This window comes from Pelophylax lessonae (genome assembly GCF_965119305.1).
Source record: "Pelophylax lessonae genome assembly, chromosome: 11".
NCBI classification, from domain to species: Eukaryota; Metazoa; Chordata; class Amphibia; order Anura; family Ranidae; genus Pelophylax; species Pelophylax lessonae.
This window is the reverse complement of record NC_138778.1, coordinates 215,515,646-215,576,593: the sequence shown is the minus strand read 5'-3', so window position 1 is coordinate 215,576,593 and position 60,948 is coordinate 215,515,646. Positions and strand designations below refer to the sequence as shown.

General features: G+C 46.5%; 1 protein-coding gene across 1 annotated transcript; it reads left to right on the top strand.

Annotated features, from left to right (window-relative positions):
- The first annotated feature begins 567 nt into the window (after positions 1-567).
- Positions 568-39,651, top strand: RAE1 (ribonucleic acid export 1). The gene is made up of 12 exons (XM_082271354.1): positions 568-652; positions 6,083-6,179; positions 6,263-6,367; positions 23,014-23,106; positions 24,797-24,883; positions 25,047-25,133; positions 27,097-27,168; positions 30,183-30,290; positions 31,252-31,358; positions 35,262-35,337; positions 35,471-35,665; positions 39,262-39,651. The coding sequence occupies exons 2-12, from the start codon at positions 6,090-6,092 to the stop codon at positions 39,346-39,348; spliced, it is 1,107 nt and encodes a 368-aa protein (XP_082127480.1). The 5' UTR covers positions 568-652; positions 6,083-6,089; the 3' UTR covers positions 39,349-39,651.
- The last annotated feature ends 21,297 nt before the right edge of the window (positions 39,652-60,948 follow it).

The window sequence follows — 60,948 nt, the reverse complement described above, 5'->3', positions numbered from 1 at the left end:
CTGCTGTGCCCATTATGAGGGGTTCCCACCATCCCTGTGCTGGGTTCCAGGGTCTGTACACCCGCTGTGCCCATTATGAGGGTCTCCCACCATCCCTGTGCTGAGTTCCCGGGTCTGTACACCTGCTGTGCCCATTATGAGGGCTTCCCACCATCCCTGTGCTGGGTTCCCAGGTCTGTACACCTGCTGTGCCCATTATGAGGGTTTCTCACCATCCCTGTGCTGGGTTCCCAGGTCTGTACACCTGCTGTGCCCATTATGAGGGTCTCCCACCATCCCTGTGCTGAGTTCCTGGGTCTGTACACCTGCTGTGCCCATTATGAGGGTCTCCCACCATCCTTATGCTGAGTTCCCCGGTCTGTTCACCTGCTGTGCCCATTATGAGGAGTATATAAATCCAGGTACATGGCTGTGGAGGCCCAAAGTGATGTAAAAGGTAGCTGGACACTTTTTTTTTCTTTCAGCAGGAGCCCTTTGGCTGTCAGTTAGCGCTCTAACCAGCAGGTGTCGCTGTGTGTCAGTTTCTCGCTGCGGTCAGCAGATGTCGCTGTGTGTGAGTGTCAGAGCGGCGCAGAGGTGACGTCACGTGTCGTGCGTCGGGTGATTGGCGCCGGTGTGGGTTCTCCTGGAGGTTTCGGGCGGGAGGAATCCGGTGAGTTTTGGGGATGGGAGGATAGACAGCCCGGGATCGGTGCAGGGAGCTGGGGGCGGGGTATGAAGACGGGTGTTCCTGGGAGAGGCAGCATGTCTCAGGGGTGAGCACCTGACAGCACCGGGGTCCTGGCCTCACATCCTCCATCCCTCCTCTATGGGACCTCCACCACTCTGTACAGGGCCTAGAGCTGGAGGATCATGAGGGGCCCCAGAGGAATAGGGATCAGTGATGTGGGGGATGGGCCCCAGAGAAATAGGGATCAGTGAGTCCCTATTCCAGAGAAACATGGAGGAGGTGACTCAGAGGGATAAGGGGAGGGGCCCCAGAGGAATAGGGATCAGTGATATGGGAGAGGGGCCCCAGAGGAATAGTGATAAGGGGAGGGGCCCCAGGGGAATGGGGACCAGTGATAAGAGGAAGGGGCCCCAGAGGAATAGGGATCAGTGATATGGGGGAGGGGCCCCAGAAGAATAGGGATCAGTGATAAGAGGAAGGGGCCCCAGAGGAATAGGGATCAGTGATATGGGGGAGGGGCCCCAGAAGAATAGGGATCAGTGATATGGGAGAGGGGCCCCAGAGGAATAGGAATCAGTGATAAGGGGGAGGGGCCCCAGAGGAATAGAGACCAGTGACAGGGGGAGGGGACTCAGAGGAATAGTGATAAGGGGGAGGGGCCCCAGAGGAATAGGGATCAGTGATAGGAGGGAGGGGCAATAGAGGAATAGAGACCAGTGATAGGAGGGAGGGGCCCTAGAGGAATAGAGACCAGTGACAGGGGGAGGGGCCTCAGAGGAATAGGGATCAGCAGTAGGGGCCCCAGAGGAATAGGGATCAGAGATGAGGGGAGGGGCCCCAGAGGAATAGGGATCAGTGATGTGATGGGGGGAAGGTCCACAGGGAAAAGGGGACTAGTAAAATGAGGGAGGAACCAAAGGGGATCAGTAATAGGAGGGAGGGGCCACAGGAGAAAAGGGACTGTTGCTAGGGGGAAGGGGCTGGAGAGGTAAAGGGATTAGAAGGAGAGGCCGGATAGGGATCGGCGATAGGAGGGAGGGGCCGGGAAGGTATGGGGATTGGTTATAGGAGGGAGAGGCTGGAGGAACAAAGGGATCAGTGATAGAGGAGAGGGGTTGGCTAGGTATAGGGATTGGTGATAGGAGGGAGGGGGCGGCGGCGAGGTATAGGGATTGGTGACGGAGGTAGGGGCCATGGAAGTACATGGATCGGTGGTAGGAGGGAGGAGCCAGCGACGCATAGAGATCGGTGATAGGAGGGAGGAGCCAGCGAGGTATAGACATCGGTGGTAGGAGGGAGGAGCCAGCGAGGTATAGAGATCGGTGGTAGGAGGGAGGAGCCAGCGAGGTATAGAGATCGGTGGTAGGAGGGAGGAGCCAGCGAGGTATAGCGATCGGTGGTAGGAGGGAGGAGCCAGCGAGGTATAGCGATCGGTGGTAGGAGGGAGGAGCCAGCGAGGCATAGAGATCGGTGGTAGGAGGGAGGAGCCAGCGAGGCATAGAGATCGGTGATAGGAGGGAGGAGCCAGCGAGGTATAGAGATCGGTGGGAGGAGCCAGCGAGGTATAGAGATCGGTGATAGGAGGGAGGAGCCAGCGACGCATAGAGATCGGTGATAGGAGGGAGGAGCCAGCGAGGTATAGAGATCGGTGGTAGGAGGGAGGAGCCAGCGAGGTAGAGAGATCGGTGGTAGGAGGGAGGAGCCAGCGAGGTATAGAGATCGGTGGTAGGAGGGAGGAGCCAGCGAGGTATAGCGATCGGTGGTAGGAGGGAGGAGCCAGCGAGGCATAGAGATCGGTGGTAGGAGGGAGGAGCCAGCGAGGCATAGAGATCGGTGATAGGAGGGAGGAGCCAGCGAGGTATAGAGATCGGTGGTAGGAGGGAGGAGCCAGCGAGGTATAGAGATCGGTGGTAGGAGGGAGGAGCCAGCGAGGTATAGAGATCGGTGGTAGGAGGGAGGAGCCAGCGAGGTATAGAGATCGGTGGTAGGAGGGAGGAGCCAGCGAGGTATAGAGATCGGTGGTAGGAGGGAGGAGCCAGCGAGGTATAGAGATCGGTGGTAGGAGGGAGGAGCCAGCGAGGTATAGAGATTAGTGGTAGGAGGGAGGAGCCAGCGAGGTATAGAGATCGGTGGTAGGAGGGAGGAGCTAGCGAGGTATAGAGATCGGTGGTAGGAGGGAGGAGCCAGCGAGGTATAGAGATCGGTGGTAGGAGGGAGGAGCCAGCGAGGTATAGAGATCGGTGGTAGGAGGGAGGAGCCAGCGAGGTATAGAGATCGGTGGTAGGAGGCAGGAGCCAGCGAGGTATAGAGATCGGTGGTAGGAGGGAGGAGCCAGCGAGGTATAGAGATCGGAGGGAGGAGCCAGCGAGGTATAGAGATCGGTGGTAGGAGGGAGGAGCCAGCGAGGTATAGAGATCGGTGGTAGGAGGGAGGAGCCAGCGAGGTATAGAGATCGGTGGTAGGAGGGAGGAGCCGGTGACGTATAAGGGATTGGTGATAGAAGAAATGGGCCAGCAAGGTATAGGAATCGGTGATAGGAGAAAGGGGCAAGCAAGGTATAGGGATGGGTGATAGGAGGGAGGGCTGCAAAGGAATAGGAGGGAGGGGCCATGGAGGTATAGGTATTGGTGGTAGGAGGGAGGAGCTGGCGAGGTATAGGGATTGGTGATAGGAGAGTAGGATTGGCAAGGTTTAGGGATAGGTGATAAGAGGGAGGGGCTGGGTAGGTATTGGGATCAGTGATATGAGAGGTATAGGGATCGGCTATAGGAGAGAGGGGCTGGAGAGGTGTAGGGGTCGGTGATAGGAGGGAGAGGTATAGAGATTGTTAATAGGAGGGAGGGGCCGGTAAGGTATAGGGATCGTTGATAGGAGGGAGGGGTGGGAGAGCTATAGGGTTGGTGATAGATGGGAGGGGCTGGTGTGGTATAGGGATCAGTGATAGGAGGGAGGGGATGGAGAGGTATAGGAGAGAGGGATTGCTGAGGTATAAGGATCGGTGATAGGAGGGAGGGGCTGGTGTGGTATAGGGATTGGTGATAGGAGGGAGGGGCTGGTGTGGTATAGGGATCGGTGATAGGAGAAGGGGATTGGCGAGGTATAGGGATCGGTGATAGGAGGGAGGGGCAGGTGTGGTATAGGGATTGGTGATAGGAGGGAGGGGCTGGTGTGGTATAGGGATCGGTGATAGGAGAAGGGGATTGGCGAGGTATAGGGATCGGTGATAGGAGGGAGGGGCAGGTGTGGTATAGGGATTGGTGATAGGAGGGGAGGGGCTGGTGTGGTATAGGGATTAGTGATAGGAGAAGGGGATTGGCGAGGTATAGGGATCGGTGATAGGAGGGAGGGGCAGGTGTGGTATAGGGATTGGTGATAGGAGGGAGGGGCTGGTGTGGTATAGGTATTGGTGATAGGAGGGAGGGGCTGGTGTGGTATAGGGATCGGTGATAGGAGGGAGGGGCAGGTGTGGTATAGGGATTGGTGATAGGAGGGGAGGGGCTGGTGTGGTATAGGGATTAGTGATAGGAGAAGGGGATTGGCGAGGTATAGGGATTGGTGATAGGAGGGAGGGGCTGGTGTGGTATAGGGATCGGTGATAGGAGAAGGGGATTGGCGAGGTATAGGGATCGGTGATAGGAGGGAGGGGCAGGTGTGGTATAGGGATTGGTGATAGGAGGGAGGGGCTGGTGTGGTATAGGGATCGGTGATAGGAGAAGGGGATTGGCGAGGTATAGGGATCGGTGATAGGAGGGAGGGGCAGGTGTGGTATAGGGATTGGTGATAGGAGGGGAGGGGCTGGTGTGGTATAGGGATAAGTGATAGGAGAAGGGGATTGGCGAGGTATAGGGATTGGGGATAGGAGAAAGGGGCCAGCAAACTATAGGGATTGGTTATAGGATGGAGGGGCTGCAAAGGAGTAGGGATCGGTGGTAGGAGGGAGGGGCTGGAGAGGTATCGGGATCAGTGATATGAGAGGTATAGGAATCGGTGATAGGAGAAAGGGGCCAGCAAAGTATAGGGATCTGTAATAGGAGGGAGGGGCCGGTGAGGTGTAGGAATTAGTGATAGGAAGGGGCGGGCAGGGTATAGGGGTCGGTGATAGGTAAGAGAGTTTGGCGAGGTATAGGGATCGGTGATAGGAGGGAGGGGCTGGTGTGGTATAGGGATTGGTGATAGAAAGGAGGTGCTGGTGGAGGTATAGGGATTGGTGATAGGAGAGAGGGATTAGCGAGGTATAGGGATCGGTGATGGGAGGGATGGGCTGGTGAGGTATAGGGATTGGTGAGGTTTAGGGATCGATGATAAAAGGGAGTGGCTGGTGAGGTAGAGGGATTGGTGATATTAGAGAGGGATTAGTGAGGTATAGGGATCGGTGATGGGAGGAATGGGCTGGTAAGGTATAGGGATTGGTGATAGGAGGTAGGGGGTGGCAAGGTATAGGGATTGGTGATAGGAGGTATGGGCCCGGCAAGGTTTAGGGATTGGTAACTGGAGGGAGGGGGTGATAAAGTATAAGAATTGGTGATAGGAGGGAGGTATAGGGATCGGTGATAGGAGGGAGGGGCTGCAGAGGAATAGGGATCAGTGATAGGAGGGAGGGGCTTCAGAGGAATAGGGATCGGTGATAGGAGGGAGGGGCTGCAGAGGAATAGGGATCGATGATAGGAGGAAGGGGCTGCGGAGGTATTGGAATCGGTGATAGGAGAAAGGGGTCAGCAGGGTATAGGGATCTGTAATAGGAGGGAGGGGCCGGCGAGGTGTAAGGATCTGTAAGTGGAGGGAGGGGCCGGCGAGGTATAGGGGTCGGTGATAGGAGGGAGGGGCGGGAGAGGTATAGGGGTCGGTGATAGGAGGGAGGGGCCGGTGAGGTGTAGGGATTGGTGATAGGAGGGAGGGGCTGATGTGGTATAGGGATCAGTAATGGGAGAGAGGGATTGGTGATAGGAGGGAGGGGCTGTAGAGGTTGCTGGCTCCCTCTCCCACTGTAGCATTGACCCTGCAGCAGAAACGGCCGTTAATGAAATCTTTCTGCTTAGAGTAGGGAAAGATTACTACCCCTGTCGCATCTGTATTTGTTAGTGTTTGTGTCCCTAGATTTCCCCATACCCTATTCAGACAGGAGTCACTGTAACAGGTGAACCCATTGGAAGCTTTCCTCTCTGCTTTTTGTTCTGGTGACATCTCCTGTTTGCTCTGCAGCGCGTTGCAGCAATGCTCTTGTACCCGCGGCTTGTGGCAGCAATGCTCTTGTACCCGCAGCACGTTGCAGCAATGCTCTCGTACCCGCAGCACGTTGCAGCAATGCTCTTGTACCCGCAGTTGCAATAGTTTTGCAGAGCATTCCATTGCACTCAGGCAGTAAAACCTTTGCTCCCTCAGCATGGTGTCACCCCGTGTTTCTGACTTTGGCAGGTCCAGGATGAGTTTATTTGGCTCCACAGGTGGTTTTGGCACTGGAGGGACCAGCATGTTCGGTAACACCGCCGCCGATAACCACAACCCTATGAAGGTAAGTTCCCCTGTGATGTTGTCCCTGTTTGTGGTCTGGGATTCCTGGACCCGTCTCCAATCATTATCTGTGTTGTCTCTCAGGATATAGAGGTCAGCTCTCCACCGGACGACAGCATATCATGCCTAGCCTTCAGCCCGCCGCCTATGCCGGGAAACTTCCTCATCGCCGGCTCCTGGGCAAACGACGTAAGTGATGAAGTCCTGTGTGTTTTATATGTAGCACAGTCTGTGCTTGAATAGCTGCAGGGGAGACATTCGGGAGGTGGGGGGGGGTGGAGTCTAATAAACCCCCAGCATTTCCATAAAGATGACCTGTCACCTGCCTAATTTCTCTTTTGTTTATTGATGGACACAGCTCCTGGTCTTCTTAACCATTGGGTTATACTGCCCCCTACAGGAGTAGGACAATAGGCAGAAAAAATTCTGGCTATGCCTATAGGCAGTCCCAGGGAGTATACTTCCCCCCCCCCCCCCCCCCCTCTCTACTATAGGTACTCAGTTTTTTTTTTTCTGGCTAGTCAGGAGTAAGGACCTAGTTCCTTGCTGGGATCTCTGGTCCTGGCAAACATTTTTATTTAGATAGATTTTTTTTCTCCTGGATTTTTCCTGTGAGATCTACAATCAACTGCCAGAATGGGCGATGGGCTGGATAATCTAGATCCAGTGGTCAACCCAGTATGGCCAGCGAGCACGCGCAGACCTCTGCTCTGCGCTTGGTCGGCCGTGACATAGCCCCACCGCAGGGGGGTGGCCTGCGAGTTAAACGCCTCACAAGGTCGCATAAAACCAAGTCTGGGCCTGAGTCGCAGCGTTCCTCCTGGCTGATGGCCCCCCATTTAGATGGCGTGGGGTTCTGTCTGGAGTGGTGCCCGCCTGGTTCCTGGTATGGTGAGTAGCTGGAGGGTTTTGGGTTGGACACGGTCCTCTCCATGAGACAGTTGGACCCCCGGGTTCCTCTCCTTCCTGTTAGGCACCCCCTCACCTTTCCCCCCATCCATTAATGCGGGGGCTGTATGGGTGGTCTGGTACACCTCCCAGGGTCGGTGAAGGGCGCTATGCTAGCAATGGTGGCTGGTGGGGTGCGCTGCTAGCGACTGCACGATCAGCTGTTGGGGGGGGGGGGGGTTGTACCTGGTGGGAGCTCCTGCCAGTTCCCCCCCCCCCTCGTGCCTTTCCGGAGGCCTAGGGATCCCTCCTGGGTCGCTGGGAGCCTTGTGGTGCCGCCATTTTCTTGTAGCCTTTGTGCTGCAATGCATGGCGGTCATGTTTGTGTAGTCCAGGGGCCATTTTGCGGTGGTTTGCCATAGAAAATGGCTGCGGCCATGACAGTGGAACCCTAGGGGCATCGATTTCGGCGGTGGGAGCCCCTCCTCATCCCCTGGTGCTCACTCCTGGATCCATTCCTTTCCAGATCGCCGTATGTGCAGTGCAAATTCTCCTGGTGGCTGTGGTGCCTGGTTTCTCCGGGGTGTGAGTCTGGTGGGGGTCCTCTCCCTCTCTGCTGAAGATTGATTGGGGCTCTGTGACTGGCAACTGGGTGTGCTGCCAGAGCGGTAGGGGGGGGGGGGCCCTCAGTAGTGTGGGGTCCCCCTGGAGTCTTTTGGAGCACATCTCCCCACCTTATCCCCTCTCTGAGGCTTTGGGGCCTCTGGGTCCAATTCATCCATCAACGTGCTGATGGCAGTCCTGGAGTCCTTTGTGTCCGGGGTGGAGTTGGCTTTTGAACGACGGGCTGGCAAAAAAGTGCCCCACGCCTTCCCCTACCTTATCTGTTCCCTCAGTTCCTGAATCTGATTCGGCCGCCGCAGACGTGGGTCACCCTGCATTGGTCTGCAACCAAGCGCCCTGAATCCTCAGATAGTGAGGAGGATTCCTCCAATTTCTTCGACCGCACACGAAAAGGTGCTGGTGTACGCACTGATTGTATCTGTGCGTGAGACCTTAAAGATGGAGGACGCAGCTGCGACAGAGGCGCAGGTCCCCTTTGGCACTCACAAGCCATCCAGAGCAGCAAAGGTCTAACCTTTCCCCTCCTATTTTGACAGAATTGTCACTACAGAGTGGGGACAGCCAAAGCATCCCCTTGGGTCCCTAACCGCTTTACTAGGCAATACCCCTATAAGGAGTCTCTTCTTAAGAAGTTGACTATGGCACTGGTGGTGGACCCTCCGGTTTCCAGATTAAACATGGCAACCATGATTCCGGTTGAAGAGTCCCTGTCCTTTAAGGACCCGGCTGACAGGAAGGCGGAGGCTGTGGCCCGCAATATGTGCGCTATGGCTGGTTTGGAACTGAGGCCTGATATCACCATTGCCCTAGTGTTGCAGACTCTGACTGAGTGGGCTAAGCTTTTAGGTCGTGACCTGGAGGGAGAACAGCTCCCCCCTGCCTTTGCTGAGCTGGCGGACCCAGCTAGTCCAGCAGCTGCAATTTATCTGTGATATATTATACAATAGTGTAGCGCAGTCCATATAGAATATGTACTCAAATGGTAATAAAACACATTAAAACCAAAGGTAATAAACACATTAAAACCAAAAATATGTAAAAGGCATTATAAATAAAGGAGAAAGTTCATATAGGTGATATACAAGATGATGTGAGAGAGACACAGTCCACTGGTGATCCGGTGAAAAAATTAGCAACAAGTGTGACTTCAGTGCTCATATATTTCCCATCACCTGGCACTATCTGCCTCTCACCTCCAACACTCGACCCCACAGGGTCAAACAGCATGAACAATCACCACGATATTCAGCCAGAACTACTCCAAGAGGAAAAACAGGACCGCAAACTCCAGCACTTAGCAGCCTCGAGCTCAAATATGACAGAGGATACAGCTTCCCAGATCGTTCCCAAACATAAGGGTAAAAAAGAACAAATCTAGTGCTCTCTGTTGCAGTTCAAACAATTTATTATGGCTCAAAAGAAGGTATTGCACTTACATTGTTTTGCATAAAAACGGGCACAAATTGCAGAGCATGCAGCGTGCTGGATGGATTCTGATTTCCGGGTTGTTTGGACAGCCTTCGGACCGTGTGACCAATCCCCCGTACGCGTTACGTCATGTGGGCATAGACTTCTTCAGCGGGGATGCTGATAGGTCAATGGTCCGGCTCTTTATACTCTTTGGGCGGTACCTATTGCATCATGTCCGGCGTTTCACCGTCGCCACGGAGATCGTACATCTCTCTGGACAGGAAGCAGATAGGCGGGCCCCGATCGTGTGGTTTTACTTAGCGATGCTTATGGCTGCATTAATCACCTTGGAGACATCATAACATCCCCCGCAGCCAGCACGATCTTTTGAAACAAGTTGAATCCCTTATGTTTTGTAAAATTTATTATATCCAAATTTATTATATCCAATATTGTCTTAGATGTTTAATCCTAAAGGACAATTGTTAATCATTTGCTGATTATAATATGGTCAGACGGTTCCGACGGCTGTACCTACTATCAGACACCAGATGGCAGCATTCTGCTTACTCCATAGAAGACATATGCAAAAATACAATACACTAGATTAAAATGGATAAAAATGGATAAAAACCTATGCACATAATTTACAAATACATCTCTAATACATATGACTTGATTGTATACATAAATATTAAAATAAACAGACAAAAATTATTAAAATTGATTTAAGCAAAAAATGACCATAAAAAACTTATCTATCAGAAATAAAACAATTAAGATCAAAGTCGACATTCAAACCCAGGGGTGTTAAAACTTTAGCCTCATAGATCCAAAAGGATTCGCGACGGCTAAGTTGTCTAATGAAGTTACCTCCCCTCCAATGGTAGCTTACTTTCTCAATCCCCCAAAATTTTAAAGTGCTTGGATTTTTATGATGGCAGTTTTTAAAGTGTCTAGATACACTATGGGTGGTAAGTCCTTTGCGTAGGTTATTAACGTGTTCCCCGACACGTACATGTAGAGCTCTTGACGTACGGCCAATGTATTGTAACCCACAGTCACACTCTAACATGTAAACCACTCCCTGTGTGGCACATGTTATCAAGTTCTTTATTTTGTAGCTTTTTTGTGTGACTGTGGAAATAAAATCCTTACGTTTCTTAGTGTTCTTCCTACAACTTTTACAAGTGGCGCACTTTCCACACGCATAAAAACCTGCCAAGAAGGGAAAAATCCCAGTGTTCTTGACCTGGGGGGGATTAACTACTCCAGGAGCTACCTTGTCTCTAAGGGAGGGAGCTTTCCTGTAAACAAATTTCGGCTGTTCTGATAGGACAGGCCCCAAAACCCTGTCTTCCTTCAGAATAGCCCAATGTTTACGTACTATTCTCTCAACTTTTTTATGTTGGATATTGTAATCCAGAACTAGTCGGAACTGTGTATCTGTTTCTTTGGGCCTAGAGTTTTCCAGAAGACGTTCACGATCAGTATTTTTAACCCATTCAAGTTCTTTAGATATATCTTTTTTATCATATCCCTTCTCTAAGAACCTTCCTGTTAGAGTATTTGACTGTGCGATAAAATCCTCCTCCGTGGTGCAGTTACGCCTTAAGCGTGTAAACTGCCCACGGGGGATATTGCACAGCCACTGTTTATGGTGGCAACTGTCGAGAGGGATAAAAGAATTTCTATCTGTGGGTTTAAAATAGTTACGAGTTTTAAAAACACCATCTGTTTTAAAAATCTCCAAGTCTAAAAATACAATATTTTCGAGTTTTAAATTCCACGTGAGGGCAATATTCTTTTCATTGTTATTTAGTCTGTCCATGAAGGTTTCCAGGCTTGCCATGTCCCCCTGCCATATCATGAACAGATCGTCGATGTAGCGACGGTAGCAAATCAACTGAGGGGGCAAGTTTTCAAAAACCACTTCTTCCTCCCAGTGGGCCATAAATAAATTGGCCACACTGGGAGCAAACTTAGCCCCCATTGCTACTCCCTTGATCTGTAGGTAAAAACTATGATTGTACCAGAAGTAGTTCTTTTTAAGACAAAACTTAAGACTCCTCTGAATAAACCTAATCTGTTTTCTGGGTAACTGTGATTGTCCAAGGCCCCATTTCACTGCACTCAGTGCATCGGAATGGTCAATGATGGTATATAATGAACCAACATCCGCCGTAATCATTATGCATTCTGAAGAGCTTGGTAACGTTTTTAATATTTGAATAATATGTTTTGTGTCTTTCAAAAAAGATTTCGTTTTCTGTACAACCGGCTGGAGAAAAAAATCTATATATTGTCCCAACCTGGCCGTGATGGAATCAATTCCATTAACTATAGGACGGCCAGGTGGGTTCTCCAGTTGTTTATGTATTTTAGGCAGGAAATATATTATAGGCCTCCTACAAAATAAGGGATCCAAATATAAAGCTTCCTTGTGAGTAAGTACCCCGTTGTGTTCACCCCTGGTGATTAGACTGTGTAATTCCTCTTTGAATTCCAACATAGGGTCTTTTGATAAAATTTGATAGGTGGAGCGGTCACTCAGAAGTCTTAGCATCTCATTCTTATAGTAACTACTACTAAGAACCACTAAACCCCCTCCTTTATCCGCTGGTCGTATAACGATATCGCTTCTATTTTCTAGAGAGGCAATACCTTTTTTAATGCATATTGGATCATATGCTTTTTTATATTTTAATTTTTCAAGATCACTGCACACCATGTGCTTAAACACATCTAGGTGCTTAGTGTCCTGACCAGGTGGATTGAAGGTGGATTTATTTCTCAGAGATGAGTGTTGGAATGTAGAGGAGGCTGAATTACGGGTAACAGGGTTGGATAAGAAGTATTTTTTAATATTCAACTGTCTTGTGAATCTCTGTATATTAACATAAGTTTGAAATTTATTTAAGTTCCTGATGGGAGCAAATTTTAATCCCTTATCAAGGACTTTCATTTCGTCATCCGTAAGAGGAACTTCACTCAAGTTATAAATACCTGTACCTATCTGGGCCTCTGCCTTTTTGGTTCGTCTTCCTCCTCTGCATCCTCTCTGCTTTTTCTTTTTCCCATACTCTGATTGTTGTTGTCTGGTTGGTACTGGTTCCCTCTCCAATTCTGGATTGGGGTCTCTGGGGATGGGGACTGAAATTGTGTGTGAGGTCCCCTCCAGGGGGACCTCCCCTCCTCTAAAAAATAATTTTGCTGATCATTCTCTTCAGTATGGCGGAGGGGGGTGAATCTATTTTGAAACACCGCATCTGAATAAGATCTGTACTGGGCATTATTTCCTTGTGGAAATCTTCCTCTGCCTCTGCCTCTCCCCCTCCCTCTACCCTTCCCTCTATTTTTTACAACCTGCCAACCATCTCCTCCATTATTAGTGGGTCTTTGGGGATAATTATAACTAGGGGGAGGGGGGTTGTAAGAATTCTTTCTGCCTCCTCCTCTTCTGTCACGATTTACCCAATTTTTGGGAGTGTGTTGTTCCTGGGAGGTTGTTAAAGGGGCATAATAAGTTTTCTTTTTTGGGATCGCTCCGCTATTAATATTAGTTTGGGGAGGACCACTAGTTTCCATTTCTGGAGATTCTTGGTTAATCTGAAATGATTGTTGCCACTTATATATATCATTTTCATTAAAATCCGCCAAGTCTCGTTGGAATTTGCCTCTCTTTTTTTCTTGTATTTCCTTATCCCATTTTTCCATTTTTAACTTTAGATCATTAGTTAATTTTGTCAAGTCTGGATGGTCCTTGACTAATTCGACTTTGTCTTTGATATCTTTAATTTGAGTTTCTAAAATAGTCATTTTTTTCTTTTTACGATTTAATAAAAATACCAAAAGCTCTAAACCTTTATTGGTAAAGAAATCCTCCCAATCTTTTAAGGACTCACTGTCCAATAAACCGTCGTTAGGGGGGACATCCCACCTTAAACGACGTGGGATTAGTTTGGCAGAGATGTAGTGTTCAAATGACACTATGTCCCACCATACTTTGATTTTCTTCTCAAACAAAAAACCCAATTTCTTAAACAAATATGCAAGATCTACAGGATCTTTTGGTGTTAAGGGTTTGATCTAAATGATCTAAAGTTAAAAATGGAAAAATGGGATAAGGAAATACAAGAAAAAAAGAGAGGCAAATTCCAACGAGACTTGGCGGATTTTAATGAAAATGATATATATAAGTGGCAACAATCATTTCAGATTAACCAAGAATCTCCAGAAATGGAAACTAGTGGTCCTCCCCAAACTAATATTAATAGCGGAGCGATCCCAAAAAAGAAAACTTATTATGCCCCTTTAACAACCTCCCAGGAACAACACACTCCCAAAAATTGGGTAAATCGTGACAGAAGAGGAGGAGGCAGAAAGAATTCTTACAACCCCCCTCCCCCTAGTTATAATTATCCCCAAAGACCCACTAATAATGGAGGAGATGGTTGGCAGGTTGTAAAAAATAGAGGGAAGGGTAGAGGGAGGGGGAGAGGCAGAGGAAGATTTCCACAAGGAAATAATGCCCAGTACAGATCTTATTCAGATGCGGTGTTTCAAAATAGATTCACCCCCCTCCGCCATACTGAAGAGAATGATCAGCAAAATTATTTTTTAGAGGAGGGGAGGTCCCCCTGGAGGGGACCTCACACACAATTTCAGTCCCCATCCCCAGAGACCCCAATCCAGAATTGGAGAGGGAACCAGTACCAACCAGACAACAACAATCAGAGTATGGGAAAAAGAAAAAGCAGAGAGGATGCAGAGGAGGAAGACGAACCAAAAAGGCAGAGGCCCAGATAGGTACAGGTATTTATAACTTGAGTGAAGTTCCTCTTACGGATGACGAAATGAAAGTCCTTGATAAGGGATTAAAATTTGCTCCCATCAGGAACTTAAATAAATTTCAAACTTATGTTAATATACAGAGATTCACAAGACAGTTGAATATTAAAAAATACTTCTTATCCAACCCTGTTACCCGTAATTCAGCCTCCTCTACATTCCAACACTCATCTCTGAGAAATAAATCCACCTTCAATCCACCTGGTCAGGACACTAAGCACCTAGATGTGTTTAAGCACATGGTGTGCAGTGATCTTGAAAAATTAAAATATAAAAAAGCATATGATCCAATATGCATTAAAAAAGGTATTGCCTCTCTAGAAAATAGAAGCGATATCGTTATACGACCAGCGGATAAAGGAGGGGGTTTAGTGGTTCTTAGTAGTAGTTGCTATAAGAATGAGATGCTAAGACTTCTGAGTGACCGCTCCACCTATCAAATTTTATCAAAAGACCCTATGTTGGAATTCAAAGAGGAATTACACAGTCTAATCACCAGGGGTGAACACAACGGGGTACTTACTCACAAGGAAGCTTTATATTTGGATCCCTTATTTTGTAGGAGGCCTATAATATATTTCCTGCCTAAAATACATAAACAACTGGAGAACCCACCTGGCCGTCCTATAGTTAATGGAATTGATTCCATCACGGCCAGGTTGGGACAATATATAGATTTTTTTCTCCAGCCGGTTGTACAGAAAACGAAATCTTTTTTGAAAGACACAAAACATATTATTCAAATATTAAAAACGTTACCAAGCTCTTCAGAATGCATAATGATTACAGCGGATGTTGGTTCATTATATACCATCATTGACCATTCCGATGCACTGAGTGCAGTGAAATGGGGCCTTGGACAATCACAGTTACCCAGAAAACAGATTAGGTTTATTCAGAGGAGTCTTAAGTTTTGTCTTAAAAAGAACTACTTCTGGTACAATCATAGTTTTTACCTACAGATCAAGGGAGTAGCAATGGGGGCTAAGTTTGCTCCCAGTGTGGCCAATTTATTTATGGCCCACTGGGAGGAAGAAGTGGTTTTTGAAAACTTGCCCCCTCAGTTGATTTGCTACCGTCGCTACATCGACGATCTGTTCATGATATGGCAGGGGGACATGGCAAGCCTGGAAACCTTCATGGACAGACTAAATAACAATGAAAAGAATATTGCCCTCACGTGGAATTTAAAACTCGAAAATATTGTATTTTTAGACTTGGAGATTTTTAAAACAGATGGTGTTTTTAAAACTCGTAACTATTTTAAACCCACAGATAGAAATTCTTTTATCCCTCTCGACAGTTGCCACCATAAACAGTGGCTGTGCAATATCCCCCGTGGGCAGTTTACACGCTTAAGGCGTAACTGCACCACGGAGGAGGATTTTATCGCACAGTCAAATACTCTAACAGGAAGGTTCTTAGAGAAGGGATATGATAAAAAAGATATATCTAAAGAACTTGAATGGGTTAAAAATACTGATCGTGAACGTCTTCTGGAAAACTCTAGGCCCAAAGAAACAGATACACAGTTCCGACTAGTTCTGGATTACAATATCCAACATAAAAAAGTTGAGAGAATAGTACGTAAAACATTGGGCTATTCTGAAGGAAGACAGGGTTTTGGGGCCTGTCCTATCAGAACAGCCGAAATTTGTTTACAGGAAAGCTCCCTCCCTTAGAGACAAGGTAGCTCCTGGAGTAGTTAATCCCCCCCAGGTCAAGAACACTGGGATTTTTCCCTTCTTGGCAGGTTTTTATGCGTGTGGAAAGTGCGCCACTTGTAAAAGTTGTAGGAAGAACACTAAGAAACGTAAGGATTTTATTTCCACAGTCACACAAAAAAGCTACAAAATAAAGAACTTGATAACATGTGCCACACAGGGAGTGGTATACATGTTAGAGTGTGACTGTGGGTTACAATACATTGGCCGTACGTCAAGAGCTCTACATGTACGTGTCGGGGAACACGTTAATAACATACGCAAAGGACTTACCACCCATAGTGTATCTAGACACTTTAAAAACTGCCATCATAAAAATCCAAGCACTTTAAAATTTTGGGGGATTGAGAAAGTAAGCTACCATTGGAGGGGAGGTAACTTTATTAGACAACTTAGCCGTCGCGAATCCTTTTGGATCTATGAGGCTAAAGTTTTAACACCCCTGGGTTTAAATGTCGACTTTGATCTTAATTGTTTTATTTCTGATAGATACGTTTTTTATGGTCATTTTTTGCTTAAATCAATTTTAATAATTTTTGTCTGTTTATTTTAATATTTATGTATACAATCAAGTCATATGTATTAGAGATGTATTTGTAAATTATGTGCATAGGTTTTTATCCATTTTTATCCATTTTAATCTAGTGTATTGTATTTTTGCATATGTCTTCTATGGAGTAAGCAGAATGCTGCCATCTGGTGTCTGATAGTAGGTACAGCCGTCGGAACCGTCTGACCATATTATAATCAGCAAATGATTAACAATTGTCCTTTAGGATTAAACATCTAAGACAATATTGGATATAATAAATTTTACAAAACATAAGGGATTCAACTTGTTTCAAAAGATTGTGCTGGCTGCGGGGGATGTTATGATGTCTCCAAGGTGATTAATGCAGCCATAAGCATCGCTAAGTAAAACCACACGATCGGGGCCCGCCTATCTGCTTCCTGTCCAGAGAGATGTACGATCTCCGTGGCGACGGTGAAATGCCGGACATGATGCAATAGGTACCGCCCAAAGAGTATAAAGAGCCGGACCATTGACCTATCAGCATCCCCGCTGAAGAAGTCTACGCCCACATGACGTAACGCGTACGGGGGATTGGTCACACGGTCCGAAGGCTGTCCAAACAACCCGGAAATCAGAATCCATCCAGCACGCTGCATGCTCTGCAATTTGTGCCCGTTTCTATGCAAAACAATGTAAGTGCAATACCTTCTTTTGAGCCATAATAAATTGTTTGAACTGCAACAGAGAGCACTAGATTTGTTCTTTTTTACCCTTATGTTTGGGAACGATCTGGGAAGCTGTATCCTCTGTCATATTTGAGCTCGAGGCTGCTAAGTGCTGGAGTTTGCGGTCCTGTTTTTCCTCTTGGAGTAGTTCTGGCTGAATATCGTGGTGATTGTTCATGCTGTTTGACCCTGTGGGGTCGAGTGTTGGAGGTGAGAGGCAGATAGTGCCAGGTGATGGGAAATATATGAGCACTGAAGTCACACTTGTTGCTAATTTTTTCACCGGATCACCAGTGGACTGTGTCTCTCTCACATCATCTTGTATATCACCTATATGAACTTTCTCCTTTATTTATTATAATGCCTTTTACATATTTTTGGTTTTAAAGTGTTTATTACCTTTGGTTTTAATGTGTTTTATTACCATTTGAGTACATATTCTATATGGACTGCGCTAAACTATTGTATAATATATTTTTGTGAAGGTGTTGGATTACCCTTTTTAGTGTGAGCTGCTGGTCCTGGATATTTATTCAGCGCTGAATCTTTTATAATAACAATTTATCTGTGATGCCTGTTTGGATGTGACTCACCTAGTGGCTCGGCTCTCTGTTTCGACAGTGGTCCTTCGGCGTGTCTTTTGGCTCAAATGCTGGTCTGCGGACCAAACTTCTAAAAAGGCCTTGACTGATTTTCCCCATTTAAGGAGATCGCCTGTTTGGTACTACCCTGGATGTCATGATTAAAGGTCTCCCAGGGGATGGGGGGGGGGGGGTGAAGAGTACCCTTCTTCCACTGGCTACTTGGGGCAAGGTCCCTCATCATAGACGTGGGCCCTCCTCGGCGCATACAGTTTTTTTTTGTCCCTCAGGGTTGATTGACAAGTGATCAAAGCCCTTCAGGAGCTCCTCTGTAGGATCCAAGGAAACTTGTCTGGCAATCAAGAGTGAGCTTCTCCAGACCCAAGGAAAAGGCCCCTCCAGCTTGAAGGTGCGTCCTCACCCGCATCTGGGGTGGGGGGACGTCTTTATTGGTTCCTGGACCCGTGGACTTCCCCGGTACAAGACAAGTGGGTTCACAAAGTCATACGGTCCAGCTACAAGATCGAGTTTCATTCTTACCCTCCGGAATGGTTCTTTCCTTCCAACGTCTGTTCCCGGTCCGCTTACAGGCTCTCTTTGGGGCGTTGCAAGACCTTTTTACTTCAAGGGGTGATTGTCCCGCTTCCGACTTCAGAATGTTTTCACGGGTTTTACTCAAACCTTTTTACAGTCCCCAGAAAGCAGGGCAAGATGCGTCCAATCCTGGGTCTCAAGGTGCTGAACTGCTTGTGCAGGTGCAGAATGGAGTCTGTTCACATGGTGGTGGTCTCCCTGCTTCATGGGGATTTTCTTGTCTCCATCGACATCAAGGACGCTTACCTTCACATTCCAATATGTGTTGGTCACCAGCGCTTCCTCCGCTTTGCCATGGGAGGGGAGCATTATCAGTTTGTGGCATTACTTTTTGGTCTCGCCTCAGCTTCTCTGGTCTTCACAAAAGTGTTGGCCCTGGTGCTAGCATTGTTATGTCAGCAAGGGATCGCGGTCCTGGACTACTTGGATGACCTTCTTCTGCGAGCAGAGTCTCCTACTGCTCTGGTGAAAAACCTGGAGATCTCCAATACGGACCCTGAGGAAGTTCGGCTGGATTCTGATTCTTCAGAAGTCTGCCTTGGTTCCTTCCACGAAACTAGACTATCTGGGTCTGATCCTGGACTCGGCCTTAGCCAGGGTACTCCTTCCTCTGGACAAAACCCAGAAACTACAGGCTGCAACTCGCCTCCTGCTGTTCAGCAGATGGCCATTCCTCCGGACTTGCATGCGAGTGCTGGGCCTGATGGTGTTTACCTTCAAGGCGGTCCCATTTGCACGGTTCCATACAAGGTCCCTGCAAGGAAGATTCCGATCAAATGGGACAAGACTGCAGTCTCTGGACAACCAAATCCAGCTAAACCGGGGTGCAAAAGGGCCCCTGATCTGGTGGCCTCGTTCTCCTGGCGCTCCGGCAGGGCAAATCCTTCCTCCCCTTGTATTGGACGGTGGTCACCACGGATGCCAGCCTGTCGGGGAGGAGAGGCGTTCTTGACAGAAATTCTGCTCAGGGGGTCTGAACCCTGGAGCGATCAGATTCTGCATGGAACATCTCCAAGGATGTCCAGTGCGCATTCAATCAGACAGCGCAATGGCTGTGGCTTATGTCAATTACAAAGGGGGCACAAGAAGTGTCCTGGCAGCTCTTGAGGTAGCTGGCATTCTCATGGGAGCAGAACGTTCGTTCCAGCCTTTTCCGCCGTACATATTTCCGGAGTTGAAAACTGGTGGATTACCTCAGTCGGCAGGCGTTGGACCAATGGAAATGATCTCTTCATCCGGAGGTGTTTTCATCAGTTGTCTCTCTGGTGGGGCACCCCCGAGGTTGATCTGTTGGTGTCTCGGCTCAACAGAGAGGTACAGAGGTTTGTGACACGGTTATGGGATCCTCTGGTAGACGTGACAGATGCGCTGGTGGCCCTGTGGGGTCAGTATCATCTGATTTACACCTTCCCTCCTCAAACTTCTGCCATGACTTCTACGCAGGATCAAGGCTGATAGGATTTCAGTTATCTTAGTGGCCCCGGACTTGCCTCGCTGGGTTGGGGACGCTGATCTGGTGCGGCTGGTTGCCGACGTTCCTTGGAAGCTTCCTCTCAGGGAGGATCTGCTGTCCCAAGGCCCAATCTTCCATCCTGCTTTACATTCGCTTGCTTTGACAGCTTGGCTGTTGAAAGCCAGGTACTGAAGGATAGAGGTTTGTCTGAATCAGTGATTCCAACACTGTTAAAAGCTAGGAAATCCACTTCTAGGAGGAACTACCATTGTACGTGGAAGACATACATGGTGTGAGTCCCTTGGGGTTCATCCTCGCTCCTTCTCGGCTCTGATCTTGACCTTCCTTCATGGGGGTTGAACAGAAATTGGCTTTGAGTACCATCAAAGGCCATGTGTCGGTTTTGGTGGTCTTCTTTCAACGACCCTTGGCCACACACTCCCTGGTGCGTACCTTTTTTTTTTCGGGGTTGCGCCATTTGGTTCCAGCAGTGCGGTCTCCGTTGCCACCTTGGGACCTCCAATTTGGTGCTTTCGGTCCTCCAGAAGTTTACTGTTGAGATTCTTCGGGAGATTCCCTTGTTTACATTGTCTCTGATTCCATTTGAATGAAGACATTGTGTTGCCTTCCCTGTGTCCCAGGCCAAAACATCCGAAGGAAATTGCCTTGCATGCCTTGGATGTGGTTCGGGCAATTAGGGTGTACCTGGCAGCAATGGAATCTTTTAGGAAGTCAGACTCACTATTTGTGCTAATGGATGGGTCTCGGAAAGGGTTGTCTGCTTCCTCTGTGACCATTCCCAGATGAATCAGACAGATGGTGATCCACGCCTGTTCCATCAGGGGTCAGGTTCCCCCTTTCCCTGTCAAGGCGCACTCTACTTGGGCACTCAGTGCCTCCTGGGCCTTCCATCATCAGGCGTCAGTGATGCAGGTTTGCAAGGCGGCCACCTGGTCATTGGTGCACACTTTTACAAAGTTCTATAAAGTGGATGTGTTGGCATCTGCGGATGCCTCTTTTGGCCACAAGGTGTTGCAGGCTGCTGTTGAGAGAACCTGGTCCTCTTTGAGGGTGTATTGTTTTTTTCAGGTGGGCTCCAGTTGTTTTGGTTGACCTCCTGTTGCCTGGTTGGCTACTGTTTTTAGCCTTGGGAATTTTTTGCTGTTCTCGCCCCTCATGTTTAACACTGATTTGGGATGTCCCAATGGTTATGAAGAATCAGGAGCTGTGTCTGTCAATGAACGAAAGAGAAAACGGGATTTTTGACTTACTGTTGTTCATTGACGGACACAGCACCCACACCTCTGTGGAGTTGTAATTCTTCTGACACTGCTTGTAACAAAACTGAGTGGCTATAGCAGAGAGAGGGAGTATACCCCCTGGGACTGCCCATAGGCGTAGCCAGACTTTTTTTTTTTTTCTGCCTAGTGTCCTACTCCTGTAGGGGGCAGTATAACCCAATGGTTAAGAATATCAGGAGTTGTGTCCGTCAATGAACATCAGAGAAATGGATTTTACGATAAGTCAAAAATTCAATTTTTATCACATAGGGGGCTTGTTGGCCCTTTTTGTAATAGTGAAAAATGTAAATAAAAATAGTAACAAAAATTATATAAGATCAATAAAAAATAAAAACTGTTTAACCACTTTACCACCGGAGGATTTTGCTGTCTTACGTCCAGGCCACTTTTTGCGATTCGGCACTGTGCGACTTTAACTGACAATTGCGCGGTCGTGCGACGCTGTACCCAAACAAAATTTACGTCCTTTTTTTCCCACAAACAGAGCTTTCTTTTGGTGGTATTTGATCACCTGTGCGATTTTTACTTTTTGCACTATAAACAAAAAAAGAGCGTTTATTTTGAAAAAATAACAATATTTGTCACATTTTTTTATATGAAATTCCCCCCCCCCCCCCCCCCCCCAAAATTTAAAAATCAATTTTTTTTTTAATTTTTGGCCAATTTGTTTTCTGCTACCTATGTTTGGTAAAAAAAATCACAATAAGCGTATTTTGGTTTGCGCAAAAGTTATTGCGTTTACTAACAAAGGGAAAGATTTCTGTCATTTTTGGTGTTTTTTTTTTTTTTTTTAACGCGTAATGGCGGCGATCTGCGATTTTTATTTTTTTTTTATTTTTTTTTTTTGCGGGACTGCGACATTGCGGCGGACAGATCGGACCCTTGACTGACATTTTTTACACTTTTGGGGGTACCAGTGACATTACTGCAGTAATCAGTGCTATATATATGCACTGTTACTGTAAAAATGACACTGGCAGGGAAGGGGTTAATTTTATTGGAGAGGGAGGGGTTAATGTATGCCTGGTGCTTACTGACGTGTGGGGGGGGGAGGTGACTGAGTGACACAGGGACAGATCCGACCCTGCCTGTCACTTCAGAGATCCGCCCGCTGTGTTTACACAGGGGGCGGAGTCCAGCGACGTAGGTCTACGTCGCTGGACGGGAACGAGCCACTTTGCTGCAGTAGCAGCAAAGTGAGCGGAGGTAAAGTGGTTAAAGCTGCCGTATTCAAACAAGCAGCATAAGCAACTGATAACCTGTAAAGGGTATTAAAGTGTCGCCTATAAACAATTTTGGGAACCATAGGGGGAGATTTACTAAAACTGTTGCAGCTGTGCCTAGTAACCAATCAGCTTCTAACTTCAGCTTGTTCAATTAAGCTTTGATAATAAAACCTGGAAGCTGATTAGATGTAAACCCTATTTCCCTATCGTCCATTGACAGACGCATCCTCATCTTCTTTAGCTGAATGGGTTATGCTCCTCCCATTCAGCTAATGAAGATGATGCTGCGTCTGTCAATGGACTTCAGAGAAAGAGATTTTACGGTAAGATCTTACAAAAATCTTATCAGTCTGGAGAATCGGATCGGATGATAACAGACAGGCGGTCCTTTTTAATCCGATCTCCCGTAGAGGAGAGCGGGGATCTGACAGCTCTGTCTCTGCAAAGTAAGCGGAGATAAACCGGTCATCCGCCTGCTCAGCCGGGTTTCAAAAAGCAGTTGCATTCAAGGCATGCTAGGATTGCAAACTGTCACATTAGCTTGTGTCCTCAACAAAACTGTCAACCATCAAATGACTGGTGTCCTACCTGATCACATGTGCAGCATCATGGCAACTGCAGATCAAACGGAGGCCAAGATGGCGTCTTCTTTGGCAGAAAAGGATAGGAAGGTTTAGTTCCGCTTTGGTTGGAGAGAGTTCCATACATTTCCTATCTGGATAGGAAGGAAGAATAACTAGCCAATGTGGACACAGATGATGACAACAACCATATGGGGGCTTTACCCTTTCCCCACTGTCTTCAGAACAAAACTGTCATCAATAACTGGTCAGGCTCTAACTGTCATTTCTGCAGCACAGGCAGGTTGCCCATGTTGGCTATTTATTTATTTTTTGTTTAAATTTCTTCCTCCTCCTTACACTTGGACATGTTGTCTATCCCAGGTTCGATGTTGGGAGGTGCAGGACAATGGACAGACTATTCCGAAGGCCCAACAGATGCACACAGGACCGGTGCTGGATGTCTGCTGGAGTGACGTACGTATCACCATTAACCACCTGACCTCCGAAGATTTACCCCACTTCATGACCAGGCAGTTTTTTGCGATAACGGCACTGCGTTTACTTTAACCACTTACCCACTGGGCACTTATACCCCATTCCTAAACAGACCAGTTTTCAGCTTTCAGTGCTCTCACATTTTAAATGACAATTACTCAGTCATGCAACACTGTATTAAAAAAACTTGTAGCACTATTTATTTATTTTTTTGTATTTTTATGAACTTTTTCTATAGGTTTGTGTGAGCCGCTTGTTTTTTATTTATTTACATATTTTTTGATTCATCATTTAATTCATTTCAACAGTAATAGCGCAGAATTTTCTTTGTTTATGCAACACTGTACCCATATGAAATATTTGTCCTTTTTTTTCCCCACACAAATAGAGCTTTCTTTTGGTGGTGTTTAATCATCATTGGGTTTTTTTATTAAATTAAAAAAAGACCAAAAACTTTGTAAAAAAAAAATGCATTTTTCTTCATTTCCGTTTTAAAATTTTGCAAATTTAGTAAATTTTCTTCATAAATTTTGGCCAAAAGTTATACTGCTACATATCTTTGGTAAAAAAAAACAAACAAGTATTTATTTGGTAAAAATGACCCAAATAAGTATACATTTTTTGGTCTTTGTGAAGGTTATGGAGTCTACAAGCTATGGTGGCAATCATTGAAAATTGATCACACCTGGTGTACTGACGGCCGATCTCCTTTCTTGAGACACTAACTAGGGATGCACCGATCCGACCTTTTTGGACCCGATACCGATATCTGGTGTCGTGAAATCACCTATACCGATACGGAACCGATCCGGAGCTACACACAAAGCAAGCGGCTGCAGTACAGAGCAAAGCCGCTGCTTCATGTGTACGGCTCCTCCATTCACAGGCAGAGTGCATCTGATATCTGAGAGTCGGGACTATACAGGAAGTAGCGGCTCCCATCCCATACTACTACTACACCACGTAAGGGATGGCTGAGCCATTACTAAGCAAAAACTGGATCGGCCAGTGGATCGGTCAATGTTACCGATCACCCGATCCAGCTATAATGGCCATATCCGCGCCGATATCCAATCCGAATATCGGATTGGTGCATCCCTAACCCTAACATGTCAGGAGAGTACAAAGACCCCCCAAATTACCTTTTACATGCCAAGGTATAATAGTAAGAGGCATGAGGAGTTTTTTTTTTAAGTTGTAATTTTTTCCCACAATTCTTTGAAAAATTAAGATTTTTGTTTTTATTCCACAAAATTGTGATATTATCAAGGTATTTCTCACACATTGCATAGGCATACTTGCAACTACACCCCAAAAACATTCTGCTACTCCTGAGTATGGTGATACGACATGTGTGAGACTTTTCCACAGCCTGACCACATAAGAGGCCCAACATCCAAGTAGCACCTCCAGCAAAAATTACACATATCATTTCCTGACAACCTATCACACTTTTGAAGGCCCTGGAGCACCAGGACAAGGGAAACGCCCACAAAATGACCCCATTTTGGAAAGCAAACGCCCCAAAAAAAGTTGATTTTTACATGTAGGAGTGAAGTGTCAGAATTGGCCCGGATGGCATGTAGCTAAAGGCAAGCATCCTAAAGAGGACCTGTCTAGTTAGGCAATCTTGGCCTTCACTCTCTCTTTCAATTTCTTTTGACTGCAGGACGGCAGCAAAGTATTTACAGCGTCTTGTGACAAAACTGCCAAAATGTGGGACCTGAACAGCAACCAGTCCATACAGATTGCACAGGTAAGTTTGGTTGATGGTTTGCTTCTTCTGTGAGCGTGCATGAGGCCTTTCTCTCACAGCAAGCTGCTATTCACACAGAAAGGGGCCTGTGCAGAAGTAACCATGTAGCTGAAATGTGAACAGATATAATAGATCTGATTTATTTATTTTTTTTCCCCTCCAGCATGAAGCACCAATAAAAACTGTACACTGGATCAAAGCACCAAACTATAGTTGTATAATGACTGGTAGCTGGGACAAAACTCTAAAGGTAAGTACCTCATCTTGGGGCCCAAGGGCCATTTTCAGCCCTTTGGCAGTTTGTGTGTGGCCCTTGGAGCCCCTGAAGGTAATATTCTGAGAGTCTAGGTTCTTGATCAGGCCAATACGCCGCCTTAAAGTGGTTATAAACCCACCTTTGTAACTTGTACCTATAGGTAGGCCTACGATAAGGCTTACATATAGGTACTGTAAATATCTCCTAAACTTGCACCGCTTAGGAGATATTTACATTGCATGCAGCCGATGCCATCATCGGCGCATGCGCTCTAAAGAAACGGCTGCCTGTACCGTTTCTTCAGAGCCCTGTGCCATGATCGGTGGCACCCCCCGCTCATGCTCGAGAGTGATGTCACGCGGCTCCGGCCAGTAATCCGCAGAACCGGAAGGAAGACGGGTGAAGATGGATGCGCTGCCAGCGGGGACAACGCGGGCTTCATTGGCAGGTGAGTGTCACTTAATGTGCTAGTATGCGATGCATACTAGCATATAATGCATTTACTTTGCAGGGAAGAAAAAATGGAAGACTTTACTTCCTCTTTAACTTTGTTAAGCCCCGGAAGATTTTACCCCCTTTCTGACCAGGGCCTATTTTGCGATTCGGCACTGCGTGAATTTAACGGACAATTGCGCGGTCGTGCAAAGCTGTACCCAAATGAAATTGATGTCCTTTTTTTCCCACAAACAGAGCTTTCTTTTGGTGGTATTTGATCACCTGTACGATTTTTTTTTTATGATAATGCGCTATACCAAAAAAAGAGCGACAATTTTGCAAAAATAAAAATATTTTTCACATTTCTTTATATGAAATTCCCCCAAAAACAACATTTTAGGCCAATTTGTTTTCTGCTACCTATGTTTGGTAAAAAAAAATGCAAAAAGCGGGGAGTACCAGTGACATTACTGCAGTAATCAGTGCTATACATATGCACTGTTACTGTAAAAATGACACTGGCAGTGAAGGGGTTAACTTTATTTGAGAGGGAGGGGTTATGTGTGTCCCTAGGGGCGTGTTTCTTACTGTGATTGGCTGTGGCTAGTGGTGTAACAGCACAGATCAACGGTCCAACATAGAAGGACCGAGTGATCTGTGCTGTTACACAGGGGAGACTGACAGGCGGCTTTGTTTACATCAGCCGCCTGCCTTTCTCCCTCTGTAACCGACGATCACGAGTGACCGGCGGACATCGGGTCCGACGGTCGCTCGCGCGGGGGGGTCTGTGACCGAGCGGGAGCGCGCCTCCAGCGGCGCGCGCGCGCTCCCTAGACCCTCACAGGCTAGCGACATAGACCTACGTCGCTTTGCCTGTGAGGGGCCGACTGCCAACGTAAATCGTCGTTAGGCAGTCGGCAAGTGGTTAACTACACAGACCAGACCCCTTTCAAACAGGAAAGGAACCTTGGGGGAGATATACTAAAACAAGAGCACTGTGCATGGTAGCCTATCAGCTTCTAACTTCAGTTTGTTCAAATAGGCTTTGACAATAAAACCTGGAAGCTGATTGGTTTCTGTGCACAGTTGCTCCAGATTTCCAGTTTTAATACATCTCCCCTTTAGTGTTACAATCTTCAAAAAGTTCTTGTCAAAGCTGCCATCACACAGTGTCTCTACATAGGGTGTCATGCTCTGAGCACCCCTAGAGTTGTGGGAGAGACTTGGGGAAGGCAGCTGCCAATGGAGAGTGGTCACAGCGCCCATTCCTAGCTGTCCCGGTGTTTTCTGCAGACATAACAGAATATCCTGGCGGTAATGTAGAGCCTCAGATCATTGAAAACACAAACTAATTTGCCTGCTGGAAATGTTATTGCAGTGATGGGTCAAAACATTTGTGTCTTACTTTTGTGAATTTTCAGTTCCTTTATACGCAGTTGTGCTCCGCCCCAAATTGTTTCGTCACCTTTTTATAGTGAGATTAATGCCGATCTTGCTGCACTTTTTTGCTATTCTTTTTTAGTTTTGGGACACGCGCTCACCAAATCCTTTAATGACGCTTCAGCTTCCGGAACGCTGTTACTGCGCGGATGTGGTAAGTCATGTGTGATAACTGAAGCTCTCATGTCCAACAAAGTGTGTCTATTAGTGGTAACATAAAGCCACATGCCTCTTCTGTTCCTGGGGAGGATCCAAGTCCTGGAATGCATACGGGGCCCCAGCTTCTGTCAGCCCCACACACTGCTAGCTGGTAAATCTGAGAATCCCTTGCTGGTCTCAGAGTCCTAGAGATAAGATGGCTGATAGACCTGGGAACTGAGCAACCAATCAGATACATAGTGCATTTTCCAAAGCTGGTGTGGTGACCTATCTATGATAGTCTGTCTCTCAGATCAATGTACAGCGCTGCACAAAATCCCCGCACTCATCACTGTGCCAGCTAGCACCTCCACCCCTGTACCTGCACGTCCATTCCACCCATGCCACCCACCTCTATCTAACCATGCTTCAAACTCCTATCCTTCCCCCCCCATGCTCCCTTCCACCCCAGCTCTCAACAATAGGCCTTACCCCTTTCTCATCTAAACCCCCCCAAATTTCACCACTGTTCCTGCACACTTTCACCACCAGAACAGTGCGATAGCACCCAGCTTCTACCATGGCACCCGACCCATTGCCCTACACCTATGATGTCTCTCACCTGCATGTCTGCACGCATGCCATCCCAAAACAAATTCCTCTCCCTTCACTCTCACCACTTGCAACTCTTTCGCCAGTTCATCTGCCTCCTGCTCTTTAAGCACTTGCACATGCCTACCCTCACCACAGTGCCTGTTCCATTTGCTCTCACCACTGTTCCTACACTTAACCCCACCCTGGCAAAGCACCCCAACCACTGTGTCTGACCTCGCAACTGTGTCTGGACACTCCTTACTGTCACCACCGCACCTGACCCCCCCACCGCCCCATTCCCCTCTCACTCTCACCGCTGCACCTGATTTTCATTCCCCTCTCACCACTGCACCTGATCCCCCATTCTCCTCTCTCTCTCTCTCACCACCGCACCTGACTTCCATTCTCCTCTCACTCTCACCGCTGCACCTGACCCCCGTTCCAACCTCACTCTCACCGTTGCACCCGATCCCCCATCGCCATCTCACTGTTGCACCTGACCTCCATTCCCCTCTCACTCTCACTGCTCCACCCAGCCCCCCATTCCCATCTCACTCTCACCACTGCTCCTGACCCCCATTCCCGCCCCACCACCACACCTGACCCCCATTCCTGTCCCACCACCTTACCTGACCCCCATTCCCGTCCCACCACCACCACACCTGACCCCCATTCCCCTTTCACCAACGCACCTGACCCCCATTCCCCTTTCACCACCGCACCTGACCCCCATTCCCTTCTCACCACCGCACCTGACCCCCTATTTCCCTCTCACCACCGCACCTGACCCCCTATTTCCCTCTCACCACCGCACCTGACCCCCTATTTCCCTCTCACCACCGCACCTGACCCCCTATTTCCCTCTCACCACCGCACCTGATCCCCCATTCCCCTCTCACCACCGCACCTGATCCCCCATTCCCCTCTCACCACCGCACCTGATCCCCCCATTCCCCTCTCACCACCGCACCTGATCCCCCATTCCCCTCTCACCACCGCACCTGACCTCCCCATTCCCCTGTCACCACCGCACCTGACCTCCCCATTCCCCTGTCACCACCGCACCTGACCTCCCCATTCCCCTGTCACCACCGCACCTGATCCCCCATTCCCCTCTGTCTCACCACTGCACCTGACCCCCATTCCCCTCTGTCTCACCACTGCACCTGACCCCCATTCCCCTCTGTCTCACCACTGCACCTGACCCCCATTCCCCTCTCAGTCTCACCACTGCACCTGACCCCCATTCCCCTCTCAGTCTCACCACTGCACCTGACCCCCATTCCCCTCTCTGTCTGTCACCATCCCACCTACGCCCCCCCCCATTCCCATCTCACTATTACCACTGCATCTGCTCCCCCCTGAACCACATTCCCCTCTCACCACCGCACCTGACCTAACCCCCCCCCCCCATTTCCATCTCACTCTCTATGCCGCAAATGACCCCCCTTCCCCCCTCACCACCGCACCTGACCTCCCCATTCCCCTCTGTCTCACCACTGCACCTGACCCCCATTCCCCTCTGTCTCACCACTGCACCTGACCCCCATTCCCCTCTGTCTCACCACTGCACCTGACCCCCATTCCCCTCTCTGTCTGTCACCATCCCACCTACGCCCCCCCCCCATTCCCATCTCACTATTACCACCGCATCTGCTCCCTCCCTGAACCCCATTCCCCTCTCACCACCGCACCTGACCTAACCCCCCCACCCCCCCCCATTTCCATCTCACTCTCTATGCCGCAAATGACCCCCTTCCCCCCTCACCTCCACACCTGAACCCCATTCCCCTCTCACACTTACCACCGCACCTGACACCCCCCCCCCCCCCTTTTCCCATTATCTCTCTCCCCACTGCACCTAACCCCCCCCCCCCCTGTTCCTCTCTCGATCTCCACTGCCCCTGAACACCATTCCCCTCTTTCTGACCACTGTACCTGAACGCCATTCCCCCCACTCTCACCACCACACCTACACCCCATTCTCCTCTCACTTGAATCCCTTTTCCTTCTCAACACTGTACCTGAACCCCATTCCCCTCTGACTCTCACTACCAAACCTGAACCCCATTCCCCTCTCTCTCACCAGAACCCCATTCCCCTCTCACCAGAACCTCATTCACCTCTCAGCACCTCCCCAGAACCCCTATTCACCTCTCACCACCTCACCAGAACCCCATTCACCTCTCACTCTCACCATGTCACCTGAACCCCACTCCACTCTCACCATGTCACCTGAACCCCATTCCACTCACCGATCACCACTGCCCTTGCTAACATCTAAATTGTTCTGCTTTCACCGTCACTATCCCAACACTCTCTGCTCTCACCGCAGTCCCCGCAACCCTGCCCATTCTGGAACAGGCACACTTTCGCCTGTACTGATTTAAAGAAAATCTGATTTTTTTTAATTTTTTTTTTTTTTTCTCCACACAGGTGTATCCCATGGCCGCGGTAGCGACAGCCGAGAGAGGGTTAATAGTATACCAGTTGGAGAATCAGCCCTCTGAATTTCGAAGGATTGAATCCCCGTTAAAGCACCAGGTAATGTCGCAGTCATTGTATGGATTGGTCTGCTACCTATCAATATTTATTAGTGTTTTATATTGTTTGTGCAGCCTGTGTTTTGGAAATGAAAGAAGTACATCCAAAGCTGGTTTGGCTGTACTTCTCCTGGGGATCACAGAAGTGCAGTTTGTTCTGTACTCCAATGACCCATTTTCAGCTGACAGCAGGCTGAAGCCCACTGTCTTCAAAGTGCCAGTCCAGGCTTGGAAAAGATTGCAACCATATTGTCGGGATGCGCCCACATGGCTGGACCGGCACCTGGCTCGGCCTTTCAGCAAGACGCTGAGAGCCTGAGCTGGCCGCACCCTCCACATCCCAGCGCTCCAGTGAGCGAGAGGGGGGGTTTGCAGAGCAGGCAGTGGGGACTGACAGTCTGCTCACGGAGCTCTGAGAACCGACCAATCGGTGGTGTTTAATCGGTTCTCAGCCTTAGACCCGGCGGGGGACAGATGCAGCATCGGACCGATGCTTCATCCACCTAGGTAAGTATAATTCTACAATAAAAACAAATCCCATACTTCTGTTTTTAATGTGCTTTAGAAGTTATGAACTTCAATTAGATGTAAGCCCAATACAAAAATCTCATCCAAAGTTATATAATTATATTTTACGTCTGTAGCTTTCAATAAAATAGTACCTGGTGATCCTGCCATGATGGTCTCTGTTTAGGCACTTCTTGTTATAGGGTGACAATTTGTCTGCCATTTATGCTCCTGCTTGGTCACCCCCGTCACATGTGCCCCCTGGTAGAGACTACAAGCGTCATTGTGCTGGCACACATTGTGCAGACATGGTCCACCACCAGGAAGCCGGTCCTCAGGCAATGATGTGCCGCTGACACTGCAGGGAGTGCATGCAGACAGGAAGTGGATGAAAGAGGCTGTAGTGCCATGCACAGAACTCTTTAAACCTCTAATATACTTTATTACCATTCCAGCACCGATGTGTCGCCATATTTAAAGATAAACAGAACAAGCCAACCGGTTTTGCCCTGGGAAGCATCGAAGGTCGTGTTGCCATCCATTACATCAACCCCCCGAATCCGTGAGTTATCTCTGCTGTTTATAGTATGTTCTGCATTGTGGATAATTATGTGACGCCATTTATGTCTTCCTACTCTTAGATCTTCCTTTACCCTTCCTTGTAACTGGTTGTAACATCCAAGATTTATTTAACCACTTGCCAACTGCAATATATATATATATATATATATATATATATATATATATATATATATATATATACGTTGTGGTTTCCTGTTTCCTGGGAATATGGCTGAAGATATCAGCCCTAACCCCGGTATCTTTTTTTGCAGGCGGCAGCTGTCTTTCTCATGAAATCACTCTGAGCGGCCCATGAGCCGAACACCGCTTGCCGGTGTTTCTCGGGCTTACCGTTTTTTGCTGGTTCGCCCGAGAAACTATCTGATGGTGTAGCTGGCTGCTGCCATAGGTGATCAAAACGTAGATGCTCTTTGATCCCCTCTATGGCCCTGGAAATCTTTTGCTTTTTAAAGATAGAGATTTGCGGTCTTTTTGACCCCAGATCTTTCTCCATAAAGAGGACCTATCATGCTGGACGGATGGAAAATAGGGTTTCCATCCGTCAAGATTTGAAAGATCGGATGTCAGTGGACATGTCTCCGCTGACATCCAATGCCCCATAGGGATGCATGGGGGGACCGTTCAGATCCGTAAAAAAAAACTGATAGACGGACCTGAACGGTCCGCCTGTATGAAAGAGCCCTAACAGATGACAAAAAAATGGTACAGGTGTGTTAACCCTTTCCTATGCTATCCAAAAAAACGTAAAAAGTATTATTTTGGCTGAAGCTTCACTTAAAGAACGTACCTGTTCCGAATTACAAACAAATTCGACTTAAAGTGGAGTTCCACCCAAAAGTGGAACTTCCGTTTTAGGTAGTAATAACCCCCGACGTGCCACATTTGGCATGTCATTTTTTCGGGGGGGGGGGGGGGGGGGGAGCGGGTACCTAGTTTTGACAGGTACCCGCTCCCACTTCCGCTCGGAGCGCCGCGGTGCCCTGAACGGAAGTTCTCCTCTCCCACTCCCTCCCTGCAATCTTCTGGGACATGTCAGAGGTCCCAGAAGATTGCCGGCCAATCAAGACGCGCAGCTCAACTCGCGCATGCGCAGTGCGTACCCGGCTGTGAAGCCGCAAACTGTCACAGCCGGGTGCCCACACCAGTGATGCCGGCGCCGCCGAGACCAGAGAGAAAAGGATCGAGGCTTTGAGCGGCCGCATCGCTGGACAGTGGGACAGGTGAGTGAAAAGGCTGGAACTCCGCTTTAAGAACAAACCTACAGTCCCTATCTTGTTTGTAACCCGGGGACCGCCTGTAACTGTATTTACTTCAATCTCTTTGCTGAGGCCATGTGGGGCCAAAGTATTTAAAGCGTAGATCCAAAAGGTTTCTTGTTTACGTAAATGTGAGAAACGTTCAGCTGGAGAATATTTATCTGGTATGGACTCAGTAATCCACACCTGTAGTTCAGCAATAGCTTTGTGATGGTGTTCGGCAAAATGGCGTGGAACGCTATGTTTTGGCTTGCCCTCCTGAACCAATCGCCGGTGGATTCCGAACCTCACCCGTAGAGTCCTAATGGTTCTCCCAACATAGAGAATTACCGCATGGACAGGACAGGCAATACACAACCTATGTAGTGGAACAGTTGGAAAATGAATCACTGGTAAAGGTTCTACCATTGGTTGTGAAGGGTTTTTTTTATGGCATGAGGAACGTGTGCACAGGTGAGACATAAAGATTTTTTTTATTTTTTTTTTACAACAACAAAATATACCCACCAAAGGAATGAGGGTGAGTTATACCCACCAAAGGAATGAGGGTGAATTGTTTGGTGGTAGTTACTATGGTACAAGATTTAATTTTGCGGGGCGCAATTTTGCTTTTGACGCTAGGTGCCTTTCTATATGCAAACTTGGGAAGTGTAGAGATAGATGTCATGTGGGGATCCTGAGTCAAGATGGACCAGTTTTTTTTTTTTTTTAAATGTTATCCTTTTTACAATGGCCTGCGTGATACTGGGTGATAAACCTGGTGGTTGGTTCTTGTGCTTTTTTGACTGTCATGTAGAAAGAACATTCCTCATCAATCAAATGTGAAGGATCACCTTTAGCCAAATTTTTTTTCTTTAGGGGTAAGGCTCTGTTCCTTATAGTCCTCTAATCTGGTACAGTTCTGTCTATTACCTGTACGTGATCCTGTACTTCTGGGTCTGGAGGACACACTCGCCACCGGCGACCCGCTCCTGCTGTGATTGGGTACAGCATGGGAGTCAATCAGTGAGTCCGGCAGATGCGATGACCCCTGAGGCGCTGATCGTTCGGGACACAGGCAGATCGCCGTTCTTTGGGAAGGGAAGGTTGTGATTAGTGATCGACCGATATCGTTTTTTTACTACCGATACCGATATTTTGGTCATCGCATATCGGTATCGGCCAATATTTTCGGACATTTAAAATTTTTTTTATTTTTTTTTTACAGGTACTCTTGTGGAGGGATCAGGGGGTCTAAAAGAGCCCAAACCCCTCCTCTGCTCTTAAAAGCATTCAAAACGCCAAGTTTAGCGGTTTTGGATGCTGTCTTTTTTTTTTTTTTTTTAATCTGGCGCCGAGTACCCGGAAGTGATGTCACTTCCATGTTTTTGCATGGAGCCCCGATCAGAGCCGAATGCAGCTTTGATCGGGTCTTCGGTCGCCGGAGACCCGGGTGAGCGACGGGAGGGGGGACGTCTCCTCCCACTTCTTGTAATGACAGCCGAACGGCTACTCAGCTGCATCGGTTGTCATTACAAGACAGCCGACCGTCGGCTATGGACACCGGTACCGGGGTGATGCCTCTAGCTGCAGTCATCACTCCGGTACAGCACTTTCCCGAAATATTGGCAATATCGTTAACCTCAGGGGCCGATTCCGATATATCGGGGAAAGTGCATATCGGCCCCCGATATATTGGCTTTACCGATAATTGGTCGATCCCAAGTTGTGATCCTGTGTTCCTACAAAGCAGGAACACTGATCTCTGCCTTCCCATAGTAAAAGCACCTCCCCAACACAGTTGGCAAACACTCCCTAGGCATACATTTAACCCTTTGATCGCCCTTGATGGTAACACCTTCCCTGCCAATGTCATTAGTACAGTGACAGTGCAATTTTTTTTTGCACTGATCACTGTATTGGTGTCACTTGTCCCCAAAAAGTGTCAGAGTGCGGTTTTTATTTTTTGCCCTATAACCAAAAAAAAAATGCCAATTTTGGAAAAAAACAAAACAATTTTTTACTTTTTGCTATAAAACATATCCAATAAAAAATGTAAAAAAACAAATATCTTCATCAGTTTAGGCCAATTTGTATTCTGCTACTTATTTTTGTAAAAAAAAAAAAATCCCAGTAGGCGTATATTGATTGGTTTTCGCAGGACAATCCGATACTAACTGACACTTTGCGGGAACCAGTGACACTAATACAGTGATCTTTTCTAAAAATATGCACTGTCACTGTACTAATGACGCTGGCTGAGAAGGGGTTAAACATCTAGGGCGATCAAAGGGTTAAATGTGTGCCTAGCCAGTGTTTTGGTGTATACAGTGTTCTGCTTTTACTAGGGGAAGAGAAAGCAATTCCAGTCCCTTGCCCCCTGTCAGAAGGGCGATCTGCCTTGTTTACAGGTCAGTCTTTTAAGGTCAGTCTTCTCATTTGCTACAAGATGGCCTGACACAGACCTCTCCCTGCATTCAAGATGTTATATCCTTGTTGCATCAATAGATTGTAAGCTCAGGTGAACAGACACCTTCTATCTTTTTAATGCATGCTTTGCTTTACATTGTTAATGTGTGGTTACTGTATTGCTTTATGGTGGCGTGTTGCCTAGATAAAAAGAAAATAACCCAGATTTTGTGTTCCAGAGCCAAAGACAACTTTACATTTAAATGTCACCGGTCCAACGGGACAAACACGGCCGCTCCCCAGGACATTTATGCCGTACGTATGCAAAGATTTGTAGTTCTACAGATCCACCTTTGTATCTGATGTCTTCTGTCTCCCCCATCCTGGTGGTGTGAATAGAACTTACACAAGATTTGTTCTTAATGGAATCTCTCTCCCCCCTGCCCAGGTAAATGGCATTGCCTTTCATCCAGTACACGGCACGCTGGCCACCGTTGGCTCCGATGGCCGGTTTAGTTTCTGGGACAAAGACGCTCGAACCAAGCTGAAGACGTCGGAACAGTTGGACCAGCCCATCTCTGCATGCTGCTTCAACCACAACGGGAACATCTTTGCCTATGCAGCGAGCTATGATTGGTCAAAGGTGAGTACATTGATTAATGTGGAACTTTAGTCAGAAAATTAAGTCCTGCTAGATCACAGCAGGCCGGCCCCTTTTGCAGGTATAGCTATGTGAAATATTAAAAATAAGTGTTATACTGTGTAAAATCCAGTAATACGCTGTCTCACCCCACTCTGCGCATGCTCAGTTGCTCTATATTTTTTGCCACTGAGCCTCTGGGGGCCTAAATATTTACTGATGCTCAGGGGCTCTAGGCTATAGGAAAATGGCTGCCTCCGACAAGGAGAAGCAGGAACAATGCTGGAGGCAATTTACAGCACACACTAATGCTGGTAGCAGAATTATTAACCACTTCTGGACCGGAAGGATTTTCCCCCCTAATGACCAGGCCATATTTTGCGATTCGGCACTGCGTTATTTTAACGGACAATTGCGCGGTCGTGCGACGCTGTACCCAAATAAAATTGATGTCCTTTTTTTCCCACATATAGCTTATGTGGGAAATAAATATAAAAGCTATAAAATATAAAAGCTTTCTTTTGGTGTTATTTGATCACCTGTGCGGTTTTTATTTTTTGCGCTATAAACAAAAAAAGAGCGACAATTCTGAAAACAAAACAATATTTTTCACATTCTGCTATATAACATTCCCAAAAAAAATGTAAAATCAAAATTTTTTTAACATTTTAGGCCAATTTTGTTTTCTGCTACATATTTTTGGTAAAAAAAAATCGCAATAAGCGTATTTTGATTGGTTTGCACAATATTTATCGCGTCTACTAACTACGGGAAAGATATTTATGTCATTATTTTTTTTTTTACTAGTAATGGTGGCGATCTGCGATTTTTTAGCGGGACTGCGACATTGCGGCGGACAGATCGGACATTATTGACACTTTTGGGGGGACCAGTGACATTACTACAGTAATCAGTGCTAAAAATATGCACTGTTACTGTAATAATGACACTGGAAGGGAAGGGGTTAACACTGTGGGTGATCAAGGGGTTAAATGTGTACCTAGGGGCGTGTTTCTAACTGTGGGGGGGCGTGGCTTGTGAAATGATCATAGAGACCTGTGATCCTATATAGAAGGATCACAGGAGCTCTATGATCATTCCAGGGAGAAGAACGGTCAGTTGTGTTTACAACAGCTGACCGTTCTTCTCTCTCAGCGGGGAGCGATCGCGGGTGTCAGATGGCAATCAGAGCCGCCTTCCTGCTGCATCGGCTTCCCCGCTGAAGAGCGGGAGCGCGCCGGCGCGTGCTTGCCCCCTAGCTACCTGCGCGCGACCGGCGTATACCTACAGTCGTAAAGTGGGTTATGTGGAATGTGTGTTCCTTGCTAAAGAACAGTATTTTTTTTTATCAAGTTCTTATGGGTAAAGTTTGGCTTTAATGTCCAAACTTGGTGAGTTCTTGGCCTCACCTGTTCCCTCCATATTTCTGTCATATACTGTTAGAAATTTGGACAGCGGATCTAAGACTGAAGAATCTCTAGAAGCGCCGCACCATAGATTGATAGTCCAGATAAAGCTTTATTCTAGTATTGGGTCAGATATAAGTTTATAAGGGTAAACCAATGCTTTTTGGCGGTCCATTAACACCCTTTATCAGCGTCTAAGATGACCTAAGAAGGGGTATCTAATTCAATAAAATCCAATGGATGTTGCCTAAAATCGATCTATAACAAGTGTCACCAAACATTTCAATACAAGGGCCATACTAAATATTTTTTACAAATTTTTGTGGGCCAAAAAAAAAAATATATAGTTGATGAACAAGTCAAATTTAACCACTTGCCGACCGCGTTATAGCCGAATGAAGGCGTCCAGTTCTGGGACGTCTATTGACGTCCTCCCTGAACCACGTGCACCCAGCGCGCTCTATGATCACTGCAGACACAGCTGATTACAGATTGGGGTAAAGGGCCAATCACTTCGGCCCTTTTACACTGTGATCAGCTGTGTCCAATCACAGCTGATCACAATGCAAACACACTTGCCAGTTTATCGACATTCCTTTCCTCACACTGTGACAGCGTGCCACACAGAGCCAGTAACCGGCAAGTGTGAAAGAGGACATCTACCCTGTTGTGTCATCAGTGTCCCGATTATCAGTGCAGCCAATCAGCGCCTCCTCATCAGCGCACATCATTGAAGGAGGAAAATTACTTGTTTGTACAACAGAAACGAAGAAAAACATTTTTTTCCAAAATGTTGGTCTTTTTTCATTTGTTTTGCAAAAAAATAAAATCCCTAGTGGTTATTTAAGAGGAGTTCCAACCATCTATAAGAAAAAAAAAAAGTGTAGCTGCTGACTTTAAAAAAAACAGCTATTTACCTGTCCCACGGTCCAGCGACGAGCTCACCCCAGCCGTCCTCATCCTGCGCCCTCTCTTGGCGGTGCTGGCATCTTCACTATGGGCACCTGGCTGTGACTATTTGTGGCTTCACAACCCGGTGCCCACTGCGCATGCACGAGTTGCGCGGCGCATCCAGGATTGGTGGATGAAGTCTTCTGGGTCCTTCTATGCCTCGTTTCCACTGAGCGGAACGGTTCGGGTTGGTACAGTATGGAAGGGTTATAATGGTCCGGCCTATTCAGGTGAGCGTTTCCACTGCAAGTCTGGACTATTATCTGGACTGAGCTTTACGTTTGACGTGAGCATTGACGTTTCCCTGTCCGCCAATCAGTGGAATGTATCGTGTGACGCCAGTAGCTCTGCACTAACCGTACCGTACCATTTCCTATGGCCCTACATCTGAAGGAGGACCAGGAATGGTGCGGTTTGGTTCGGTTGTATGGGCCACTTTCATAATGGATACACTCAAAATAGCGTTCCGAACCGATCCGCTCAGTGGAAACGATTCATTAGTGTCCCAGAAGACTGCAGGAGGGAGGAGAACTTCCGTTCCCGAACGCCGCGGTGCTCAGAACGGAAGTGGGAGCAGGTACCTGTCAAAATTGGGTACCTGTTTCCACCCCAACCCCGCTCCTCAAAAGTGCCAATTGTGCAAGAGAAGCGGGGGGGGGGGGGTATGGTTGTACAGTGGACAAGTCCTTAAAGCGGAACTTCCCCTTTTGGGTGGAGTTCCACTTTAAATACCATCAAAAGAACGCTCTGTGTGGAAAAAATGCTAAAAATTTCATGTGAGTAAATTATAGCATGACAGACCAAATAAAGAGGTCCACAGAAATAATTCCGGTGTCAACATGTGAATAAAAAAAAAACAAAATCCACAATAGTGTGATAATGTGATGAGCAGATATAATGAAGAGGGGACCAGGTCACACCAGTGATGGAAGTCCTAGAGTAACATCACGTGCATAGCTCCTTCTTCCCCACATGTAGTGCAAACTCACCAGATTAAAATCCAAAAAGGCATATCCAGTATATCATAATCCCCGTCATCATGGTTCCATCTCAGACACTCCACACGTATATTCAATGGAGGAGACACCAGTGTTAACATAAAAGCAAATCCCATTTATTGGTTAAAATAAAAATACAAAAACATGGTAACTCGCATGCGTCGCGCCGCTGCAAACATCACAGCGGCGCAACCAGGAATAGCCACCACACCCTCTAATACCAAACTGTTTCCTTTCCTTCCAGGGTCACGAGTTCTACAACCCGCAGAAGAAGAACTATATCTTCCTGCGGAACGCCGCAGAGGAGCTGAAGCCACGGAGTAAGAAATAATACAAACCCACCATCGCGTTATTTAAAGACCCAGTTCTGAACGCCATCCTTTGGAGATATTAAAACTAAGGGGGAGAGCTATAAGGCTGCCGTATTGCCTTAACACCGCCATGTTGCTTTCTTAGGAAAAAAAAAAAAGGACAATGATGTACGTCACAAAGGTGCTTAGCGCTCTGCTGATTTCTGGAATCCAAAGCCAGCAGAGCGCTATCAAAATGAAATTGAGGATGCCGCTGCCTGCATTCTATAAATAGGCCGCAACGTGAAAGCTACAGAACCCAATGGAGAGTGGATAGCGATATCCTCTCTCTAACCCCTAAATGTTTACTTCTAATTTCTGGGCTCCAAAGCCAGCAGAGCGCTATCAAAATGAAATTGAGGATGCCGCTGCCTGCATTCTATAAATAGGCCGCAACGTGAAAGCAAAAGGAACCCAAATGGAGAGTGGATAGCGATATCCTCTCTCTAACCCCTAAATGTTTACTTTTACTGTATATAAAAAGTAGTCTTTTTTCAAACTGTTTTAAAGTGGTTGTAAACCCTTCCATATACCCAGTGCAGTGACTGGCCTCAGGTGATACACACATGAAACAAATCCTTCTACTAGAGGTGTACCTGTTTTTCTGTTGTACAGAGTTTACACAGCATTCCTTAGTTACAGAGAAGGCAAGGGACCGGGATCTTGATTGTGGGGAGAGCTGAGTGTAATCTGATACCTGAGTGGAGGGAAAGGACAAACTCCCTTGCCCTGCCCCCCCTCGATCTGCATACTCACAGGCAAACACAAAATATCTAATAAAAAATCATATTAAAAAAAAAAACGAATTTACGTACAACTATGCGTAAAAAACAATGCACTCATAACATAGGTTAATTATGAAATGATAACCTCTTATCAGCCATCCATCTCAATTATAATATACATATGGTCAGTGGGGCAGGGTCAACGCATTTCGTGGGAAATCCTGCTTCTTCAGCACCTTATAGACCCCAATCATGTCTGCGTGTGATATTCTATATTTTGATATCACATGCGGATATAATTGGGGTCTAGAAGGTCCTGAAGAAGCAGGATTTCCTGCGAAACACGTTGGCCCTTTCACATTGACCAGATCTATATTACAATTGGGATGTATGGCTAATGGGTTGATAATAAAATGAATGACCTCTTATGTTACAAATGCATTGTTTTTAACACATAGTTGTATGTAAAATCATGTTTTTAATGTGATTTTGTAATAAAAATCTGTTAATATTTTTTAATTTGAGTCTGTATACTTTTGGAGGCATATATAGATATATATATATATATAGATATATATAGATATATAGATATATATATATATATATATATATATATATATATATAGATATAGATATATACAAGTCCCACAAATTCTTTTGTTGTGTTTACAGGATTAGGGATGATAATTAGTTATATAATTTTGGATAAGAAACTGGTCAACTATTGATTTCTAGTGACTGGCCTCAGGGGATACACAGAGATGATCCAAATCCTCCTACATAAGTTGTACATGTTAATCTATAGCCCCCTCTTCTCTACATCCGTTCAAAGTCCAGAATTTAAACAGCATTCCTTAGGTCCAGAAGGCATGGGGTGGAGATCTGATGTCGCAGGGAGCTGAGTGTAATCTGAGACCTGAGTGGAAGGAAAGGTCCCCCCCCCCTACACAGTCTCTGCACGGTTGAGTCTGTCAGACACCTGCTGTGTGCTGAAAAGACGGGTTGGGATTCCTTGGTGTTGGGATAAATGGCTAGCAGAGGGAGGAGAGAGCAGCCAGAAATGAGGTGCTTTGGATTGAATCAAGTACACACTGTATGGAGATATGCTTTTTTCAGTTTTAATTTCAGAGGTTTACAACCACTTTAAGGACAGTAATGTAGTTTGCCTGGGTTATAGACCCCCCCTCGCCAAGACGGGCACTGCTGGAAGACACTGGCATAGTGTCTTTGCCCCACCTTCATCCCTTCACAAACCGCAGCCCGGCGGTGGAAAGCACTCTTAATCTTTCCGAAGGGTGGTGCCCAGAGTTCCTATTGAATGTTCATTATTGTTTATATATTTGTTATATTTTTTTTTATATTTGATGTTCTGTTCTGATGTTCTGCGATTTTATTCCTCTCTCGGAGAGCCTCAAACACTTGCAGACTTAATCTCTTAGCGACCATACACTGGAAAGCCCTGCTTGTCCGGCAGCCTAGAGAGGAGTTGACTTTAATCAATTTTGGCCGCTTTAGGCAGCAGTTGGGGAGGAGATTTTTTTTTCTTGAGGGTAAACGTCATAGATGTGGTTAGAACCCACAGACACGGAAAAAGTGGCAAGAGATCGCTCACATCCGGCTCCGCGTTTCAAAGACACAAATCTGTTGTGCCGTTTTCTGAGAGAGACGCAATCAAATGATTTTTCCTATAATAAAGACACTTGTTTAGTATTTGCCTTTGTTTTATTTTCTTCCACCTTTTCCTCCATTACAGTAAGTATGTAAGCTCTGAGGGGCAGTCAGTCACCTCACAGTAGCTGGTTTGTATTTGGAGAATTACAAGTTTAACCCGAGCCTCTACCGCAGGGGTCTCCAAATTTTCACCCTCCAGTTGTTCAGGAACTACAATTCCCATCATGCCTAGTCATGGCTGTGAATGTCAGTTTCACAATGCCTCATGGGACGTGTAGTTCTGCAACAGCTGGAGGGCCGTAGTTTTTAGATCCCTGTTAGTAGCGCCACCCCCTGGACACCTTGCTTCTGGATTATCTGTATCTTGAAGAGCAGGGGTAGGCAACCTTTAAGAGGTTGAGATCTAGCTGAACAACATGACGGAGATCAAAGGGGTTCAGTTCTTCTTCCTTCTTCTTCTCCTTCTTCTTTCTTCTTCTCCTTCTCCCTTCTTCATTCTTCTTCTTCATTCTTCTTTCTTCTTCCTCCTTCTCATTCTCCTTCTTTCTTCTTTTCTTCTTTTTTCTTCTTCTTCTTTTCCTTCTTTCTTCTCCTTCCTTGTTCTCTATCTTCTTTCTTCTCCTTCTTCTCTATCCTCTTTCTTCTTCTTCTTCTTCTTCTTCTTCTTCTTCTTCTTCTTCTTCTTCTTCTTCTTCTTCTCCTTCTCCTTCTCCTTCTCCTTCTCCTTCTCCTTCTCCTTCTCCTTCTCCTTCTCCTTCTCCTTCTCCTTCTCCTTCTCCTTCTCCTTCTCCTTCTCCTTTTTCTTCTCCTTCTCCTCTTTCTTTTTCTTCTCCTTCTCCTTCTCCTCTTTCTTTTTCTTCTCCTTCTCCTTCTCCTCTTTCTTTTTCTTCTCCTTCTCCTTCTCCTCTTTCTTTTTCTTCTCCTTCTCCTTCTCCTCTTTCTTTTTCTTCTCCTTCTCCTTCTCCTCTTTCTTTTTCTTCTCCTTCTCCTTCTCCTCTTTCTTTTTCTTCTCCTTCTCCTTCTCCTCTTTCTTTTTCTTCTCCTTCTCCTTCTCCTCTTTCTTTTTCTTCTCCTTCTCCTTCTCCTCTTTCTTTTTCTTCTCCTCCTCCTTCTCCTCTTTCTTTTTCTTCTCCTCCTCCTTCTCCTCTTTCTTTTTCTTCTCCTCCTCCTTCTCCTCTTTCTTCTCCTTCTCCATGAGAGACAGCGGGGGTGTGGCATTTACCAGAAACTATCCCCTGTATTTTCCTCTTGCAGCTGCTAAATTCCGGCAGGAGGGAGAGGAAGACGAGCCGGAAGTACTGTGGGGTGAAGGGGCACCCGGAAAGCAAACAAGTGGCCGGGGTAGCAGAGAAGGAATGGAAACCTAGAAAGGAAAAGGAGGGATGGTGTGGCATTTACTGCCAATCCCCTGTACACTAAAACCTTGAATTGAGAGTAACTTGTTTTGGCAGTGTTTTGCAAGATAGGCAAACCTTTTTTATAAATTTTTACTTGATAAAAGAGCGATATCTTGATATACAAGTAGCGTCACGTCACAAGGGAGTATAAAAGAGACGAGAGATGCCTCTGAATGTACCAATATGGTTACATTTAATGAAAGTACAGTGCATCCAGAAAGTATTCACAGCCCTTAGGGTCGTTGTCCTGTTGGAAGATGCACCTTTGTCAAAGTCTGAGGTCCAGAGCGCTCTGGAGCAGATTTTTTATCAAGGATGTCTCTGTACATTGCTGCATTCATCTTTCCCTCGATGCTGACTAGTCTCCCGGTTCCTGCTGCTGAAACCATCCCAACAGCATGATGCTGCCACCACCATGTTTCACTGTAGGGATGGTATTGGCCAGGTGATGAGAGGTGCCTGATTCCCTCCAGACATGACGCTTGCCATTCAGGCCAAAGAGTTCAATCTTTGTTTCATCAGACCAGAGGATTTTGTTTCTCATGGCCTGAAGGTCCTTCAGGTGCCTCCAAACTCCAGATGGGCTGTCATGTGCCTTTTACTGAGGAGTGTCTTCCGTCTGGACGCTCTACCATACAGGCCTGATTGGTGGAGTGCTGCAGAGATGGTTGTTCTTCTGAAAGGTTCTCCTCTCTCTAGTGAGAAACACTGGAGCTCTGTCAGACTGACCACCGGGTTCTTGGTCACCTCCCTCCTCCCTGACTAAGGTCTTTCTCCCCCGATTGCTCAGTTTTGGCCAGGGGGCTGCTCTAGGAAGAGTTTTGGTGGTTCGAAACTTCTTTCATTTATGGATGATGGGGGCCACTGTGCTCATTTAGGCCTTTAATGCTGCAGAAATATTTCTGTACCCTTCCCCAGATCTGTGCCTCAATACAATCCTGTCTCAAAGGTCTACAGACATTTCCTTGGCCTTCATGGCTTGGTTTGTGCTCTGACATGCACTGTTAACTGTGGGAACTTATATAGACAGGTGTGTGCCTTTCCACATTATGTCCAATCAACTGAGATTACCACAGGTGGACTCCAATCAAGTTATAGAAACCTCTCAAAGATGCTCAGTGGAATCAGGATGCACCTGAGCTCAATTTTGAGTGTCTAGGCAAAGGCTGTGATACTTATGTACATGGGATTTTTTGCGTTTTTATTAAATTTGCAAAGATTTCAAATAAACTTTTTTCACGTTGTCATTATGGGGGATTGTTTGTGTAATTTTGAGGAAAATAATGAATTTAATCCATTTTGGATCAAGGCTGTAAAGTAACAAAATGTGGAAAAAGTGAAGCGCTGTGAATACTTTCTGGATGCACTTTACAACATTTAGCAACTCACATGGTTGACGGTGGAACAAATCATCTGAGTTTCCATTATTTCTTATGGGGAAATTTGCTTTGCTATGAGTGCTTTGGATTACAATCAGGTTTCTGGAACAAATTATTCTCGCAATCCAAGGTTTTACTGTATTTTCCTCTTGCAGATGCTGAATGCCAGCAGGAGGGAGAGGAGGAGAAACCAGAAGCACTGTGGGGTGAAAGGGGAGCAGGGGAGCACACAAGTGGCCTCGGCAGCAGAGAAGGAAGGGAAACCTAGAAAGGGAAGGGGGGGGGGGTGGTATTTACTTAAACCGATCCCCTGTATTTTCCTCTTGCAGCTGCTGAATGCAGGCAGGAAAGAGAGGAGGAGGAGAGGCCGGAAGCACTGTGGGGTGAAAGGGGACCAGGGGGGCACACAATTGGCCTAGGTAGCCGAGAAGGAAGGGAAACCTAAACCTAGAAAGGGACGGCGGGGTATGGTATTTACCGGTACCTATCTCCCTGTATTTTCCTCTAGCAGCTGCTGAATGCCGGGAGGAGGAGAAGCCGGTTTTCAGCGTCTGCAGGAGGAAAATACAAGTGTCGGTTCCAGTAAATGCTGCCGCTGCTCCTGTCCAGGGGTTGGCAAGGAAGGGATGCAATCTACCTACCACTTATCTTCAATCCACGGTTGGTAGATCTTGCTAAACAGGGGCACTACAGGGGGAGGGGAGGGCAGTGGATACTGATTGTGTGTTGGGGGGGTGGATGCAGAGGACACTACTATGGGTGGGGGGGGGGGTGGCTGCAGAGGACAATGCTATGCAGGGGGGAAGAGGAAACTGCTGTGGGGGTGGATGCGGAGGACAATGTTATGCATGAGGGAACAGAGAAGACTGGTGGGGGGGGGGGGGGGCAGTGGACACAACTATGTGTGTGTTGGGGGAATGCAGAGGAGACTGCTGTGGGAGGGGGGAATGGCAGAAGACACTACTGTGGGGGGAGGGAGGGATGGTGGCAGAGGACAATGCTGTGGAGGGGAAGGCAGTGGACACTACTGTGTGTAGGGGGATGCAGAGGACCATGCTATGCAGGGGGGGGGGGGGGGTGGCAGAGGACACTACAGGGGGGGCAGTGGACACTACTTTGTGTGTGTGTGTATGGGGGATGCAGAGGACAGTGCTATGGGGGGGGCAGAGGAGACTACTGTGGGGGAGAGGGGGGCTTGGCAGAGGACACTACAAGGGAGGGGGAGACGGTGGACACCCCTGTGCATGTTGGGGGGGGGATGCATGGGACAATGCTATGTAAGGGGGGGGCAGGGGACACTACAGGGGAGGGGAGCAGTGGACGCTACTGTGTGTGTTGGGTGAGAGGGGCAATGCAGAGGACATTTCGGGAGGTAGAAGGGCACAGATGACATTACTGTGGGGGGAGGCAGAGGGGTGAATGGCATGGCAGAGGACTCTACTGTCGGGGGGGGGGTGGATGGCAGACTGCTGTGGGTGGGGAATGGTACACTATTGTGGGGGGATGAATGGCAGAGGACACTCCTGGCAGGGGAGGTAGTGGTGGAAGAGGACACTGCTGTGGAGTGGGGGGGGGGGGGTGGCAGAGGACACCATTGCAGAGGGAGGGGGTGGGTGGCAGAGGACACTATTTGGGTCAGTGGACTCTACTGTGTGTGTTGGGGGGAGGCAGAGGACAATGCTATGCGGGGGGGGGATGGCTGAGGACACTACTGCGGAGGGAGAGGGTGGATGGCAGAGAACACTAGAGGGGGGGAGGGCAGTGGACACTACTGTGTGTGCTGGGATGCAGAGGACAATGCTATGCAGGGGAGGGGGGTAGAGGAAACCGCTGTGGGGGGGGGGGGGCAGAGGACATTGCTGTGGGTGGGGGGGATGGCAGAGGACAGTCCTGTGGGGGGTAGGGGATGTCAGAGGGCACTGCTATGGGGGGGTAGAGGGGCGCAGAGGACATTACCATGGGGGGGGGGGCAGAGATTACACTTTTTTTTTTTTTTTTTTTTAAAAGGCAAGGACTAGGTAAACCCCCCAATGTCAGATAGGTCTCAACATCTGAAAGGTTGCCTACCCCTGCTGTACAGTGTGGACACGGACTGCTAAGTCCCTTTTTCCAGAAAATGTTGGAGGAGTTTGATCCTGAGGCCAGTTTCTCACGGCCTTCAGCTTGTATAACAGAAGTGTGAACAGCAAGCTTTGAACAAAACATTTGCAGAACTTTCAGCAAGCTTTGTTGTAGCAGTTTAAAATACCATTCATGTAAATGTTGAACACAGATCCCAATGGGAGTGCTGATTGCCGCTTTAAGCAAGCTGCTAGAAGGCTTCAGCATGTCTTGAATCTCGTTGAAAGTCAGCTAGCAGCTTGTTTAAAGTGGCAATCAGCACTCCCATTACAATGAAGGGACAGAGGAAGCCTTTCACCTTTTTGGGTTATATTGCCGCCTACAGGAATAATGAACACTGGAATTAAAAATGTAGGCCAGCCCAGAATAGCCCCTCCTACTTCCAGCATGCTTCGATTTTCTAGAAGAAGTACCAAAAGCGTTATCATAAACACAGAGGGGTTGGACCGCGATGATCTCCAAGCAAAAGGTTTGATGGTGAGTACAAAATAAAATCTTAATTTATTACAAGCAGAGAAAATAACAAATATGAATCAGCAAGGGTCCATTCACACCATGTGTGTTGGGCTTGGCCGGGCAGCCTTTCCCAGTGTAGTCCCATTACATAGCCAAGATCGTTTCCAATGAGTCCTATGGGTTCAATTCACACCACTCCGCTGCAAGGCCTTTTATCTAAGATCAAGTGTAGTAGCTGTTCTAATCACTGTCCAGTAGGGGTCGCTGCGCAGAGGATTGGCTGTCTGTATAGTATCCCTGCTGGTATGGTGGGGATCCTGAGGGATCTTCTGGGTGTAAAGTAACCAATTAAGGGCCGACTGAGTAAGGTGGGGTCAGGAGTATTTCCCTGATATGGAGGATTCTAAGGGGCCCATCGCCTCCTGATTTGAGTGGTGCTATCTGGTCTGGCTGGGAGCTGTGGTGTTAAGCGCCCCCCTGGGAATGGCGACCTGGGGGTGCTCTGAGTATCCCTGTGGGTTTGGGACCCCACTATTAGAAAGGGAACTAGGTCACAACATCACCTGCACAAGAAAGGGGGGTCAACCCGGCCTTTTGGTTCGGTGGATAAGCGTGTCCTGTCAGGAACCTTGGCACCCCAGATGTTTTGGAGCATGAGCATCATGGGAAATGTAGTTCCAAGACATCTGGGTTGCCAAGGTTCACCATTACTGCCCTAGTGTGTGTGTGTGTGTGTATTCACATTTTCTTTAAATTCACTTTGGTGGGTTTTTTTTTCTTGGCCCCTTACCTCATGGGCTATGTTTTTTGGCCAAGACCAGGGGAATTTTTGTTACCTGGCCAATGAACATGGGTCCTTCATTTATTTATTTTTTACTCACTGGATGCATAGGGTGTGGTTCTTCTGGTTTACCCTTAAGTCTAATGCCCAGTACACACGATCCGAAAATCGGGCGACGTTCCATCCGTTATTTTTCGTATTCTAGCAGCTCTCAATAATATTCGCTTAAAGGGAGAGGTTACTCATGATACGAATTTTCTCGGACGATAATTCTTAGCTTCCGGTATGCGTAACCACGCTGTAGTGTGTGAGGGGAAAATGATGTCTACTGCTCATGCGCTGTCTACTGCTCACCATTTTTTTCGGACGAACAACATACTGATAATACGATTATCGTACGATGTGTTATAATACGATCAAAATTTTTATGCTTGCACGACCGGATAATATCGGGTGAACTGTCGTGATCGCCTCTCGTAAGCTGTGTACTAACGATCCGATTATCGTCCGATCCTTTCACAAGCGTTAATTTTCGTCCGATTTTCGGATCGTGTGTACGGGCCATAAGGGGAGGCTCTATGTTCCTTAGGTTCCTTCATCCCCTGCCTTGGGGGTCTCTCCTCAGAAGAGGCTCTCACCTGGTACTCGGTGGTCGGCTTCAGCTGATGATTAGGAGGTGAGGTTGGCCAGACCTTTTGGTTAGGTGGACCAGCCAGAGTGTCCTTGCCCCTATCAGGAGCCTTGCACTGCACGGGGCTCAAAGAAGGGCCCTTCCTCTTCGAGAGGGGACCATATGTGTGTGTGTATTCACTTTTGTTTTTTAATTCACTTTGGTGTTTTTTTTCTTGACCTCCCCCCACCTCATGGCTATGTTTTTTGGCCAAGACCAGGGGAATTTTTGTTACCTGGCCAATGAACATGGGCCCTTCATTTATTTATTTTTTACTCCCTGGATGCATAGGGTGTGGTTCTTCTGGTTTACCCTAAAGTCTAAGGGGAGGCTCTATGTTCCTTAGGTTCCTTCATCCCCTGCCTTGGGGGTCTCTCCTCAGAAGAGGCTCTCACCTGGTACTCGGTGGTCGGCTTCAGCTGATGATTAGGAGGTGGGGTGACCAGACCTTTTGGTTAGGTGGACCAGAGTGTCCTTGCCCCTATCAGGAGCCTTGCACTGCACGGGGCTCAAAGAAGGGCCCTTCCTCTTCGAGAGGGGACCATATGTGTGTGTGTATTCACATTTTTTTTTTAATTCACTTTGGTGTTTTTTTTCTTGACCCCCCTACCTCATGGGAAATATTTTTTTGGCCAATGAACATGGGCCCTTCGTTTTATTTTTTACTCCCTGGATGCATAGGGTGTGGTTCTTCTGGTTTACCCTTAAGTCTAAGGGGAGGCTCTATGTTCCTTCATCCCCTGCCTTGGGGGGTCTCTTCTCACAAGAGGCTCTCAACTGGTACTCGGTGGTCGGCTTCAGCTGATGATGAGGAGGTGAGGTTGGCCAGACCTTTTGGTTAGGTGGACCAGAGTGTCCTTGCCCCTATCGGGAGCCTTGCACTGCAGGGGGCTCAGAGAACGGTCCTTCCTCTTCGAAAGGGAACCATATGACCATATATGTGTGTGTATTCACATTTTTTTTTTCTGATTCACTTTCAAGTTTTTGCGCACAGCACCACGGATTCGAGAAAAAAGAAAGAAACGGAGTAGCAAGGGTGCGTGCCAAAAAAAAGTAGGATATGTTGCTGCGTTTTTATACTGCACAGCTTATTGTGGCAGGGTACACCGTAGTACATAAAAATTAAAACATCTAAAAATAAAAGTAAACAATGCAATGAGACATTATAACAAGGGAGCACCGCTTTCTTCAAAGCGCACTAGACGCGCAGAACGCAACCATTAATTTTCGCTTTGTTATTTACATATATCTGTTTAGTTAAATTACTTTAATTCCTTTTTGGGATTTGTTTCTTCTATTCGAGTTCGAATCGATTAGAATTTTCTGAATTTCGGTCAAATTAAACTCAATCTAATTTATTCTATTCAAAATTCGAATTTTGGAAGATGGTTATATTTTTTTCTATTCCATTTTATTCAATTGTTTTTTCTATTCTATTATTTAATTTTCTATTCTATTCAAGCCCCAATTTATTCTATTTGAATTTCAGAAGATTATATTCTCTCTATTTTATTCTATGCTATTGTGTTTTTTTTTTTTTTTTTCAATTCTATTCTTTTTTTTTTTCTTTTCTATTTAAATTCAAATTTATTCAAATCTCAGAAGATGGTTATATTATTTCTATTTTATTCTATTCTTTAATTTTTTATTCAGTTTTTTTTCTATTATTTTAAAGGCCAAATGTATTATTTTTCGAATTTCAGAAGAAGATTATATTCTTTCTATTTTATTCTATTATATTCTATTGTTTTTTCAATTCTATTCTTTTTTTTTCTATTCTATTTGAATTCAAATGAAGATTATATCCTTTCTATATTATTCTATTATATTCTATTGTTTTTTTTTTTAATTTTATTCTATTCTTTTCTTTTTTTCTATTCTATTTGAATTTGAATGTATTCTATTTAAAATTCAAATTTCAGAAGATGGTTATATTCTTTCTATTTTATTCTATTCTATTCTTTAATTTTCTATTCTTTTTAAGCCCGAATTTATTATTTTCGAATTTCAGAACAAGATTATATTCTTTCTATTTTATTCTATTATATTCTATTGTTTTTTTAAATTCTATTCTTTTTTTTTTTCTATTCTATTTGAATTTAAATGTATTCTATTTAAAATTCAAATTTCAGAAGATGGTTATATTCTTTCTATTTTATTCTATTCTATTTATTTTTTTCTATTCTTTTTAAGCCCGAATTTATTCTTTTCGAATTTCAGAAGAAGATTATATTCTTTCTATTTTATTCTATTCTATTCTATTTTTTAAATTCTATTCTTTTTTTTCTATTCTATTTGAATTCAAATATATTCTATTTAAAATTTCAGAAGATGGTTATATTCTTTCTATTTTATTCTATTCTATTCTTTAATTTTCTATTCTATTTTTTTCTATTGTATTTAAGCCCGAATTTATTCTATTCGAATTTCAGAAGAAGATTATATTCTTTCTTTTTTATTCTATTATATTCTATTGTTTTTTTTTTTAATTCTATTATTTTTTTTTCCCCATTCTATTTGAATTTAAATGTGTTCTATTTAAAATTCAAATTTCAGAAGATGGTTGTATTCTATTTTATTCTATTCTTTTATTTTCTGTTCTGTTTTTTTTTTTTTTCTATTCTTTTATTTTGTATTCTGTTCTGTCCTATTCTATTATTTTCTTTTCTGTGATATTCTTTCTATTCTATTCTTTAATTTTCTATTTATTTTATTCTCCTTTTGAATTAGATTCGAAAACTTTTTGAATTTCATCTGAAATTTTAGTTTCGATATTTCGGATTCGTCTAAATTTGATACTATTGTAATTCGGAAATTCAGAAACATCCAAACTTCTAAATAACGAAGATGTGTCAGAATTTTAGCTGCTGTTGTGAAGGAGCCCTGTGAACTCGATCACTACCAGTCACCCTGGCATCCAATCAGTGCAGGGAAAAAGTCATCTGGAGAACAGGGCGAAAATGCCAAACTGTGCCCCCCACCCCACAAGATGTATGAGCATTATATGTCAGAAAAATTCCCCCCACAAAAACCCTGAGTACTAATCTGCATGCTTACCCCCCCTCTCAGCACAAATTTTTGATCCCAGCTAAAATGCCCCCCCTTAAAAAAAAAAATTCACCCCCTCCTAGCACAAATCCTCTACCCCTAAAAGTTTTGCCTCCCCCCCCCACTTGAAACCCCCCTCTCCCAAACACAAATCCCCCTGAATCACTACTCTTAGCACCCCCTCCCCCCAAATTTCCCCTCCCCCACTTAAACCCCCCCCCCTCCAAGCACAGATCCCCCTGAATCACTACTCTTAGCACCCCCCCCCCCAAATTTACCCTTCTAGAGCATTTCCCTCTGGTGCCCCCCAGACTCCCCCTTCCAATACGAATCCCCTCTCCCACAATCTTCTTGTAGCGCCCCTCTCCCCCAAAATTCCCCCCACAAAAACACTGAGCACTAACCTGTATGTTTACCCCCCTCTCAGCACAAATTTTTGATCCCATTTAAAATGCCCCCCCCCTAAAAAAATTCACCCCCCTCCTAGCACAAATCCTCTACCCCTAAAAATGTTGTTCCCCCCCCCCCCCACTTCCAACCCCCCTCTCCCAGCAAAAATCCCCCCTCCAAACACAAATCCCCCTGAATCACTGCTCTTATCACCCCCCCTTCCACCAAATTTCCCCTCCCCCCACTTCAAACCCTCCTCCAAACACAAATCACTTTGAGCCACTACTCTTAGCACTGCCCCCCAAACGTCCCCTTCTAGAGCAATTCCCTCTGGTGCCCCCCAAACTCCCCCTTCCAACACAAATTCCCTCTTCCACAATCTTCTTGTAGTGCCCCCCCACTCACATGATACCAGAGTGCCCAGGGCAGCCGTCCCTCCTGCCCACCCCTTGTCCCTGCCCTGCGTCAGATGGAGACACAAAACACGTTAAGCAGGCCGGATCCACTTCTCACCCAAAACTGGAGTACATATAGACAGGAAGTGTCTGTAAAGAGGCTACAGGAGATCAGCAGTACTGAGAATTAATGAAGGGGGCAGGGAAGGGAAAACATCTACTCTAATAGGGTAGGCATGCCAATATATAAACAGCAATGTCTGGTCCATGGTAAATGGAGGTATTTTAGGCTGTCGTGTGCCTTGGCGTCCTGGACTGCTTCCACAGTCAACACATTTTTTAAATAAAACATGAACGATACTATAAACAATGCGATTTTGCTGTGTGTTGTGTCTTATTACCTTTAAGTACAGAATGGGTACCGCCTTTCCACCACCTTATGGGGTTTATTTTAGATTGTGAGATCCTCTCCTTGTGCCAGGTGCCAAGTCTTGGGGGGTTTCTGGCAGCAGCTCCAAGTCGGCCTGTAATGTCTGGATTTTGCCACTGTGGGGCAGTGCTGTTGCTGCAATATGTTTATCTGCAGTACATGACCCCTGCCCCTAGGTGGCAGTGTTGCTCTTATAATGGAGCAATACTGGGCTTTTTCTTAGTCCAAAAACCATAGCATGCAGTTTCCTTTTCATTAAAAAAAATAGGTTTTTGTTCTTTTTTCTTTTACCAGAAAGTTGGCCATATACTAGTAGAATTTAATTTGAAATTAATGAGTTATAACACAACATTTGTCTTTCTGCACATCTCAATGCATGCGTTATGATGCGTTTCCATGGATTTGAAAGCAAAAAAAAATACAAAATAAATGTTCCCTTAGGGCCCATTTATATGTGTGCGGCAGGTTGTGTGTGTGTTAACATGCATTATATTAGGGCGACCCATTTGAAATTTAATGAGCCTTCAACACCCCAAAATGTCCCAAAAATGTAGCATGTCTCAATATTGTAAAGTACGTTGCAGGAATTAATATGTTCCTGCAACAGATGATATACACCCACCGGCCATTTTATTAGATACACCTGTACGATTGCTTGGTAACATAAATTGCTAATCAGCCAATCACATGGCAGCAACTTAATGCATTTAGGCATCTAGATGTGGTGAAGACGACTTACTGAAGTTCAAACCGAGCACCAGAATAAGGAAGGAAGGGGATTTAAGTGACTTTGAACGCGGCATGGTTGTAATGGTGTGGGGGATATTTCTCTTTCGTTCGTTGAAGGACACAGCTCCTGGTATTCATGACCATTGGGTTATACTGCCCCCTACAGGATTTGGACAGTAGGCAGAAAGACACTAGGCAGAAAAGAATTCTGGCTACACCCATGGGCAGTCCCAGTGGGTACACTCCCTCTCTCTGCTATTGGCACTCAGTTTTTTTCTGCCTAGTCAGGAGTAAGGACTTAGTTCATGCTGGTCCTGGCAAATTTTTTTTTCTTTTTGGATAGAAATTTTTTCTCCTGGATTTTTCCTGTGAGATTTACAATCAACTGCTGGACTGGGCGAGGGGCTGGATAATCTAGATCCATTGGTCACCCCAGTCTGGCCAGCGAGCGCGCGCAGACCTCAGATCCGCGCTAGGTCCGCCACAAAGTATAGCCCCACTGGACGGGGGCTGGCCTGCGAGTTAAACACCTTGCGAGGTCGCATACGATCGGGTCTTGGTCTGAGTCACAGCGTTTCTCCTGGCTGGCAGCCCCCCCATTTAGATGGAGAGGGCTTCTGTCTGGAGCGAGGCCCACCTGGTTCCTGGTATGAGGAGTAGCTGTCCTCGCTCTCCCCCTGGAGGGTTTTGGGGTGGACGTGGGCCCCTTCTTGGGACGGTCAGACCCCCAGGAGGTATACTCCCTCTCTCTGCTATAGTCACTCAGCTTTGTTGCAAGCACTGTCAGGAGAATATTAACTCCAGAGGGGTGGGTGCTGTGTCCGTCAATGAACATCAGAGAAATGGATTTTACGGTAAGTCAAAAATCCCATTTTCTCTTTCGTTCATTGACGGACACAGCTCCTGTCATTCTTGACCATTCGGACGTCCCAAAGCAGTGTTAAACATTAGGGGTGGGAAACCGCAAAATTCTCATGGCTAAACATTAGCAAACCAGGCAACAGGGGCTCAACCAAACAACCGGAGCCCACCTGAAACAAACAACACACCCTCAAAGAGGACCAGGTCCTCTTAAACAGCAGCCTGCAAAACCTTGCGGCCAAAGGAAGCATCCGCAGATGCCAACACATCCACTTTATAAAACTTTGGAAAAGTGTGCACCGACGACCAGGTGGCCACCTTGCAAACCTGTGTCACTGACGCCTGATGACCGAAGGCCCAGGAGGCACTAAGCTCCCTAGTAGAGTGCGCCTTGACAGGGAAAGGAGGAACCTCACCCCTGATGGAATAGGCCTGAATCCCCGTCTGTCTGATCCATCTGGAAATGGTCGCAGAGGAAGCGGACAATAATTTTCGAGGTCCATCCGTGAGCACAAATAGAGTCAGACTTCCTGAAAGACTCCATAGCTGTCAGGTACACCCTAATAGCCCGGACCACATCCAAGGCATGCAAGGCAATTTCCTTCGGATGTTTAGGCCTGGGACACAGGGAAGGCAACACAATGCCTTCATTCAAATGAAAATCAGAGACAACCTTTGGAAGGAAAAACGGACAGGGGCAAAGAACAACCTTATCCCTGTGAATCACCAGATAGAGTGAACAACAGGATAACGCCGCCAGTTTCGACACCCTGCACGCAGGGGTGATAGCCACCAAAAAGACAATCTGTTGAATATTTTCAAAAGGAGGCTTCTGTAGAGCTGAAAGCACCAAATTGAGATCCCAAGGTGGCAACTGAGCCCACACTGGAGGGACCAAATGTCGGACACCTTGAAGAAAGGTACGCACCAGGGAGTGTGTGGCAAAAAGGTCATTGGAAGAAAACCACCAAAGCTGACACCTAGCCCTTGCTGGTACTCAAGGCCAACTTCTGTTCAACCCCCCCCAGTTGAAGAAGGGTTAAGATCCGAGCCACTGAGAAGGAGCGAGGATGAACCCCAAGCGCCTCACACCACGCAATGTACGTCTTCCACGTACGATGGTAGATCTTCCTAGAAATAGATTTTCTAGCTTTCAACAGTGTAGGAATCACGATTCAGATAAGCCCCTATCCTTCAGCACCTGGCGTTCAACAGGCAAGCGGTCCAAGCCAGCGACTGTAAAGCAGGATGGAAGATCGGTCCTTGGGACAGCAGATCCTCCCTGAGACGAAGCTTCCAAGGAACATCCGCGACCAGCCGCACCAGATCGGCGTACCAAGCACGGCGAGGCCAGTCTAGAGCCACTAAGATGACCAGAATCCCTTCTGCCTCGATCTTGCGTAGAAGTCTGGGCAGGAGCTTGAGAGGAGCTTGCAAATTAGCCGATACTGACCCCGTGGGGCCACCAGCACGTCTGTGGCGTCCACCAAGAGGATCCCTTGACCGAGCCACAAACCTCTGCACCTGTCCAGTAATCCAGACACAGTCTGATCGCTCGGAGTTCCAAGGCATTGATCGTAGTCTGGACTCTTCCAGTGTCCAGATGCCCTGAGCAGAATGCTTGCCAAGGATGCCTCCCCAGCCGGACAGGCTGGCATCAGTGGTGACCATTGTCCAATACAAGGGGAGGAATGATTTTCCCTGCCGAAGCACGAAGCCACCAAATCGGGGACTCCCTCGTTCCCCGACTCAGAATCTCCCTTTGCAGGGACCTCGTATGGATCTGTGCAAACAGAATCGCCTCGAAGGTTAGACACCATCATGCCCAGCACCCGCATGCAAGTTCGTAAGGACGACCATCTGTTGGACAGTAGGAGGCTAATTGTAGCCTGCGATTTCTAAGGTTTGTCCAGAGGAAGGAGCACTCTGGCTAAAGCTGAGTCCAGAGTCAGGCCCATATAGTCCAGCTTCATGGACGGAACCAGAGCAGACTTCTGAAAATTCAGAATCCAGCCAAACTCCCGCAGAGTTCGTATTGTGATCTCCAGGTTTTCCACTGGATCTAGATTATCCAGCCCCTCACCCAGTCCGGCAGTTGATTGTAGACCTCACAGGAAAAATCCAGAAGAATTTCTATCCAAAAAGAAAAAAAAATTGCCAGGACCAGAGGTCTCAGCAAGGAACGAGGTCCTTACTCCTGACTAGGCAGAAAAAAAAAACTAAGTGGCTATAGCAGAGAGAGGCAGTATACCCCCAGGACTGTCCATAGGTGTAGCCAGAATCCTTTTCTGCCTAGTGTCCTACTCCTGCAGGGGGCAGTATAACCCAATGGTTATGAATACTTGGAGCTGTGTCCGTCAATGAACATCAGAGAAATTGATTTTACGGTAAGTCATAAATCTAATTTTTCTTGGCACACTTAGGGTCCCTTAGTACCAATTGAGCATCATTTAAACCCCACGTCCTACGTATTGGTTGCTGACCATGTCCATCCCTTTATGACTACAGTGTCCCCATCTTCTGATGGCTCCTTCCAGCAGGATAATGCACCATGTCACAAAGCTCCAATCATCTCACCACTGCTTTCTTCACCATGACAATGAGGTCACTGTCCTCCAATGGCCTCCACACTCACCACATCTCATCCATTAGAGCACCTTTGGGATGTGGTGGCATCATGGATGTGCAGCCGACACATCTGCAGCAACTGCGTGATGCTATCGTGTCACTATGGAGCAAAATCTCTGAGGAACGTTTCCAACACTTTATTGAGTCTATTCCACGAAGAATGAAGGCAAAAGGGGGTCCAACCCGGTACCTAATAAAGTGGCCGGTGAGTGTAAAATTGGCCCGTAAAGTACACTTAAAGCTGTTTTCTCCCATTGATTACAGAAAACCCATTGTATCCAATTGGGGTAGATTTCCCTTCACTTCCTGTCCTACAGACACAACAAGGAAGTGAGAGAAAATCTCCCTAAAGTGAAGGAATCCCTGGTTGTCACCAGAACTAGGGTCCCCATTGGAAGATTTCCCCTCACTTCCTGTTTAGGTGACAACTCATTTTGGATTTCCACCCTGGTGACAATGGAAAGGGTGAATTCCCCTATTGGGGACACGGGGAGCCCTAAGAAAGGTTTTTCTTTGGGTCAGTACACAGGAACCCCCCCCCCCCCCCCAGGCTAATGCAGGGCTCTGTAAGGAGAAGGTTTTATGAAATCTTTGTGGGATGATGTGTCCCGGCTGCAGGGTGATAAGGGGAGAGTCGCTCTGCTATCACCAAATATAGGAATGGCCGCTTTCAGATAAGATCCCTCCGCCGCCAGATGTGCTTTATTTGTCTTGGCGGGGAGATCTGCTGATCCCGCTGTGATCTCATCCTCACTGATAAAAAGACCTCTGCGGGGGATGGGGGGGGGGGGGGCCACATCTCATACAGGAGCTGCTTCATCAGCAGACTGCACATCCCCACCCCCACCCTGAAATCAGGAGTGTCATCTTTTATATTCTCCTGGTGATCCCCCCAGTAACACACTTTTTCCCAGGGTGACAACACTCTCTGTACTCTATGGAGGAGCAGCGTTGTCACCCTGGAACAGGACTACAACACCTCCTCCTCCCCTCTTTTCTTTAACATAGGGGGTGTTCTGTAGTCCCAACACACTCCCTGTCCCAGGGTGACAACACTCAGTGTACTGTATGGAGGAGCAGCGTTGTCACCCTCGGACAGGACTATAACACCTCCTCCTCCCCTCTTTTCCTTAACATAGGGGAGTGTTCTGTAGTCCCAACACACTTCCTGTCCCAGGGTGACAACACTCGTTATATGGTATGGAGGAGCAGCGTTGTCACCCTAGGACAGAACTACAACACCTCCTCCTCCCCTCTTTTCCTTAACATAGGGGGTGTTGTGTAGTCCCAACACACTCCCTGTCCCAGAGTGACAACACTCGCTGTACTGTATGGAGGAGCAGTGTTGTCACCCTGGGACAGGGAGTGTGTTGGGACTAAAGAACACCCCCTATGTTAAGGAAAAGATGGGAGGAGGAGGAGGTGTTGTAGTCCTGTCCCAGGGTGACCACGCTGTTCCTCTATACCGTATAATGAGTATTGTCACCCTGGGACAGGACTACAACACCTCCTCCTCCCCCCTCTTTACCTTAACATGGGGGTTGTTCTGTAGTCCCAACACACTTCCTGTCCCAGGGTGACAACACTCATTATACGGTATAGAGGAGCAGCGTGGTCACCCTGGGACAGGACTACAACACCTCCTCCTCCCATCTTTTCCTTAACATAGGGGGTGTTCTGTAGTCCCAACACATTCCCTGTCCCAGGGTGACAACACTCTCTGTACTGTATGGAGGAGCAGCGTTGTCACCCTAGGATAGGGCTACAACACCTCCTCCTCCCCCCCCCTCTTTTCCTTAACATAGGGAGTGTTCTGTAGTCCCAACACACTTCCTGTCCCAGGGTGACAACACTCTCTGTACTGTATGGAGGAGCAGCGTTGTCACCCTGGGACAGGACTACAACACCTCCTCCTCCCCTCTTTTCCTTAACATAGGGGAGTGTTCTGTAGTCCCAACACACTTCCTGTCCCAGGGTGATAACACTCATTGTGCTATGGAGGGGTACTATTGTCATGGCAGGACAGGAATTCATACACCTCCCCCCTCATCTTATTCATAACCAGGGGAGAAGTTCTGTAGTCCTATACAGTCATGTTAGGGCAGGACTACAAACACCTCCACTTCCCTATAATATAAGACGTGTTCTGTAGTCCCAACACACTTCCTGTCCCAGGGTGACAACACTCATTATACGGTATGGAGGAGCAGCGTTGTCACCCTGGGACAGGACTTCAAGACCTCCTCCCCCCCTCTTTTCCTTAACATAGGGGGTGTTCTGTAGTCCCAACACACTTCCTGTCCCAGGGTGACAACACTCATTGTGCAGTTTGTTGCCATTCCACGTGCGCAATTTTAAACTGTAACATGTTAGGTATCTATTTACTCGGCGTGACATCATCTTATATATTTCACCCAAACAATTTGGGTATTCTGATGTGTTTGTGTGCCATAAAAGTGTATTTAAAAAAAACTGCGTTAAAAAATCCGCTGCGCAAATACTGCGTGACATAAAAATTGCAACAATCGCCATTTTATTCTCTAGGGTCTCTGATAAATATATACTCAGACTTGTATAAAGTATTCAAAATTTCTACTTGAGTAAAAGTACAAGTGCTCGATCAAAAAGTGACTTGAGTAGAAGTGGAAGTGCTTGCAGAAAAAGTTACTTAAGTAGAAGTACTAAAGTATTCAACATTTTTTTTACTTAAGTATTGCAAGTAGTTTTTTCAAAAAATTTGCTACTTAAGTACTAAAAGTAAAAAGTACCAGTAGTTTTGAAAAAAAAATTCTACTCAAGTACTGAAAGTAGAAGTACAAGTACTGTGTTATGTAGTTATTAAAGAAAGAAGTCAAAAGTTTGAACATCATATTGTTTTTTATTATTTCAAATGATTAACCTAAAGGACAATCACAATTCCTTAGGCTGTAACTTTTTGTAAACAAAAAACATGTAAAGTATGTCCCTCCCTTCCCCTTTTAAAGCATCCACCTTTTAAAGCCAGGGGTGGTCTCCTTCCTGAGCTTCCTCACTCTCACAGCCAGGCAGATCACTTGAAGTTGAAGGGCCAGGGGTGGAAGGTGGTGTTTTTGGTACGTCCATCTTTTCAGCTGATCAAAAGGCAGAACAGGAGCATGCGCAGTCTTCTTAATCGCGGTTTGATTTGATTTGCTCAATTGATGATGATGTGCCAGGCCAGCTTCATCAAACCTACAAGGCTTAAAGTGAAAAATGCATCAAAAAACTACTAACAAAGTGGCTGTGCTAAAAATGCTAATAAAGTGCCTGCAATTATATATATATTCTTCTTGTATTCAAAATCATCGCCCACAGTATCAAAAATAAAGTGACATGTCTGTGCTAAATGCAGTGCAAATTATTCCCACAATGTAAATTTAATTCATATAAAATATATATGACAATACCACAATAAAATAAGTTGTGATTGTGAATAAGTTAGGTGCAAGTTTAAGTGTGTAAACTAAACTTTATAACGAAAAGTCCATAACTGAATTCCAGTGTGCAATCTAAGAAGTGCTGTCACTTGCTGTCAGATGCTTCCACCTTTCTTCTGTGATCTGCTCAAGTAAAGTGGTGGACTGGATAGAAAGAAAAGGGGGTCTCTATGGCCCCCCTTTTCTATATGGGACAGTGACAGGTAATTTAGACATGACAGGAATTAGCTTTGGCGGGCTTAGAGAGGAAGATTATAGTTACTAGGGGGTAACAGGTTTTCTAGTTGATGGTTGGCTGAATAAGCCCCTATCAAATTAGAGATAACAAGTAGCTGGGGAGATTGTGTGAGGTACCGTTTTTTTCTAGTCAGCTTCCCGCCTTCTGAGCCTGTTCCCAGCCCTATTTAAGGGGGCTCTCAGGTAGCTGGACCCTCAGATCACCTCA

Bases quoted from the DNA above. Each gene is read 5' to 3' on its own strand.
- RAE1 (XM_082271354.1), top strand. From the start codon at position 6,090: ATGAGTTTATTTGGCTCCACAGGTGGTTTTGGCACTGGAGGGACCAGC. The intron at 23,107-24,796 runs GTACGTATCACC...TTTTGACTGCAG, and splicing joins TGGATGTCTGCTGGAGTGAC to GACGGCAGCAAAGTATTTAC. The intron at 30,291-31,251 runs GTAATGTCGCAG...TTACCATTCCAG, and splicing joins AATCCCCGTTAAAGCACCAG to CACCGATGTGTCGCCATATT.